Source organism: Crassostrea angulata, chromosome 8 (genome assembly GCF_025612915.1).
Source record: "Crassostrea angulata isolate pt1a10 chromosome 8, ASM2561291v2, whole genome shotgun sequence".
Taxonomy (NCBI): domain Eukaryota; kingdom Metazoa; phylum Mollusca; class Bivalvia; order Ostreida; family Ostreidae; genus Magallana; species Magallana angulata.
Window position 1 is genome coordinate 46,628,093 of NC_069118.1, and position 72,089 is coordinate 46,700,181.

The 72,089-nt window shown below is 31.9% G+C and overlaps 2 pseudogenes; one reads left to right on the forward strand and one right to left on the reverse strand.

The window, feature by feature from the left end:
* Positions 1–6,318: 6,318 nt before the first annotated feature.
* Positions 6,319–35,462, forward strand: LOC128161021 (uncharacterized; annotated as a pseudogene).
* Positions 35,463–48,448: 12,986 nt separating this feature from the next.
* On the reverse strand, positions 48,449–52,420 carry LOC128159150 (uncharacterized; annotated as a pseudogene).
* Positions 52,421–72,089: the final 19,669 nt, after the last annotated feature.

Here is a 72,089-nt window from a genome sequence, read left to right on the forward strand (position 1 = left end):
TGTGTTTATCGACATAACAATACATACCACCTGTTTAAAGCTGCATGGTCTAATTATTATCCATACACACCAATTGTCTTCGCGGCTATGTTAAGGCTGCCCAATTAATTTCACAGCGATATGTAGAAAGTCACTTGTCTGTACTTCATAAGATATGACATCATAGTTAACTTTGACGTCATGATCTGCATTCCTTTCGATCGTTCTTAGGGAATGTATCGTAACGTAATAAGTGATATTCATTGTGCATAATAAAACCGCTTCATTCCTTTACATAGACACTGTTGTAAATACTAGTGATACTAAATTCAAAATCACCGATATGGAGTATAAAAAAATCAACAGTTTTAAAGCTTCGTAATAGGTAAATAACTATTCATAAACTAATAGTTTTGAGACTCCCCCTGCTACGTGTAATCTAATGAATGGTGATATGTATATGCATATAAAAAACAGCTTGACACAAGTGAAAGATAAAAACAATCTTAGTATATTTTACGTGAAATCGGGAGAGAAAATAAGAACCAATGTGAATCTTGCTGGGGGAAACCTACCGATTGACCCGATTTTGTGTAAATCGAGTTTAAAAGGTAAAAATGTGCCTAATTTCGATGGGGGTGCGAAATCTTTTGACAATATTTCAAATAAACGAAATATTTATATGAACCCCCAGCAAAAACTGCAAAATACATTACTTATCGAAGGATTTTTCATAAAAATATTTTTGATTTAATGTCATTATTCACTTGTGCCGATGCGATTTTTATACATTATTAACCGTGTTAGAATACACCTGTCACATGCTTAAGAGAGATATATGACGTCACAAAAATACATCAAATATAGTGTTGGATGTCACTGTTAATTTATGTAATAAAATTTAAAGAAACTCGCTCGGTAAAATTATTTTTCGATAATTAAAATAGTATCATTTTTCGATATAAATTTAGCTTTGGACAGCCTTAGCATAGCCGCGTTATTTTTGTTTTGCCACAACTCACATTAACACTCAATGTCAAAGTCGTAATACAATCATCCCCACCTCGACTTCAGGGGCGAATTTAAATATGAGGCGAAATAACGCGATACCCTTTTTATGACGTTTGTTTTGTTAAAAAAACTATAATTATTTTCATTGAAATATGGCTTAATTGACCGGGAAAACTACCGCAATGTCTGTTATTATACACATACTTAGCATAACCATCGTTTAAAAAGCGTACACAAAATTTGATATAAAATCGGATCATGCAGCTTAAAAAAGGTGTTGTACTGTTTTCCTGTTTTTGTATGCGTAATTTGCAGACTAAACAATTAGTAAAACTCATATTTATTGCCTTTTTATGTTATGACAACTGTTTTAGTCAGTTTTGGGCAAAAACAAACCAGTTCAATATATGTTTACATTTTGAACCTCAAATGTACAAGATGGCCGAGCACCCCTCTATATAATATTAAGTTTATCAACAGAAGACAACAACATTTGATGGAAATTCATACTAACAAAACACATATGTAAACATACAATAACAAGACTCGGGTTTTGTTTACAAAACAAAGAAATAAAAACTCTTTATCGTGCTTCTAACTCAATATTTGAATTTTAAATTTTGGCAAGTCATTACAAATACCCAAATTAACCATTTTGAACATAAAGAAAAAGGAAATAATGAAATTTAAAATGTTCTGTCGAAGTCGATTTAAAGAATATTTAGATATGCTCCTCTATATAATTTAAAAAAATGATCTTTCACGATTCATGATTTTTTATCTTTGATATGTTGTGGCCTAGTATAATAAGATACCTATATACTTTATTTATTATCTATTTCAAGTTCTGCTTATTGAGAGCAGAAAAGGGGCAATAAATGTCTGATTTCTGAAGCATCAACTCGTGTCAGTACTTTCAGTACTTTGATTCTTCATGTTTAACATAAAGAGAAATTACCGCCGTAGAAAAATGACCCCGCCATAAACCAGGAATTATATAGATATATGGGTTCCTCCATATCCAAGACACTCTGCTCAGCTGATTTTAAGGTTAAAACAGGTTGTCAATGGTGCATGCAAAATTAGCCCAGATTTCCTCTGAAAATTTCTAGAACATCAAACAGCGACCCGATTATAGTGTATTGGACCTCCAAACTGCCCCGAAAAAAAACCAGCAGATTATCCAGAAAGTTTGTTTTACCGTCGTTAACCTTAAAACCTTGAGTAAAATGAGTTTTTAGACGCTTGTATGGTATACAGAAATAATAAAAATATGCCGCTAAAACGACAATATTAAAGTGAAATATGAATTTAGCTCACTTCATGAAAAAGCGCTTATTATACATATTATCAATTTTAAAATTAACGATATGTTATTTTGCCGGCAAGTAGTTTTCGAATTTTGAATTTCGCACATTTTTATAATATGAATTCTCGAACTTTTCCGACAAGAATTTCGAGAAAACCCCGTATGAATCATGTTGTGTAAAATTTAAAGATAGAATTAATTCCACCAAACTGTTCATCAGTAATCGAAATTTTTCAAAAAATTGTACACGTATGGATCCAAGCAATATTGAATTCTAGTCTCCTTTAACCAGACGCTCGGCTGTCTCCGTTAATATCCGACAACCAAGAGAGACTCTCTGCTTGTCGGAGATTTACGGAGACAGCCGAGCGTCTGGTTGAACGAGACTATATTTAACTTTGGCGTAGGAATACATGCAACTACAAAAACAATTAAACTGTTCGTACTATATCAAATCTGACTATTTTCAATGGTTTATAAAAACGTTTCTTTTGAAAAACAATGGTACAGCATACAATACACCGAGTTTATCTATTATTTTCAAGATCTACGTCTTGTAAGCGGTGATGATTTGTGCTTAGGTCCAAACAGTGTTTCACTTTCGAGAAAATAGTATGTTTTGGAGTGTCAGTTCCTGGAAAAAATATGACAAGTTTGGTTGATTGATGCCTCAATTTTTACATTTTGTGATATTTTTGATACTCTAAAAAATAAGAAGATTATATCAATTTATTTATGATTATTTTTTATTCAAAAAGAAAAAATCTAAAACAGCAAGGAAAAATCGTGAAATAATTTCTCTAGCCACGTGTCGTGATTTTTCGTGAAGTCAATTTTCGTCATTCATTTAAATTAAAGTTATTATGCAACATCTATCACAAAAAGTATAAGACTTCAATGGGACTTAAGTTTAATAAATAATTAAAATTTAAAATAAATTTAAAATGATATATCAAATACATTAGAATGCCAAGATAAGTTTATTAGACAATATGAAATATCGGGATCATCATCCTCTTTAGAGAGTTGACAGTTCATTGATAGTTTTCCAATTGCAACTTATTAGGCACTGCATCCTAAAAACCAAATTAGTTACTAGTATGCAAGCAATGTATAAATGAAATAAAGAAAAAGGCGAGGGGTCTAAAAAGCGGAAACAGATAGAAACAAATGGAAAAAACTTGTCAGAAAAGAAATTAACCTAATGCATGTGAAGGACGTTTTTGTGTAGATATGAAAAAAACTATTAACCGATGTAATAAGAAAGCATCGAAGCAAGTAAGAAATTACAAGGAAAAAGTATATAACGAGGGAAATACACAAAAGATGATATAAGCATAAAATAAAGACGTCTCAATACCTAGATCTGGTTACAGCAATCTTCCATGCGGCGTTCTTCAATCAAACCGCGCTTATGTGGACTTTGTCTTTTCTGTTGAAAAGAAAAAGATTGGAAGGTAATAAACTTGCAAAACTTTTGTAACAAATTGGAAATTTCAAAACCGTCAAAATTTTCAACGATGTCGATATTTACTTATTATTTAATCTTTCGTGTTTCGATTCTGTGTGTTTAAATTGATAAATGTAAGATGTTTCATATCATTTGATTAGGTATAATAATTATTGTTAAACCATTTTCGCATAATTTAAAAAAAATCATTGATGCTTGGATTTAAAAAAAAATCATTATGTAATCGTGCAGCATGAAAGGATGAGCGTTGATCTTAAAAGATGATTTTTGTATGCTTTAGTGGAAGAGCATAAATAATGACGTAATTTTACCAAAGAGTTTGTGTGTCGTGGGTATATATTCACGTGCCAAGAATGTGGTATTTTGAAACCGTTTAAAATATGTGCTATAAACTTTTTAGATACATCGATAGAGGCAAATGTTTTGACAATGCTCTTTCAAAAAACCTGGTTCTTTTTTATAAAATGGTGTAGGATTTTAAAAAGCAGCTACCACTGAATGTTTTGGCTTTATATTGTTAGATACAATTATAATCTTATTACATTAGACTCTTGGTTATTAAAAAAGCTTGCTAAAATTGTTTCATTTACACCTTTTGAATGTAAGCATCCGCAATAATGATATTATATGCATGTAATATCAAAGTGGTTAAAACGCATACTATCTACTGTCAATTCAAGGTAGAAGGAAGGTTAAAATACGTTTTTATTATATTAGAGAAAGACTGTTGTTTGAGCCATCAGCTTTTTATAAATATCAAATAATACTTAAAAAATACGTATTGTTGATAAGGTTCATACAGTGAAACAGAATATACCCCGTTTAAACGTTAGTAGCACTGTCTACACTTGACTGAGCAGGAAGCGTTACAGCAGACGTAATAACAAGGAGGTTCGTTACAGGTCACGTGGGTCAGGCAGACGACAGCCATCAAAAGCCGAATCTGTTTCATCTTGCCACCTGTATAATAAAAAACCTTGCGCCAAATACATGTGCTGATGTTCATATACTCATTGTTGTTCGCAGTGTTTGGGAAAAACGCTAATAAACAATATTCAGTTCACAGTGTTAACAGTATTTTACACAACACTTTTTTTTCTGTCACGATTGTGTTGTGTTTCAGCAATGGCACGTTTTGTGAAAGATAGTAGTATTAAGAGTATTTTTGTTAAGTTCCAGTAAAGCAACAATATAATAGCACAATTTGCGCGACAATTAATTCAAACAAATTTTCCGATCCTGGCATCTACCAAATTGTTTAGTAGTAAGTTTAGTTAGACTGGTTATCGGCTTACCTGAAAGTTTGCGTTTATAGCACGTGACTATCGGATATTTTTTTAAAAATCAGTCGTCTGTTTCGAATTAAAAAAAAGTAAGTTTGCTTGAAAACTTTCCTGAATATGTTTTAAACATTAGATCGTCAATGAACGATCATTGTTTACCACTAATTTACATCTTTGCACTTTCAGCAGTGGGAAAAGTGACGTAATAAGATAAAATATACTTTTACCTCTTTGTAGTACGTTTTTTTTTTTATCCTTTCTTTGATTTGACATTTACATCAATATTTATTACATACTTAGAACTAAATACAGGGTTTTTGGGTTTTTTTTGTTTCTTTCTTCTTCTTTTTGCATGTGTGATACAGATAACATTACAAAACTCGCATCGGCCTTTGGGCCCGATAAAGGTTATCAGCCCTAGGGCTAATACGGATCCATATCATATACCTAGTAGTGTATCAGCCCTGATACACGTGTTTTGGACTAGGAGAGACAGCAACCAAAAGCTAGGGTTGTATCGCCCTCGGGGCTGATATTTCTCTGTCTCAGCCCGTCGTCAGAAGGGTGTATTGCCCTCAAATTTAAAATAGCTAATCCCAAATATCTCTGCTTTAAATTAAGACTAGTTTGTAAAATAACGATAGAATAACAAATAAATAATACAAAGCATCACCTTACACGTCTGAATATTTTTAATTATTGCTAAACATTGAAAAATGATATTTCAAAAATAGCGCCAAAGAGTGATATGTATCTAAGTAAGAAGAGGTAACCTACACAACGATTGTGTTGTAGTGTGGTGTGAATGTACATGGGAGCGAGTTAACTTGATACCGGGTGAGTGTGCGCATGCGTGAGTTGTTGAATGTCGTATGGCTGTTGTGTACATGGTGTGTTGTGCATGGTGAGTTGCGGTGTGGGTTGCAGACATTTGTAAGTGCAGAGCGGGTACTTGCCTTATATTTATATGTAAGTGTTGTATGAGACCATAATTAAACATCACAGTAATAATTACAACCGTTGTCAGTTGTGCATACGAGCATATAATACTTCACTGGCGCTGCGAGCAATCGAATTTCTGGCGGGAAGCGCCGAAGTGTCAAATATAAGTATTTTCTGGAAGTTTTGGAGTAAGATTTACAGTTGTTTAATTTGCAATAACTATATTGAGATTTATTCAATGACTCGGGTAGGATTTAATTAATAGTTTAGTCTTTATTTTGCTAGAAAAAAAAATGGTGAGACTAATCACCGGAAATTAAGGCATGTGTAGGGGTAAGGCACGTGGTATGCAACTACCGTATACTCACAAGATAAATAAGTCAAGACGTTGTTTTTTGAATTAATTTTATAGTTGTTAGGTATTTGAAATTGATAAAGTTGTATATGTGCATTCTTGAATATTGTGCAAAATTTAAACAATATGTGTGACCCCCCCCCCCCCCCCCTTCAAGAAAACAAAATGTCCTAAATGATAATTTAAAATAAATATCACCACTTGTACTTATGAAGATCTGAGGGCATTACCGGGTGTTGGTCAGGTGTTAGCTGACCGGATTTGGGACCTCAGAAAACATGGCCGTATTTCTTTAGAAGATCTAGACACCATTCCAAAGCTGAGAATTACCCCTGAGTTGTTATATTATCTTGAAATCAACTCAGTAGATCACTCTGACCATGAAGATGCTGAACAACTTCCTAGTGACGGTATGGATGACTATCTAGCCGAATATATGGGTAGTAGTTTACTAGACGATAGCTATGATGACTTAAATGTGAAGATTCCCAAGTCTGTCCCCAAAGAGATAGGACACAAGCCTTTGGCTAAAAATTATCCCCATACAGCTCAACCCTTGTCTGAACCAAGACGACGTCGAATTTTACCCTCAAAACACAATGGTACAAATAATCAGATCAACCACGAATATAAATATGAACCTGACCATACAGAACCTATAGGTGAAAGTCATGGGCATCCCACAACAGGTTACAGACATACGCGTAGGCGAACCTTGCCTTCACCTCAACTTTCGCCAACCTTTGAGCGACGTAGAACACAAATCATGGAAAACCGAGAGCAACATGTACGACAACCTCAACTTGCACCAACTTACGAACGACGTCAAACAACACAAGTCATCGAAAACCAAGGGCGACACGTAAGACAACCTGTGTACTTGCCTAAGGGTTTACAGTATGATGGAACCACCAATTGGGAATCTTTCCTTGTGAAATTCAACCGATATGCAGATGTGTCACGATGGACGACTACAGAACGTAAAGACCAGTTATGTTGGTGTCTCCAGGGAAAAGCAAGTGAATTCTATACCACTATTGTGAGCAGAGACTTTGACATAGACTATTTTGAATTAATCCGCAAATTGGAGAGTCCAGTGAGGACATTTCTGTCATAGTTAAGAACACACAGCTTGGTACCATTGCGGAAGTAGGTGATCTGTTCCATTCGGAGGAGGATATGGAGGATTCGTCCCTGTGGAGGTCCAGGAGTCAGGACCCAGCACGTCAGGAGGCAAATAGACATAAGATCCTGCGTCTGGTAGACTACGTGGTCCCGGGACATGGAAAGATATTCCAAACACCGAGAAAGTGATCCATGATGCTGACTGTCCAAGAACTTTTATTTATGGTGCAAGGAATGCCTTATATCAGGAACTTCAGTGTCATATCTTAGTGACTGTAATTTTTTTATATTTTCAACACATTTCTGATTTTGATATAAAAACACTTGACTGTTCATTGTTCATGTATGTGTAGATTCAGATATTTACATATGGCAATATTGATGCAAAGTATATGTGTGTGTTTCATTAACATATCTTTAGGTGAGTTTAAAAGAGATATTTACATATGGCAATTATTTTGCTCTTCAATATTTTTAGGTTTAATTCCATGTATGATGATTTGACTCATTGTGCTAGTGTTTGTATCTATGATATTAAGGAATTGTTTATGAGATTAGTATATTTCTGTGTGTAAAAATGTGAGATATATCCACTTTAAACCATTATTATCATTTCAGTTTATAAACTTCTATATTTGAGTCAATAATTAACTAACAACAAGTATAGTCAACCACATTGAGCATAATTACTATTGTTAAATACTCTTGTTTATGGACATTGTCTTAGGCATGTTAAGTATTAAGGTACAGGAGTACCCTCTTTTTTTCAGAGGGGAGGGGAGTGTAGTGTGGTGTGAATGTACATGGGAGCGAGTTAACTTGATACCGGGTGAGTGTGCGCATGCGTGAGTTGTTGAATGTCGTCTGGCTGTTGTGTACATGGTGTGTTGTGCATGGTGAGTTGCGGTGTGGGTTGCAGACATTTGTAAGTGCAGAGCGGGTACTTGCCTTATATTTATATGTAAGTGTTGTATGCAGACCATAATTAAACATCACAGTAATAATTACAACCGTTGTCAGTTGTGCATACGAGCATATAATACTTCAGTGTATTTAGAACGCTTTATTTAATATCATTCAACATTTAAATTATGGAGGGTATAAAGAAGGATGGTACGAGGCTTAATCTTAGAAAACCAGAGTTTAGATTGTAAAAATTAAGTGGTTAATTAACTTAAAGTAATGGATGCGCTTAAGAACGTTCTCAAGCAACTTGCTTTAAAACTTACAGTATGGATTTTCATGAATGGAATCAGACATGCAGGAAACTTACGAAATCCCAGTGAAAGAATTTGACTCATTACGAAGTTGCGTAGGATGGCAGTTTCTCTCTCAATAAATTTGAATTCTAGAAGATAGTGCTTCGTCTCAGACGACAGACTCTCTTCTACTGTATGTCAAACGACGGTGGTTTGTCAACAAAGTCCGACAACTCTTACAGTTCTTAACACATATAAAAACGAATAAAAACGAACGAGTTTTGTAAATCCGAACAAAAATCTTTAGCTTCTTAATGATAAATTATATTCCTTATATGGAATTTGAATTTGAATAATAGTCTTTTATTTTAGATATACGATATAAACAACATCACACTGTTGTTTTGATATCGTCCCTGGTATCAGCCCTCAGATGGTATCGGCCGGTGCCCTTCACTCTTGGGCCGATACCAATCGCTCGGGCTGATACCAGGGCCGAGATCAAAACAACAGTGTGATATTCTATATGTAACACACTCCTCTGCCTTTTTTTTTTGTTTTGTTTTGTTTTTTGTTGGGTTTTTTTGGGGGTTTTTTGTTGTTGTTTTTTGTTTCGGTTTTTATGCAAAAAACATTTGTTGAAGTCAACAAATTTGTAATGCAGTTGAAAACTTCAAATGCTAGTAAATGTTTTGGAGCAGTTAATTTTAAAAGCTGAGGAAATTCCGGTTCTGTAGCTACATGTTTGGTAAAACAATATAAGATCTCATATCTTTATTTAATACATGTACATACTTCTTTAAAATAATATTTAAAATCATTTTTCCCTAAGTTTATGGGGTTTTTTTTCTAATTTTATTATACTGTTTCAGCCCTTGGTCAATATCATCCCTCGGGCCTTTGGCCTTTAAGCATATATTGAAGTATCGAGCTGATACTGGCTGTGCACTGGAAAAGGGGTATCTTCTGTATTATTCTCTATATATAACATGTATAAACAAAATTAATTCAATAAATTCCGAGAGATTCACAGCACGGTCTACCGCCTGATTGCACAATTAAGTATTGATAAGTCTACGATTTTGGGTATTACGATATGATAACAAACGAATAATTTTATGAATTTTGTTTATGTATTATAACCCCTAAACGACTTAGTCTGTTCAAGGGGCATAATTCAAATTACATTTTGCATAGTATCAAATTGCCATGTACAGGGATGTTACTGTTATTACCACGAAACAGATAACTGGTACAGTTAATCGTAAAAACTCTGCAAATTGGGGCGTGTTAAAAAGCACAAAAAATTAACAGATTGATAGATAGGAGTTCACCTTTTTCATATTTGTTATTTGCTTTAAAATGCGTTCAAAAAGAGATTTCTTTGAAAATATGAAAATGTTACATTTTGTTTTCAATACTTTTGTTAACCGATTTTTATTTACTGAGTCTAGTGGGATATCGGCCAATTCGACCAACAGACGGATCTTCTTGAAAAATTGCCAGTGCATTAACAACGTTATATCAATTATTTGTGAAAATTTTACATACCATTATCGTGAATCCTTTATTAAATATGTATAGATTGAAACTCATTAATTTTTAAAATCATATATCACTTTTTTATATATAATAATAATATTAATATTAACTGATAATTCTTTTACCTCCTTGTAAGTTTCCATCTTGCCTCCTCCTTGCTAATTGAAGTCGATTTATATATACATTGTAGTTAATATGTATTTCATAACTTGATTTTTCTAAAACGTGTTGCATGTATTTAGATACTTAAATCCGGTTTATGGGGTCGATGTTCCGGGATTCATGAAATCAAATTTCTTTCCAACGTTTACATCCGGCAGTATACCAGAACATATAAACACAGCAGTGGAGTCCAATTTCCACATCCCCCAATGGCAAGCGATTCTGATCTACTTCGTTTGATATAAACCCTTGACCGAATAGGCAGAGTTTGACGGGGTTAAAAACCTCACACGCTTGGTGGTGTCATAAAAGTTTGCTTTATCCAATTAGAAACGTTCAGCTTGTTTCAAGAATGATTTTAATGTTGCATCGATCAGTGTTGTGTCATTGTCAAATAATTTTGAGACGGACTAGTAAGTAATTCACTACCTGCCGTCGATTTTTAGTTTGAGTGAACCCATTCAATCACCCCTAAGTATGTATGATCGTTTGGTTTTGTAGAAGATCAATAAATATCATGAAAGTCGAAAAAACCTAAGAACATTGGGCTTAACATTTGCAATCTGTTTCTTGTTTATCATATATATGCTTCGATAAATCTAACATTTCATTTCATTTCATTTCAACTTCATTATAGGCCTTGATAGTAAAAATTAAATCCAAATTATCATATCTATATATATATATATATATATATATATATATATATATATATATATATATATATATATATATATATATATATATATATATATATATATAAATATTTCACCAATTAACAACGATATGCCTGTGCCAGAGTAACTAATTACACCTTTGGCATTTTAACACGTGAGAAGATGTCTGAATAACCAATATATTGAATATTTGGTAATACAGTCTTTTATCTGATCTTCTTATTTGGGACAGTGATAGAAATTTTGGTAGTCTGTTTGATAATTTCTTTATTATCAAAAATTGCTCATATAAACTGTAAATGATATTATTATTCCATTACACAATTGCATCATATTAACATTCATGGATATTTGAACTTAATATAAAAGGAAATAATTCAAATTACGTTTATACCAAGCATAATCGTATACTATTGAATCCTTATCTTTAGGTTTATAGTTATATATAATCATAAATCACCATTGCTATTTACAATAATTTATATCATTTACACACTTACGAATCATTATATAATGCTGAACTTTCTTTTAATCCAGCTTATTCTATTTGAATATCATAAAAAGTATAGATCGTGTAAAATACTGTTCATGCATCGGCAAACATTCTAAACCATTGAAAAAAATGGCGAATCTAATTTAAAATCATCGATATGATCAGTGAGACATAGAAAATAAATTAATAAATGTACTTCTGTGATTCAACACAGAACATTGAAAGGTTCGAAGAGGAAAAACGATTTTTAAGAAAAGACTTTATGGAAGAAGACAACGAACATAGCAAGAGAAATAAAGATAATCCAAGGAACGACAAAACAAAGAAAAATCGAGAAGTCCCGGTGATTTGCTTGATAAAGAGGTATGTTTTGTTCCCCATCGCTGCTTTCTGTTTCTTTTTTATCTTATACATGAACTTACTATGACATGTATGATTGGTTTGTATTTGAATTTCAATACTGTTAGGTTTTTCCTTATACTTAATTAGTATTGTTCATAAATACATACATGTACAGTCCCATGCAAGTTCCCTTGACTTCTAATGATTGTGAGTCGTAATCTTAAACCAAGTTAAAGAATTCGTTTATATCTTGAGTGTATTGTTGTGGTATATTTGCTAGCATCGGGGCTCAAGATTCATATCTCTATCAAATTTACATCTCGGAAGTTTATTTCTTTATCATGAACCAAAATTTCAGGATGAAATTAAAGGATACCTTAAATTTCAAAATGCAATATTTTCCTTAATGGGTCAAAAGTCCTTTCTAACAAAATCAGAAAAAAAGGGACTGGCCCCTAAAAGTAGGGGTCACGACACTTGTATACCCTATTACAATTAACTTAAAAATGATCAAGATATTGTCATGCATTATTGAAGCAAAGTTGTTGATCGTAACAATATCTATCAGCAAAAATCATTGCCACGCCTGTTAATGACGTAATAAGGGATTTTAGGGGCCAAAGTACTTAAACTTTGACGCAATATATCTAAAGAAAGAAACATGTTTGTTAAGCATTGTAGAAGAGAAAATGATTGCATTTATAATTTTTATCGATTCCACTAATCAAAACACCAATGTCCACCCCCATTAATGATCTACAGGGATAGCCCCTAAAGTATTCAATCATTTCTATTTCAAAAATGAGCAAGAATTTTAGATGGATGTAAAAACAAAACAAGTTATTATTCTTTAGACCTTTTTAAGGAAATCAAGAAAAAGGGGCTGGCCCCTTTACTCAGGGGCAAAGACATTTGTAAACTCTATTACAAATAACTTAAAAACAATGAACATGTTGTAATGCATTATAAAAGCAAAGGTGTTAGTATTCGCAAGACCTTTCGAATGAACTCAAGAAAAAGGGACTGGACCCTTAAATTGGGGACCAAGACACTCGTAAAATCTCTTACACATACTTTAAAAACGATCAACATTTTGTAATGCATTATAGAAGCAAAGTTGTTGATCGCGTTAGTCTGTAAAACCCATTGCCACACCCATTGATGACGTAATAAGGAACTATAGGGAACTAAAATCTTAAATTTTTAATGTGCTGTATGTGAAAAGCAAAATGTTAAGCATTGTAATGGATATTAACAATCGTATATATTATCTGAAAGGGAGTCGTTAAGGTGGAATTCTGAAATTTCACTGATATTTTAATCGTATCATTTAAGAATTGAATGGAAGGCCTACTCGTTACTCGTAACGAGATCGTATTTAGTTATTAAGGTCTTCCGTTTCCAATTTTTGTACACACGATTTCTCAGAGATGGCTCTATAGATTTTGTCAGCATTTAGAAAATAATTTTGTAAGTAATAATTCTTACATCTTTCCGATGTTAAATAAACAGAAAAATTCCACTTTCGGTGGGATATCTCAAATATCTTAGTGTGTTTTAAAACAAATGTTGTATCTCCGAGATCTTAAAAAACTGCTAGTTATCAAAACACAAAACTTACACCGATGATAGACATTGATATAATATCCATTTAATTGCTTTCATTTTGTCGGTCCTCAACGGAATGGTTCAAACCAATAAAGTTGTTTAAAAGTTTAAATGGGTTTTCTTTTAGACAATTTTAGTAAACTTAATCAACAAAGAAGTACAGTTGCCTAATATAAAGATATTCTAACTTTTATTTTCACTGAACACTTCCGTTTGTCCGTTACCTGCTCAGAGTAAAAAAAACATTGACTCCACGATAGCTCAAAAACGGTGACGGCTTAAACAACCAAAGTTAATTGGATGACAGCCCTAAGAATGTATCTGTGTTTAAATTATTTTGGTTGATTCGTCATAACTACCGGTTGTCACCGGAAGCACTTAAAAATCATTTTTTCTTTTTTTTTTCATTTATTTTACATGGGATGAATATATCAGCATAAAATCTTATATAATTATGTTAACCATACAATGATATATAAGCAAACATATTATACTCCCGGTGCGATATAATAAATATATTAAGTAGCTTTCCTTTTCACAAAAATGATACTCGCGAGATTTTAGTCACTGTAAGTGATTGAGACACAAACATTTTATAAATGATATACAATTGATTGAGGATGTGTTTATTTTGTTAACCATAGCTTCCAGAACTCACCGGAAGAGTTCAAACAATTCATGTTTTTAACAATTTAATAGCTTGGGTGTTTCATTTAGACTGGTAAACATTGATATACACTAGGCAAATGTACAAGAAATACCAGCTTTTAATTTCATTTATAACTTCTGTTCGTCCGTTTCCGGTCCCGAGACCAAAAAACCTCTTTCAACAAGATCGCAGATTTGGCAGAGAGTATCGATATATCATTGTATCATATAAAACAAATCGGACGGAAGAATTGCTCTTTACTCGTAACGAGGTTTAGTTTCTTTTATTGTTCAAATGTGTGTAAGTGCCATGGATTGCAAAATAGTGACTCTGTACTTTTCTTCCGATTTTTTCTAGGATGTAGACCCAAAAGATACAAAATTAATGGTGTTGCTGGAAGGAATGGCAGTAGAAAAAAACGGCGATGTGTTTAAGGTAAAATCCGAAACAACATCATCAATAAAAATTTAAGTTAAAACAGAAAAAAATATGTGTCAGACAGGCTTGGGGCGAATTACATTGTAAAGTAATGCATTACATTACCATTATTTCAAGAATTTGGGCATTAAATTACCATTACCATTACTTGATTTTCTTGAAGTAATGCATTACATTACTATTACATGAGTAAAGTAATGCATTACCTTACCATTACTTTGTTTTTAAAAAGTAATGCTTATAAAGAGTTTTTGCAAATGTTTCAAATATAAAACACTCTTTAACATATCTACAGGTTCATGTTCAGTATCAGGTTCAAATTCAATGACTATATATACAAGAGTAATTCTTTATTTTCTCAATATATATAATCTTGTGGCATTATGAACAACATATTACATAAGTAAATAGATATTTATAGACATTTGGCATGATACAATGTCAGATATGATATAGAGACACAGAATTCGTGCATAATAGAAAACAATTTATGGAATAATGTTGCGGTTAATAAAAAGCTAAATAGAGATATTTCCCCAGATAACGCAAATCCTTATAATTTTGGACACTTAATTGTATTAATTTATAGACAGAGGGTTTTCCCCAGTTATATTTCTTAATATATTTTAATTGGATTTCTTTATGCCGAGGACACTTTAAGACAAAAGATTACTGTTGCACTTTATGATCAAAGTTTCAAAACTGCATCCTATTAGTTTGAAAATTTTCCAAGCTATACTAAATAAACATTCTACAGGTGCAGTGGAAGCTGGGAGTTGTTTGACAATCTATATCTTAAGATATATTAAGTGAAAAAATACATTAATCTCGTATTTTCTATCAGTCCAAACTAATGTACTTAATATACATGTACAACAGAGAGAGAGAGAGAGAGAGAGAGAGAGAGAGAGAGAGAGAGAGAGAGAGAGAGAGAGAGATTATATTCAAATGGGTTATAATATTGGAAGTGATTTTGATATTCATCATGGATGGACAGTGCATTCATTTTGCCCTTAAAGGTGCATGTCTATCCCCTATTCTATTGGGACATGGCATAGGGAAGGGAATTGGAGTACTAGTGTTTAGCACTTCTTATAACAATAGATTGTTTTGATACTTTGGTTATCCTGGGGGCATAGTGTGTTGTTGACACATCTTTATTGAAGTGCAAACTAATTGGAGTAAATTGTTTAAATGATTTAAAACTCTGAAAAACAACACTCATAAAAATGTTATGAAACTGTGTTGTTATATCTTGTAATATGAACAATTTAAAAATGAAATTTTATAAAACTTTTTAAATACAACTAAAACATTTTTATTTCAAGAATTATTTCTTTCTTCTTTATAATAAAGTTAATCAAATTCAATTTCAGCTATTCATTTATTCATCACATTTTTTAAAGTGAACATGCATAAATAGGTATAGTAATGCAAAGTAATGCCATGTAATGCCAGCATTACACTAAATTTTGGAAAATAATGAATTACATTTCCATTACTTGTAATGCTAATTTTGTGGCATTACACATTACTAGCATTACTTTGAAAACATGTAATGCATTACCATTACATTTAGCATTACCCCAAGCCTGGTGTCAGATAATTATTTTAACAAATGCATACTTCACCAAAATATTAAAAGAAATAAAGTAGTATCAGCGAATATCAGACAGACATGTGAACAAAAATTTTCTTTACTAGAATAATGTGCTATGTAATATAATTATTTTGTAAAGTGATTCATAAAACTTAAAACTTTAATATTTTTTTATAAAGGACATGATTATAAAAGAATTTGTACTTAAAGTTCATTTAGCTTGAATTTCCATAAACAGATTGCACTTAAAGGCAAAACACTCTTTTTAAAAAAATTAAAAAAAAAAAAAAAACCCGTGAAATTGTTGTTTGATAAATTTTCATGAAGAATGAAAATGTTGGTATTATACACAATGCCAGTTTACGAAAAGGAAACAACTAATAACATGAGTTTTACATCAATTGCATTCCGATCGACCAAAATGTTTGATAAGTGGAAAGTTAAAATTAAAAGAAATAGTTTTATATAGAGTTTCTATTAAACAACTTTTGAATTTCAACACCAATCAATAACTTTCTAACATATTTTCTACAAATGTTTAATGCAAATAAGTATACTTGCAAATGTTGGGTGTTAAATATTTATGAACAGGTTAAAGGGTTGCATCCCGAATTGACAGCCTTTGCCAATGCAAGCAAGCTCGAAAAACTGCTGGAAACACCTTATGAGGTATGGTTGTTGTAAGGAGTTTTAAAAGAGCATATATTTATACCACAGCAATGTACAAGTACATGTTTACAAACCTAGTAGAATCATTTCATTTTTCAGCTTGCATATATAAACTTAAAGAGACAGAACAGATTTTTTGAGGTATTATTTGTCCGATGTTATTACAGAGACAATCAGCTAGGTGTCCTCATCTTGGTTATATTTTCACAGTTCAATAGAGAATAGTAGTTGTGCATGTCTTGAGAGTTTTAATCTTTTGACTGCAATAGACCCGCGTATTACAGATGATCAGAAATTCAAAATTTATATCATACCGAAGACTTAAATTTGACATTTTATTTACATCATATGATTTTAAATGACAGCCGTTGTCAATGGAATATTGGAGATCGTTTCATAGAAATAAACAGAGAGTGAAAATAAATCAAGCGCAGGATCGTACGTAAGACAACTAATGGATCTTAACCATAAATGATACGAACATTCTACAATTCTTACTACCTCAAAGCGTTTTTTTTTTTAAATAAGGCACGAAGAAGGGAACTGGGAATGCTCTGCGGATCTAAATGTAAAAAAATCTTTTCTTTTTTCTTATTAAATGATGTTTTGATGGCACAATGAGACTAGGTATATATTTTTCTCTTTTACAAAATGTTAAGTTTGAACTTAAGTTTTGTTGCCATCTCTTTTAATCATTTTTCTAACCGAAATATATCAAAATTCGCGATTGTTTTTATTTTCTTGCTGAAAGTCCTGCTGGAATGTTACAATCGATACCGATGAACATATGCATGCAGTACTATACGAAAGGTTTTAAGAATGTAGGACATCTAAAACAATTAATTTTAGCGATAAATTTAGAGTTTTAAGATTTACCAAGCGTGATTTTTGCAAAATTGATAATTTAAATTATCAAGAAAGTCAATGTTAGATAGAGTGATTTATATTTATATAATCAGCCCAATAACTTGATATGATTAATTTTTATATGGGGGTGGGGTGGGGGGTGGATGTATACATACATAAATAATATAAGAACAATTTGATTATATATATATATATATATATATATATATATATATATATATATATATATATATATATATATATATATATATATATATATATATATTTATATATATATATATACCTGATTTTTTTTATTTATCAGATTCACACCAAAAAAAGAAATTTTTTAAAGTCCGCAAGAAAATGGCCGAAAGCTATCGTCCCTTACACCATTGACAAAACAAGCATTGGTGAGGTCATCTCAATTGCAAAGTGTACAAGGTATGGTTAGGCAACTTTCAGCATTCTAATGAGGTAAAATACTCCGATCAATGTGACGTAACAATTAGGGAGCATGTGTCTCATTTATTTCAAAAAGCTGTCGTTTATGCATATAGCTTATCTGATCAAAAGGTTCAAGTGAGCTTTTCTAATAGCCTGTTTCCCGACGTCCGTCCGTCTGTCTGTATGTCTGTATGCAAACGTTAATATATTTTTTATATTTCTACGGAACAAAGAAGCTTAATTAGGTACTAAGCATCCTTATGAAGAGAGGATTCTAAATTGGCAAAAAAAAAAAATAAAAAGCCTTTTTTTTTTTAAAAAAAACTTCCCTGAAAGAATCCTGAAAAATGCTTTGTTGCTTTAAATCAAAAAAAATATGGTGTATTAATATAACAGAAATTAAACAATTTGGAGGGTAAATAATGTTAATTAATCAATTTTATCCTAATCACAATAAAATCTAGCAACAACGCCTAATAAATAAGCGAATTGTCCGTCAAATAATTAAGCCACACTCACAAATGCACTTCAGGATAGTATTAAACTTTTTGAATTTTTGCAAAATAGCGGTATAGATATATGTATAAATGTCAAATAGTACCCTTTTTCTTTTTTATTGTTGTTACTAACTGACTACAAAAATATATTAGTTTGTTTTGTTTTCCCAAGGACTATCATGTGAAAGAATTTCTATATGTTGTATAAAAATCCTCGTAAAAGTGGACTTACATCTGGTCAAATTTTACGCTTTCGAAATTCTCAAAACTTTTATTCTCACGTTTCAAATGCTTGAAAATTTTCGCTGTACCTTATGTTTACTTTCAGTGTTTTTTGTTGCTATTTGACTTCACACCTTTTCTTCCTTTCCTCCATAGACGTTTGAGCAAATCCGGACGTTGCCTTGTTTTGCTCTAGACACAACAAAGAAAAGCAATTTTAAACGATAGCTACTCTAATTTAAAAAAAAAGAATTCAAAGGGCAATTTACGAGACAGTATCTCTATATTGAATATTAGGAAATAGATAAGTCGGCGGAGCGTTGGCGATAATAGCGAATATTAATTCAAGCACCCAGACATAGATATATCAAACAGCAACATGTCATGTTTAAACCAATGAAATTCTGATATTTCAATCAAAGGAAAAACAAAGTATGGTAGCTTCTATTAGTGATATGATTTCGGCGGACGAAGACGAATTTTGAATGAACAAATTAATTTCTTAATAATATTCAGCTCGCTTTATTTCCAAATAAACAATTTTTTTAAATTTCCACGATCATTAAACTTGGAGTTGCCTTAACCTACCTTGCATATGCTATATAGTATTTCAATTTGTTTTCAACATTTTTTAAAGCCGCTTTGTGTTGTTTTACATTTAGTAACATTGTCAATTGTTTATTTATTTTGTTGATGTACAGTACGACAACGAAGTTACGATATCATCAAGAAAGCAGCCAAAATCTTGAATACTCGCACCTGTTTAAAATGGCTACCTCACACCCCGGAACTTGCTAAGCAAGTGGGACACAACAATTCTGTGGAGTTTACAAACAACTAGTTAGTGGTTATCAATTATCATTATTCATAGTTTGTAGTTTTGTGATATTATGGTTTGTACCGTTGGGGAATGCTAGTTCAACGAACGCGTTTGCGTTCACGTGCTAAGGAGTTTTCTATAATGCATAATTAATACAATGCGTTTACACATATTTAACCGTACTTTTTAAATTTTATGACACAGGTATAATTGCATTATGTTTTAATGGCAAATGTTTTGTTTAATGTAATCATTAATATTATGATATTTATGGAGAAGGCTTAATGTACATAGGCATTGCCTAATCCATTTATGTAAATGTATATTTGCATAATAAAATATGTTCAAATCAAATCAATATTATGATAATGATTAAACTATAAAGAGGAGGTAATAACAAAACAGTGAAAAATACGATGTGGTCTTTAAAACAGACACTTCTTCTCACTATGAAGTACCGCTCTAGAAAATGCCATGATTTATAACAAAGCTAATAGAGAGAGAGAGAGAGAGAGAGAGAGAGAGAGAGAGAGAGAGAGAGAGAGAGAGAATAAAATATATAGGGTTAATTTTAAAAAGTCCTCATCTCAAGAATTGTAATGCTACCATATGGTCCTTATATGCAAATATCCTTAGATAGTGTGGATTGCAAATTCTTAAAATCATGATCACCGGACCAAGACTGTGACCCATTGAGTTCTTAAATTTTAAATAGAGTGATATTTAGGTAAATTCTTTCGACTGCCCTCTCAAAAACTACTTTGTTACAAGTTTAAAGATTTCTATGCAAACAAATCAACTAGGATAGTGTAAATTCTAGATTTTATTAAGGTCAAAATCTAGTAAATGAAAGGTGCCTACAGGTTTATGAAATTCAAGATATAAACTCTTTTAATGATGCTTCATAACAAAATCTTTGTTTCATAGTGTGTACTGGGGCTTGGTTTTTTGGTAAACACAATGAAAAATCATGTTTTAAACAATAATTTTCTATGAAATATGAAGGATAAAAGTAACAAATTTCAGAGTTTTGTCCATTTTTGACTAATGAAATATATCTAGAATGCCTACAGTCTCTCCAAAAACGGCATTATACAAGCTCTTGACCTCCTCTTTAAAATGATGTCAAATAGAATATAGGTACCGGGATAACTTATCCCGTGATTTAATATAGAAGGTCAAAATATTGTTTTATTTTCTACATAATTCCTTTCAAGCCGTAAAATAAGGGAAACAATTCACCAATCAATTATGACGTCATAATAGTTCTAGCACCAAAAAGACAGTATTGAATCATTTACTAGATATTGACCTTAATTGTACAAACTATGTGCCTTGACTAAATAATAAGAACCCATAAGGGTTAAAAGTTAAAGTTTAAAAACCTTCTCAAAAACAAAATATACTCGTTGCTCGCAACAAGATTTCATTTAATTTGCATCTTCTATTTTGTTAACTAAATACACTACTTTTAAAATGTTTAGTATTTGTATTTATGTTATTAAGTATCTTATATACTTTATTTATAAAAAGGTATTTTCCGAATATGCCATTAAAACTCAATTGTTAGTCTCCTAAGTTATAAGGGATTTTAAATTTTCAATATTGATTTTTTTTTTGGATTTGTAAACCTTAATGTAGAAAATATTTTAGAATTATTTTTAGTATGACAGTGAATTGATTATATTTTAATGCATTATCATGCAATTTGGAAAGCTTTTTTATGTTTCAAATTTGTGAGTCGTGATAATTAATGATGCGTTTACTTCACAGTTATGGCAAAAGCATTTTACATCTTTCAAAGTACAGATAGAAACTTACGATAACCTAATTATTTTGTTATTCACATATGTGCGATTGTGTTTATGAACTATAATTAATTTTCGTTGTTTAATTCATAATGTTTTAGTGGATGTTATTCGTACATTGGGTATAAGCAATATCGCCGCTTCCCTCAACCCATTAGTTTAAGGGAACCCACTTGCATGAATGTAAGTAATGGATATACTTTTTTTTCGTGTTATTTTCTAACAATAAAATAAATAAAACATTTTAACAAAACCAGTTTTTATTTCATATATCCCTTTTTTCAATAATATGTCAATGAGTTTTATAAAATTAATTACTTTTTTAAATCTTCTCCAAATTAAATTAAACCACTCACTAGCAGCGTTTGGTGAAACTCAATCGCGTCAGGGTTTGAATTTACAAATGTTTTTAGATGTGAGGTAAAAGACAAGCGTGTTCTTACAGTTATTGAGTGTTATAGTTAAGAAAAAAAATAATTAAAACAAGATAATGACCCTAAGTATATTTTAAAGAAATTATATGAATACTGGTTTAAATTAGATATAAACTATATGTTCCTACAGCATCAGCTTATAGTAAGTGTCAAAGGAGATAAAAACTCATATAGGAATGAGCGAGTCATACTTAAAATTTAAAAAGAATAGTTATAGACTTTATGAAGATGATCTGATTATAATTAGATTTGTATCGATGGTGCACATGCGTCTATTGTTTTAAAATTACTACAGAATGAAGTCCAAGCAATGTGTAACGGTTTACCATTAAGTTTTTAATTGTCTTTGTTATCTATAAAGTGTTTGAGCTTGGCCCATCACAGTAACTGTTTGTATGGGTTTTATTACACAATGTGAAAAAATATCATGTCTCGCTTTTCTTATTTTACTAAGCAATGACAGCTTCATGTAAATTGGTAATTACAAGTTCTGGCCCCAGGATCAAGAAGCTGTCCTAGACTTAAGTTGGAATTCGTATGCATTATATTAGTTTCATCATAGCAAACGAACAAAATTTGAAATATATATTACATGTAGGATTGTTTCCTTAAATTGTTGCTACCTGCACATTTTAAATGTAATTCTTTGATTTATAAGCCCTTGTAGGTGGTCGTAACTTTGACTTATTTTTATAATATATTTGATGATCATGGAGCCATTACTCATGAAAATCATATTTATACATGTCATGTGATCAAAATATTTTTACGGTTTTACGGTGTACAACAAAATTCAAATCATGTCTTTCGCCGTTTTCCATGACATTAAGGTGATTTCGATCAAGTAGAGAATGCTGTGTGTCTTACGTGATGTTCATGTAAACCGCGGCAAGACTGTCCGTGTTAACTCGTTTAACAAGCATTAATCATTAAACCAATAATATTTTGTTTACTAAAAGTAAAGATAATTATTGTTATTAATTATAACAAATGTAAAACGTAAGAAATATTTATCCAATTAGAATAATTCTACTTTAATGAAATTCACTCATTATTAATGAAAAAGATAACATAATTTGAAAGATTTTAATTTTGAGAAAAAATGAAAAAATCCATATGGTTTTTCTTCGCATCGTTTGGTTAATAAATGTAAATGTTTCATCATAGTATTAATGACTCAGTATATATACATATAATTATATATATATATATATATATAGAGAGAGAGAGAGAGAGAGAGAGAGAGAGAGAGAGAGAGAGAGGGAGAGAGAGAAATATTACCGATTAGACCCAACCTAACAGAAAGTTAACCCCAACTAACCCCTTGGTTTACTTTCTTGGTTTCTCTGGGTTTACAAGAGTGAACCCAGAATAAACCCAGAGTAAACCCCAAGTAAACCGAGAGTAGACACTGATTAAACCCCGAACAGAAGTAAACCTTGAAAGCAGACGGTACAAGTGTATTCGGAATATACAAGGGGCAGGAATTACAGGGAGTAGGATGATAAGATTAATACAGGTCTGCTTAACACTTCAGTGCGTATAGTTGAAACCAAAAGCAGTTTTCGAGTAACCCAAAGTAAACCCCGAGTAAACCCAAAGTAAACCCCGAGTTGACCAAAATCATAAAAAGGTAAACCCAAAGTAAACCCACAAAGAAAACCCGGGGTTTAGTTAGGGTTTACTCTGGTGTTTGGTTGGGTCTGATCGGATTGGGTTTACCTTTTTATAATTTTGGTCAACTCGGGGTTTACTTTGGGTTTACTCGGGGTTTACTTTGGGTTACTCGAAAACTGCTTTTGGCTTCAACTATACGCACTGAAGTGTTAAGCAGACCTGTATTAATCTTATCATCCTACTCCCTGTAATTCCTGCCCCTTGTATATTCCGAATACACTTGTACCGTCTGCTTTCAAGGTTTACTTCTGTTCGGGGTTTAATCAGTGTCTACTCTCGGTTTACTTGGGGTTTACTCTGGGTTTATTCTGGGTTCACTCTTGTAAACCCAGAGAAACCAATAAAGTAAACCAAGGGGTTAGTTGGGGTTAACTTTCTGTTAGGTTGGGTCTAATCGGTAATATTTCTCTCTCTCCCTCTCTCTCTCTCTCTCTCTCTCTCTCTCTCTCTCTATATATATATATATATATATATATATATATATAATTATATGTATATATACTGAGTCATTAATACTATGATGAAACATTTACATTTATTAACCAAACGATGCGAAGAAAAACCATATGGATTTTTTCATTTTTTCTCAAAATTAAAATCTTTCAAATTATGTTATCTTTTTCATTAATAATGAGTGAATTTCATTAAAGTAGAATTATTCTAATTGGATAAATATTTCTTACGTTTTACATTTGTTATAATTAATAACAATAATTATCTTTACTTTTAGTAAACAAAATATTATTGGTTTAATGATTAATGCTTGTTAAACGAGTTAACACGGACAGTCTTGCCGCGGTTTACATGAACATCACGTAAGACACACAGCATTCTCTACTTGATCGAAATCACCTTAATGTCATGGAAAACGGCGAAAGACATGATTTGAATTTTGTTGTACACCGTAAAACCGTAAAAATATTTTGATCACATGACATGTATAAATATGATTTTCATGAGTAATGGCTCCATGATCATCAAATATATTATAAAAATAAGTCAAAGTTACGACCACCTACAAGGGCTTATAAATCAAAGAATTACATTTAAAATGTGCAGGTAGCAACAAATTAAGGAAACAATCCTACATGTAATATATATTTCAAATTTTGTTCGTTTGCTATGATGAAACTAATATAATGCATACGAATTCCAACTTAAGTCTAGGACAGCTTCTTGATCCTGGGGCCAGAACTTGTAATTACCAATTTACATGAAGCTGTCATTGCTTAGTAAAATAAGACAAGCGAGACATGATATTTTTTCACATTGTGTAATAAAACCCATACAAACAGTTACTGTGATGGGCCAAGCTCAAACACTTTATAGATAACAAAGACAATTAAAAACTTAATGGTAAACCGTTACACATTGCTTGGACTTCATTCTGTAGTAATTTTAAAACAATAGACGCATGTGCACCATCGATACAAATCTAATTATAATCAGATCATCTTCATAAAGTCTATAACTATTCTTTTTAAATTTTAAGTATGACTCGCTCATTCCTATATGAGTTTTTATCTCCTTTGACACTTACTATAAGCTGATGCTGTAGGAACATATAGTTTATATCTAATTTAAACCAGTATTCATATAATTTCTTTAAAATATACTTAGGGTCATTATCTTGTTTTAATTATTTTTTTTCTTAACTATAACACTCAATAACTGTAAGAACACGCTTGTCTTTTACCTCACATCTAAAAACATTTGTAAATTCAAACCCTGACGCGATTGAGTTTCACCAAACGCTGCTAGTGAGTGGTTTAATTTAATTTGGAGAAGATTTAAAAAAGTAATTAATTTTATAAAACTCATTGACATATTATTGAAAAAAGGGATATATGAAATAAAAACTGGTTTTGTTAAAATGTTTTATTTATTTTATTGTTAGAAAATAACACGAAAAAAAAGTATATCCATTACTTACATTCATGCAAGTGGGTTCCCTTAAACTAATGGGTTGAGGGAAGCGGCGATATTGCTTATACCCAATGTACGAATAACATCCACTAAAACATTATGAATAAAACAACGAAAATTAATTATAGTTCATAAACACAACCGCACATATGTGAATAACAAAATAATTAGGTTATCGTAAGTTTCTATCTGTACTTTGAAAGATGGAAAATGCTTTTGCCATAACTGTGAAGTAAACGCATCATTAATTATCACGACTCACAAATTTGAAACATAAAAAAGCTTTCCAAATTGCATGATGATGCATTAAAATATAATCAATTCACTGTAATCCTAAAAATAATTCTAAAATATTTTCTACATTAAGGTTTACAAATCGAAAAAAAATCAATATTGAAAATATAAAATCCCTTATAACTTAGGAGACTAACCATTGAGTTTTAATGGCATATTCGGAAAATACCTTTTTATAAATAAAGTATATAAGATACTTAATAACATAAATACAAATACTAAAAATTTTAAAGGTAGTGTATTTAGTTAACAAAATAGAAGATGCAAATTAAATGAAATCTTGTTGCGAGCAACGAGTATATTTTGTTTTTGAGAAGGTTTTTAAACTTTAACTTTTAACCCTTATGGGTTCTTATTATTTAGTCAAGGCACATAGTTTGTACAATTAAGGTCAATATCTAGTAAATGATTCAAGACTGTTTTTTTGGTGCTAGAACTATTATGACGTCATAATTAATTGGTGAATTTGTTTCCCTTATTTTACGGCTTGAAAGGAATTATGTAGAAAATAAAACAATATTTTGACCTTCTATATTAAATCACGGGATAAGTTATCCCGGTACCTATATTCTATTTGACATCATTTTAAAGAGGAGGTCAAGAGCTTGTATAATGCCGTTTTTGGAGAGAGTGTAGGCATTCTAGATATATTTCATTAGTCAAAAATGGACAAAACTCTGAAATTTGTTACTTTTATCCTTCATATTTCATAGAAAATTATTGTTTAAAACATGATTTTTCATTGTGTTTACCAAAAAACCAAGCCCCAGTACACACTATGAAACAAAGATTTTGTTATGTAGCATCATTAAAAGAGTTTATATCTTGAATTTCATAAACCTGTAGGCACCTTTCATTTACTAGATCTTGACCTTAATAAAATCTAGAATTTACACTATCCTAGTTGATTTGTTTGCATAGAAATCTTTAAATGCGTTTACATCGCACAACGTTCGCTCTGAATCGTGCGACATTCGTACGAGTACTTTTTTTACAGCGAATGTTGAGGAAACAGTTTACAAACCATATCTATTTTTTTTCGGCCGCACGAAAATTTTGTCGGTTCTGCTCATGCGCCAATTAAGAAAGGGGCGTAATACAGCTGAAGTTGTTTTAGTTTGCCTTAATGACACTTTTGAAAATATTAAGAATATTAACCAAGACAAAATAAGGTAAGCCTTTTAAAACAAAATAAGATGATTAAGTAGAGCTAAAAGAACGTATCGAGAAATATTCTAACAAATGCAAAGGGTCGGCTTTATTTGGATCTTAACAAGGAAACATAATCTTTTGTTATACTGGTATAAGATTATTTTTTTATTTGTGCAGGAATTTACAATAAACGGAAAACAAACAATAGAGTTCAAAGACAGAGATCTCGAGTTTTTAGCAGCGACTGGTGCCGGAGAGGGAATGGATTTTTATGACGTCAAAGATGTTGTAGTAAACTACCAATGTGCAGGTACATGTAATTGGCATTTGAGATTAAACGTACTAGTTCTATGCATTATTTTTTGTAGATATCAATAGGCACACTGTAATGGTATTTTGTTAAAGTTAAGAGTTATTTTAATCATATAGCAATAAAGAAATTGAAGCATATATTTTGTACACAAGCATCTTAGAAAAGAGAAATGCTCTTGTTTTATGACTTCATTTGGAATTTTCAATGACAATTACTTAAATATATATATTTATTTTAAATATGTGCCTGCAGCTGTCTTCTACAATTACGTAAAAGTTTATATTATGTTCCTGAAAGTGTTTCTTTACAAAAAGTTATATGGAGAAAAATGTGTCATTTTAAAGTATGTTCAATACTTATTTGGGAATAAAATATATGGTTTCAGTTATTTCTCGTTCATGAAAACGAGATAAAAAAAGAACAAACACGTTTGCTTGGTATACATTTTCAGGAACTTTCAAAAGGTTTTAGTAAAGATTATTACTAAAAGAAACCGACTCCATTGAATTATCAAATAAAGTTGATATAAGATTTCTAATATTTTATAAATCGCCTTATTGAATGTGAAAACTATTTTGCTAGGATGAGTCTAACATGTTCTAAAGTCAACCAACTAACTAATCAGAAGGAGGTTTAAACACTGTTTCAGAAATGAATATGAAAAACCGAAATTTGCAGGGTTATTTTTCAAATGAGAACTGAAAGAGTATACATTTATTTTTTAATAACTTAAAGCCACTGTTAAAACATCCACATTATTTTTTCCATCAGCACACTGTAAGAATCCTCCCAAGTGCATCAACGGGGGATTTGTGAACCATAACTGTGTGTGTTACTGTCCTAGGGGATACACCGGAAAAACATGCGAAACTGTGATCACTGACGATGGTAGGTCAAAATTATAGCATTTAATAGTATACATTTATTGCCTGATAACGAGTGAGGTATAAAAATTTATTCCTCTAGTAAAAATCGTATTTCCCTCGGGTGTTGCCCTCGGGAAATATGATTTTTTCATGGGGGAATAAATATTCATATCTCCCTCACTATCATGCAATAAATTGTTTATTATACCGAACGACTGGTTATCATTTAGAATACATCACGTTTCAATTGTTTTCAAAATCTTGTAAAGCAAAAACATAGTATATGTTTATCGGGTTATTTCTATGTTAGTTTTCTGATACGAAAGGGATTTAAAATCCTGATAGAATCCGATATATTTTTTGATTGATTGTTTGATGATATTATCGTATGCTCATCCTCGGGATTATCATACTCGGTTTCTTGCATATATATTATACAATACAAGAAAACAATGCTGTCTCTAGTAGCTTTTTACCCGATTTATGTTTTAAAATCTAAAAAGCGGATGTTACCGATGTGCTTTATTTGATTAAAACACAATACTTCAGTTGTTTGAGCATTGGACTTACCAGTATTCATTTTGTGTATATATATATATATATATATATATATATATATATATATATATATATATATATATATATATATATATATATACATATAATCTCATTGATGTGATGCCTTGTCTCGGTGAGCTGTGTAATTTGTGCCTTGTCTCGGTGAGCTGTGTAATTTGTGATTAACTAAGGTTAATTTTCTGCAGATGTTTTACGCAAGTGGATCGATTTTGATACCAATCAGTTTGCATAACTTCGTACTCACAGATAAATGAATCAGCTTTTTGTTACATGTAGCATACAGAAAGCAGAATACCACCTTTGCTATGACTGATTTTCTGACATCATCTTTACAGGTTGTGGTGGAATGGTTTACGTTTTTCCTGGTAGTGATGACTTTGTAATATCGCCAGGATATCCTGTCTCTTATCCACTTGGGATAAATTGTCGTTGGGGTGTAAAGGTTTGACTTATGCTTAGTTAAAGTTATAGTTGCCTTATTTACAAACGGTAAGATAGAAATTCATTCTTCTTGAAAAACTATTTATCTTTATGTAAAGTAGTTTTTTATCAGATCACCACTTTATGTAAAGTAATTTTTCATTAGATCACCACTTTATATAGAGTAGTTTTTCATTAGATCACCACTTTATGTAAAGTAGTTTTTCATTAGATCACCAATTTATGTAAAGTAGTTTTTCATTAGAACACCACTTTATATAAAGTAGTTTTTCATTAGATCACCACTTTATGAAAAGTAGTTTTTCATTAGGTCACAAATTTATGATAGTTTTCTCATCTCTTTGACAAACTTTAACATATCTATGGTAACCAAACACCTAAAATGTCGTCTAGATTTAATTTTGCGATTCGTTGTTTTACTTACGTTAAAATACACAGCGTTTTATATTTAATATATCGTTTGTAATGTTAGGTAATAATTGGTCTACTTGTGCGTTGTTAAAATTCATCTTCAAATTAAGATGATCCTACGTAGCTACATGTAGAATAGAAATCGTTGGTCTTAATGAGAGTTAAACATGTACAACTACACAAACATGAATGCATGATTATGCCTTTTGATTAGCTGTGTGGTGATATTATAATGAAGTATGGGGAAAAGTGAACAATCAAAGTATAGCTTATGAATTAGTTGAATGTCAAACATACACACTATTAACCACATCTATAAGTTGGTTATATGTTATGATTAAAAATTCTTTTATCAACCCTTGTTTACATCATTCTTTGTAAGCTAAATGCCGAAATGCCTGCCGCATAATGATATAGATATAAATGTGTTATGCGTGGTTAGTGAATCATATGTCGGCTGTGTTGGAGATGATTTGTGTTCGGTTCTTTTTTCAAAGAAAGTCAATTGACAACGCAGGGTTACTTAATGTGGTACATGAAATAATTATATATATTTTTTTACTGGGTCATCAAAAAAACATGCTTATAGCTGTACATGAACAATTAAAAATACCAGTTTTTTTTTACACCAATCACAAGTGCTTATTTCCTATGTCTGAAATAAAGTTTTTTTTACATTTTTTACACAGTTCTTTTAAAGAATTAAAGAAATAAGTGAGATACGAATTCGACACATTACTGTACAGATGTAGCTAGGAATATTCAAATTAATAAATCGTTTACATTAATTACAATGTTGTGATGAAAAATTAAGAATAAGCGGGAAAATCTTTAATTACAGGCCCCAGATGGATGGTTCTTACGTTTGACGGTCGAAGATCTCCATCTTCCTGCCAACGGTTTGAACAGATGCTACCATTGGTTAGAAATACAATACAACCTCCCTGGGCAAACGGGGATTAAGTAAGGGATAATTTGATTTGGCCTTTGGTTGTTTTTTTATTATATACGATAATGCTAGACGCAGTATAAATTACATTGAAATCACTAACGCCGTGTTATGCATTTTTTTAAACATGACAGAATATTTTTGTAAATATTATAAATGTGTGCGGCTGTAAAGTTTATATATTTTTAAAGTATTTGTAAGACTAAAATAAAAATTGGTATTTTTCAAAACTCTTCTCAAAATCCCATCGGCCAGACAAGCTTTTACTTGTGTGGAGACATTTTCTGGTAGTGCATATTCAGGTTTGCTTGAATCATGCATTATGAAGGTACAATGGGGTCACAATTGGTGGTCGAGTTTTAACAATTAAGATTACAAAATCTTCTTCTCGAAAACGAATTGTCTAGAAAATATGTAAATTGCATGGAAGCATCCTAAGGTAATGTAGATTCAAGTTTCTTCGCGTCAATATCATAAGGGGTAGGTTGGGGATACACGGAGTCGAATTTTTACATTGGAGTATAGGCCTACGTGTAGAGGTAAAATCGTTCAAGGTATTCCTATGACCATTTGGCCGGAAAAGCTGTAACATGCGTGGAAGCATCCTCGGGTAATGAACCTTCAAGTTTATTCAAATCCTGTCTCGTAAAGAAAGAGTGTAGCCACAATGGGAGTTGACGTTTTACAAAAAAATAAAATAGAACAATCATTTAAACCATTCTCTCAAACAACTTATTGACCAGAAAATCTGTATTATGTTTGGAATCCCCTTTAGGTTGTAGTGTATATCAAGTTTGTTTCAGCAAATTGATCCATTGGGTAGAGTGGGGCACGATGTGGTGAAATTTTTTTACATTGGAATAAATCGAGAAAAAAAATCTTTAAAATTCTTATTCTATAAAATTGAAACATTAAAACAAGCTCAGTGTTTAACTTATACAAGATGTGGAGAACATTTGAAAACCTTTATGCACAAGATAAACGCTACTTATCCATCAATATATTTTGTATTTGATACTTTAATAACATTCTAGACCTTTTTCTGATAAGTTATGCATACCATTGCTCAGATGAGCGTATATTCCCTGTGCCTCTTGTTTTATTTAATGATTGGTTTTTTTTTCAAATCAAGAATGAATGAACTGCGAAATCACAAAGTGTCATTTATCAGCAATAATTAAGATAAATTATTCAGGAATATTACTACTGATGGGTATGTATCAGAGATTAGTGATTGACCATGCAGACTCCTAAAAATAATTACATCGGCAAATAAATTGTTTTGTTTCTTATCTATTTAGACGTTGTGGGGATATGAGTGGTGACCAGTGGACTGGATCCAAGGATAGTCCAAACTTCATGACCCTCACATTTAACAGCAAATTTGTTCAGGACAGACCCGCCAAGAAAGGCTTCAGACTAAGATTTAACGCCATCGAAAAGAATGGTAATTCATATCCGCTGTCTTTATGTAGTAACGAACTATTAGCGGTGTCAAATTTGTGCGACGGAAAATTAGTTCTTCTGGCCGCTGGGAAGTGCTTTTTTCAAGTAAAGTACTGTTAAATTCATTGTTGGTGCTACATAATGTGATATGTTTACAGTGTGACCGATTTTAATGACTAAAACGAAATAGATGTTTACTCTCAAATGCATAATTCAGTGTTTTGGTACATGTATCTCTTAATAAACATATTTTATCCATCGTATGATGGGTAAAATATTAAACTTTGTTTTTAGAAATTACTTTTGTACGAGGTACATGTATATCATGTGTCACATTACTAAAGTCTTTTACACTTGATTTTTTTTTTACAGATACAATACCTTGTCAATCGAACCCCTGTTTAAATGGAGGAACCTGCAACAGAAATGGAAAATCATTCACCTGTACCTGTCTGTCAGCGTACACAGGTACCAGGTGTGAAGATGAAGGTAACCAATTACCTAAGGTTTGATACACACACATATAATCAACTGATCTAAATAAAAGCGGTTCCATATGGTTTCTTTCATTTTCCATTACAGTACCATTAAATATATATGGGAAATCCAAGTGATGAATAGAATTTAGTATTTTGAAACTTATTATAAAATATAGAAAGAATTAACTGTAGAAAATTGGTAATGCAAGAGTATATCTGTATCTACAATTCATTTTAATATTCATACACACACCATACGACTGTAGCAGTGTTCATGTCTTGTATAGTCAATGCTAGGTTGTCCATTTTTATGTCACTGCTTAAAGCTATTTTCAATTTTTGACATATCGTCCATTGCATATATAATGTATATGTTACTCTATTTGTGAAGTTTGTGATCAAAAACAAAACGAGCTAAAATATATTTACATTTCGTCCAAAAAAGTGACTGATATCGAAAATACATTCAATGAAATTTATTTTCAGTGTGCATGTATTAGGACATTAAAAACATCTAAAATGAAAATGGTGTATATAGAGGTTTATCCTTTCTTTCTAAAAATGCAAGGTATATAAAAAATTATTAAATGCAGGAAATCATTTCATCAAATATTGTTCTATATGCTTAATATTATCATTTGCAAATATGATCATATATTCCCTTAAATATGAACGTAAAGATTACTTTAAAAACAGTCATTTCTGTCTGAAGTTTCATTACATCACAACGATTACTGCACGCACTCATCGTTTGACGGTTTCACTATTGTCCACAGAAACACGGTAAAATTAATAATGCTGGAGGATTTGGCATTTGCCTTTCTAAAACGTCAGTCCGGATCAGACCCAACCAAACACAAAAGTAAATCCTAACAAAACGCCAGGTTTACTTTGAGTTTACTTTGGGTTTACTTTTTGAAAATGTGTGTCATGTTGGGGTTTACTTTGGATCCACTTAGGGTTAACTTAGGGTTAACTCGCGGTTTGCTTTTGGCTTTCTCTTTAAACATCTTTTATCTTATTGTCTCACTCTGTAATTACTACCACTTGTTTATTCCAAAGATACATTAAGCGTCTGTCTCATGGGTCTACTTCTGATCAGGGTCTTTGCGCTGGGTTTACTATGGGTTTACTTGGGGTTTAATCTGGGTCTGCTCAGTAAATCCCACGATAAACTGAGACTTAACCCGAAAGTTAAACCAGGGTTTAGTCTGAGTTTACTTTCTGATAGATTGGGTTTAATCGGTACTGTAAATAAAAGTAATAAAAAACAATGTTATAAAGTTAACTGGGATATGAATTTGGTTAGTACGTGATCAGATCTTTTGAGAAGCCCGTCGGGCTTCACATAACTTGATCACGTGACCAGCTTTTTTCCCCCCTTAATTTCAATATCAACAGTGAATTTATATTTTTTCATTATTAAAAGCTTTTGATGACACTTTTTGGGGTTGATTTTTATCAACTCTCTAACACATTAATTATGGCAAACCGGAAGTAAAACAGCGTTTGAACCTTAGCACAAATCATTTACGCTAACCAAAAAGTAGTACTTAAAAAAAAAAATCGATGAATCCGATGTGATGTATTAAAAAAGATAGTCAGACTTTGAATGATACGGACAATTTAGATATTTTAGATTTTAGATAGAGTTCGATTACGGCGGTAGCGTTTGGAATAAAAGACAGTCTATCAAATCAAAATATAGAACCAGTACATGCATAAACTAAACTTTATTGTTACAATTGTATTTGTTTGTTAAAAACTGCTTTGATATACTTTTCCAGAAATATTATCGATTACTGTTATATAATATACATCGTAAACTTTGCTGGCGTTAATTCTATCTTTGAATAATACACCACGTGATTAATATGGGGTTTTCTGTCTACAGTGCAGAATTCTTATTGGAAAGCCCCGAGAATTCATATTCGGAAAAAATATGTTTAATTAAATGTGAGTTCAAATAGAGCTAAGAAATTACTTGCCATGCAAAGTAACAAATTGTTGATGTATAAAAAAAAATTATAAATACTCCCGTCAGTACTTCAGTACTTTGATTTTACCATGCAGTGAACTGTAAGCGGTCGACGCTTGGTTGGGAGTACGCGTCCACTACAGCAGCAATGCTCGGCAATCGAACCTGTCAGCGTTGGAAAGATTCAATTCCCCATGGTCATAGATTCACCGCCTCATTGGGTAACCAGGAAAACTACTGTAGGAACCCTGACCGGGAGCCTAAGGGGCCGTGGTGCTTGACTACTGATCCGGCAAAGAGATGGGAGTACTGTGATATACCAACATGTGGTAAGACGGATAACGATGTTAACGGGTAACATTTTTCTATAAGTGTTCTATATGTGATAAACGAATATAATTCAGTTACCAGTTATACTTATGGAATGAACTTTTCTTTGTTTTTAAGTTGGAAAGGTTTCATGATCTTTATTTATAATATTGTATTGATTATTTAGATTTATTGTAGTGAATGAATCAAACACATTTTCTTTAAAATATAACTTGGTAGAGAACACAACTTTTCAATTCCCCAAAATATGATTTACCGATTTGAATTGTTTTTTTAATGGTTTAAAATAAATAATTTTTTTTTTGATGTGTTGCATTTAGGCACATATCATTGTGTTTTTTAACTAACTGATTTGTCAAATGTTTGTGTTATTTGGCTAAATGATTTGTCAATTTTTTTTGTTTTTTTTTTAATTATTTTGAACTCAATTCAGTAACACCACCTAATGAATGTTTGACGACTGCTGGAGGAGCAGACTATTTTGGCCATGTTAACACAACCATCAGTGGCCGTACGTGCATGCGCTGGGAGTCACAGTCTCCACATGGTCACGCCTTTTGGTTTGCCAAGGATCAAGGAAACTACTGTAGAAATCCCTATAAGGACGAGGCTGAAGGACCATGGTGCTTCACCACTGATCCTAATCAGAGATGGGAGTTTTGCAATGTCCCCTGTATGGTAGGCATTCAATAATTGTCAAAAAGCGTCTGAAATAAATTGTTACCAACTTTTTCGGGTTGTAAACTTTTAGGTGTGTTTAGGAAGCAGCTACAATCTAGGCTGTTTCGTGCATGTATTTTTCAAACTATTAATTAGCAATCCTAGAACAAAGAGATATAGAAAGAGATCAGATACATTTATTTTCGATAAACTAAGTTGTAATACAAATATTAATATACTTATGACTTCATGGTTGAAAGTAATATGTCGTGTGAATTTAAACGAAAAGCAATGTAAATATTCAATTACAAGAATCCAAAGAAATATAATTATTTTGGTAAAAGAGTAAAAATCAACAAGCATCAAGCATTCCATTGAAAGTGGAAAAAATATTTTTTGAAAAGCTGCTTGTATATTATTGATTTTAATCTACTTAACACAAAAACCCTGATAAACAATGATTTGTGTCATACAAAGGGACTGATATCCAAGGAAATTTATTTCCCTAGTTACGGGTGCACAAATCTTTGAAAATAAAACAATGATTTTACCTAAACATCTACGTAAATTATTCCTTTACATGATATTATATAGTATTTTGGTTTTTGTATTTATTATGAGACTGAGTTTTCCCAGTTTTAGGAAAAAATAAATTTTTAAAATATTTCATTGTAATTGTTGCCATGACAACAGGAAGAGAACATGCATTTAGACGCTTATCAATTTTCAAAAATTGCACATCTTTATCACTTTATATGCAAAATCTACCACTGCTGGAAAAATGAATTATGTATTTCTGTTAGTGATCATCTGTACTATATATATGCAAAATAAAATCCATAGGCAACGTTGAGGGAAAAAAGTTGTACAAGGTTTAAAAGTATATCAAATTTGCATTTTAAGCTTTTACACAGGGGTAAAGGTAACATTCAAACCAGGTATTATTAAATTGAATACATCATATTGTACCTTATTTTTAAAATATTCCATGGTTAAAGATGCACAATAAGTCAAATTTTCTATTTTATAAAGTTGTTTTTTAATGACATTTTAAGGATCATTCATTTTATCTAAAATTAGAAAACATGCACACACGGACGTAAAGGCAAATATAAGGTAAAATACTAATTTCATTTATAAATGAGGTATTTTACTCCTCAATGTGGTTGAATCATAAATTTAGTGAACATCTGTATACAAAACAATCATTTAAAATGTATTGTACCAAGAAAAACAAGGGAAGGAGGTCAGGCTTTAACCTCTGAGTTCATTTTATTTGACTTTTTTGTACTTAAAGTGCAATTCTCAACATAATGAAATATGACTTAGATATTCTTGTCAAAACATTTAAACAATAACATCATATACCAATATTGTTTTTCATTATATAAGTACTATAATGATGGTCAGAGTGAATATATAAAATAAATATATATATATCATATATATTTTGTTAAAGTTGCATCTTTCCTGACCTTTTTGTACTTAAAATTAGCCAACTTTTAATTTAAGTGTGATTTGAAATAAAAGCTTTCTTAATGTTTAGATTTCTTATGATTTCAATGCAGTTTTCTAAATATTTTTTTTTTTTAATTCATAAATAAAATATCATATATCAATGTTTAGAAAGAGGGCTTTAAATGTACAATTCTTACAAAAATGGCTTAAAATATTCCAGGTTTTTTCTTTGTATTTGAAGCAGTTAACACTGAAAGTCTATTACCATTAAAGCTCTCTGAAGGGTGCGTAATTATTTAAAATGACCTCAGTTTAGAAGAAAGACATGCTCTTCATCTCTATATGTAATATTGAATCTCCAGTCTACTCTAGCATGTCTAGGAGATTTCAAGTTGTTCTGATAAAATCAAACACCAATAAGATTATTTTTTCGGAGGGGGGGGGTGGAAGTCCATCATAATTCATTTTTCAATATGTATATTTAAGAAAAAACATTGCTGCATGAAAAAGTATGTGAAGAGAATGATGTTTTTCAAAAAGTGAAGGTCAGAAAAAGAAATCAAGGAGGTAACTTATTCCTCAGAAGGCAAAATATCCAATTTAGATGTTCATCTGATTATCATAAAGATTTTATAGTTGAACACAGTCACCAATAGTTTCCTTCTTTCAGTGATATCAGCCCAAATCGTATTTGGATGTAACAATAACAAATAAATGACAATAATTATTTCAGTTCAATTGGTCATATCCACCCCCTCCCAGCACCCACTCATGCAGGAATTTCACATAAGAAAAAGTGTCTCAAAAGAATAATTCAATCAACAATATGTTTATGCTTCCTTTAAGAACTGATGTACTAAGCCACATTTAAAATGAGTTCTCTCCATCTCCCTTATCGATCAGTAATTAAACTTTTTTGTCCTTAAGATGGGGAAATATGTTTTCTTCAAAATCTAATAATCAATTGTTTTACATAAAATTGAATTGGTCTTCAAAAAATTTAAATGATTTAATTTGTAATTAAAATCAAGGTAATTCAGAGAAATGTTTTGACAGTCAGATGATATAGATCGTACAGTAGCCTTAATATCAATATGTGAATTGTTGGTTTATATTCATATGCATGAATTTATTTCCTATTTAGTCTTGGTTTTGTCAATGTGATCAGGGCAGTTCAAATAGCTTGACATAAACCTGTATTACTGCTTTTACTGCAGAACTTGCTGAATGCTCTATCTAACATGGATTTCCTTCTTTATTTAACAATATAAAGTAAACACAAATAAAAAAAATCTTATGAATATCAACTTTAATTTTTACCATCATTTTTTTTTTGTACATTTATTCAAGATGAAATATTTTTCACTGAAAATAATTTAACAACTCAAATGATCAAGTGATAATAAATCATAATGCATCAGCATTGACATATGAACACATGTTATTTTCAAAAGTAGACAGAGTATAAGTCAGGCACACATTTGCTTTGAAATAGTTCAGAAAATACTTGTTTGTACCTTTGTATTCAACCCAAATATCCCTATATATAATTACATATAATTTTGAATTCTTTTTTATAAGATTTTTCAGTTTTATTTGAAAGCCAGCTCTTCTTTTCTGTGGATCAAAGTGGCTAACATAGCTGTTTATCTTCAAGAATGAAAGAAATTCTGCTAAAGAAAATCATCCCTAGTTTTAATTTGTTGCATTTGTTGGTCTGTTTTTTCACAATTGCACTTTCACCCTCTTCTTTTGCAAATTTAAATAGTTCAAGCATTGTCTCTGAACTGTCTGGTGTGAATATTTCAATTGTTATGTAGACATGGTAGATTTTAGTGTCCATCCTCGTTTAAGTTTATTCATTTGGCTTGAATGTGACACATTTTCTGTTTACAACCCACTAAGTTATCTGTAATAAAACAAAGAACCTGTTACAACTAATACACCTTTCCATTCCCTATTTAATTAAACTGTCTTGAAAACTCGTACAGTATAGTATTTTACTGTTATAATTCATTAAATATAGGTGAACAATCTTGACTTTTTCAAGCAATATGGTACAAATAGATGATTTTATGTGAATACAACATTGATTATCAACATATAAAATAATAAGAAGACTGATCAATTATTCACACAAGATACATTCAAACATGTACTTGTATACTACATGTACCAAAATACATGTAGCTACCATAGTCTATACATTTATGTTGATATATTTTTTTATTAAAAGTTTGTTATTGTCCTTGATGCACAAACACTATGTATACTAAGGAATCACGTATAAATTTTCTTTGTCATGTTTAAAATATTATTTATAATGTTGTGTGCATTGACATGTTAATCCGAATTTTCACGAAGATCTACAGCATCCACTATTTCTCCCGTTAAAGAAATGTTTGCTAGTAGAAAATAAAAAACCAGTAAAAGTTGTCACTTACCATGATAATGAACTAAATTAACACTTCTATAATCCAGAAACTAAAATAATCCATAGTCGTCTCACTTCAGCTCCTTAGAAATATTGGATGTAAACAATGTAAACAAAATACCGCTTTTACCTCTTTCGTAAGAGAGTCTTATCAAAGGGAGGTAATTAGAGTAAAACTTGCACGCTTCCAGGTGTATAAAATCGGCATTTATTTATAAACGGGTGACTTGCCTAAACATTTTTTAATTGATTTTTCTAGAACAAATGTCATAATATAAATATGTGGTGTTAGTTAACCTTGACATGGTTGTAGAATTTCATAAAAGTGCACTGAATTGACTGGTGTTTGCATGCAAAATTAACAAGATAAAACGGGTATAAATATCAAAGGATGAAGTAAATGTAAATTCTTAATGATGTTTAAATTACAGCAAAGTGTTTTGTAGTATAAAAAATTATTGATAGAGTTTTAAGATGATTTAACATAATATTGTCTTTGTATATACAAAAATGTTCATGTTAAAATGAAGTACAAATCAGTCAGTCTAAAAACACGTGGTTTCCATAGTAACAACACGAATAAAGAAAAAATACCCAAATATTTTTAAAACAATCTTCATTCTGATTATCTTAATATGTGTTTTTATCATTATTGTTTTTATGTCACTTTCCATATTTTTCACAAAATGCTTGATGCTTGTTGATTTTTACTCCTAAGAATTAAACACATGAAAACTGAAATAGAGTTGCCCTTATCAAATATTCTCGTATGAACATGTAAGATTCGGGTTTTTTTTTTAATCAGGACTTCCTCTGTCACAACTTGCTTTCCAAATTGCAAAAAAAAAAAAAAATTCAGACAGTTTTATATATGAGCTAGACGATCGACCATGTATATAATTAATCGAATAGAATATAGTTCATGAATCAAGCAGAATGGTGGGTTTTTTGGTGTTTCTTTTTAAATCCAGCTGATTTGTTTATAACTTATGCTATTCTGTTGTAAAACTCAGAAGTAGTATTGCTATATTTCATTTCTAAGAAGTATACCCGAAACGCTCTATGTCATATAACTAAAACTTTAGCACAAATAAATGCATGCTTAGCCTAAGCGATACATATGATAAATCATTCAAAGAATTGAGAGTACTGAACGCTGGACAATTACTAGATGCGTGTTTTTTACATTTATTTAACAAGAATGACTCATTTTTCTTTTTTCAATTGTATAGTCATTGTTTTTAACGAAGCAAGCATTTACTGAGTGTTTCTAGAATTCGACAGAGATACGACATTTTAATGCCATATATAAGGACTAAATATAACTGGATTATTTATTTAAATGTGAAATATTAATGCAACCTTTTCCAACAACTTGACAACTAGCTTGCTAATCACTTTCAAGTACCTTCACTTTTTTGATTTATTAAGGAGTATAAGTCTTGTATGATTATCACCTGATATAATTGCACTAATCAGTCTGGGCGGACTCCGAAAAAGGAGTAAACTCCGAAAACGGAGTATTTGGCACCGTCATGCATTGCGATTTTCTCAACTTCCTTTTTAACAGTCAAGTTCCGGTAAGAGTTACCTCCCGTGTCATTTAACTTCCGGTAAGAGTTATCTCCCGTAACAATGAACTTCCTGTAAGAGTTACGTCCCGTAGCATTGACCGCCATTTTGTTTCCAATGTAAATAACAAGAGTTGTCGTCCTTGATTCTGACGTCATTCAAGTAAAGTCAATTAAATTCATTAGAAGTTAATTGATATGATTATAATCGCCCGATCATTCGACTTGAGAGGTTTGAAAAAAAGAAAGAGAAAGAAAATCCAACATCATGGCATCTGTCAGGTGAGTTTTAATTAAGGTTTTCATGGTTTATTCAAAAGTAGTTTGAAAGGGACAAGATGTATAAAGATGTATAAATGCATGGTAACTTTTAATTAGTGTATTCGTCTAAGAAATGGAATAAAATTGCATTGTTAGTTTTTTTATTTATCTTTAATGAGATATTTTTACTAATGGATGGATTTATTAGTACATGTACTTGAAAATCTAAAATAAATATATATCACATCTTTGGATAAAAATTTTAAAAAGTACCGCAAGCAAGTTTTTGTAATTTTAGTTTCATCAGTATTCAGCGATTTAGTATTTATAAAAAAATAAATACGATTGTGGTGCATTGGTGGTGAGATAGGAGGAAAATGCTTTTGAACGGATAATGAGTTTTATTTTTTTTATTTGAAAGATGACATTTAAAAAAATTTCTTATCAAAATGCCTAACTGAACACACGATATAAATAATCAAATTTATTTAAGTTGTGTTTTGGGTAAAATAAATGGCAAATAGTCTTTTACAATAAACTTTCTGATGTGTTACAAGTAAGCGTTTAAAATTTGTCGGTCTGTAATCCTATACTGCAGTATTCTCAGAAAGTTTATTAATTAGGTTTATGAATACAGTAAATATTTTACTCTTAATATTGAAATTATATATATATTTTTAATATATGATATCTTTTGACCAAATATGCTGTTTTTTTTAATCATTTGTATGAAATCTTTGAAACCTTGTGTCAAGGGGTTGTAACTAGTGTGTGTTATGGGTATACCTGGAACACCCTCTGTCGCTCTCCCCACCCCTTCCACCAAACCTCCCCCCGAGGTGACAGTGTCAATTGGCTTCTGTTCATCTGTTTGTAGCATGTGAAAGGGGGCTATGGCGCCCTAGCTGTGGTGTCTATGTGGTTATTATCATTCACTTGATTGTGTTTGGTTGACTAAGTTTGACAAAGTTGCTGTATAAACAACATCCTTTGAACTTAAACTGTTTTGATTACATTTCCCAATTATATTGATTGCCTGCTCAATAATTTTGTGCATTTGTAATTATACACTCTTAAATTTCTATGACCATGACCAAAAAAAAAAAACACAACAAAAACATATCAATTAAATACAGTAACTACAGTAATTTGACTATTTAAAAAACCTTTATCATTACAATAATAATATTTAATATAAGATATAAGACCTTTTAAGAGGTAATGGTGTAAAGGTTTTTAAATTGTATTTGATTTTTTATTATAAACAATTACTTTAAGCATCATTTTGTTTAAAACATGTATACTCCATCAATTCTTTTTGTAGATAAGTCAATTTCAACATATATATCAGTACATTTTATAAAGAAAAAATTCATAATCTTGCAATATAGGTAAAACGGTGTAATGAAGGGATGAATTGAATGAATTGAACATATTTTATTGAATAAATCAAAAGGATAAGACACAAGTTCTAAAACTTAGATAGTCCTCTCCTAGTAATGAAATTTTATAAATATTGCCATACATTGAATATATTGAAATATTGAATATATTGAATACACATAAATATACATGAATAAACAATCTACTGCATATAAAATATCACCTTATAAATTCAAACATCTTTTGAAAAACGACCACATTCACTCAAAAAAATTTGCACTGTCTTGAAAATTTCAGTGTTTTGTATATTTGTCAACGAATCATCCCCCCCATAATAATAAATGTGCATCTATAATGTGTACGTAACTTAATGTCAATAGCTTATTCATTAGAGAATTCCGAGCTCTTGTATACTTTTTACAGACAAAAAACAAATGGTATGCATCTTCTGATAAGCCACACGAACAGTTTGGACTGGCTATTAAGTTACAGCGGAATAAGTCAGAATTTAAAATACAGTTGTGTCTCAAACGTGTATGTGTTATGTTTAAAAATCTTTTTCCAAATGAAAGATGTTTCTGGGGCTTTACCGTATCATTGTATAAACATTTTTTGAATATTTTAATAGAGGTTGCCTCCCTTGTATTAAGACTTAGGGCATTCCATCTCCTGACAGTATCAGGAATAAATGATTTATTAAATAGTTCTAATCTAAATTTTGGAACAGAATAATCAAGAGAGTTTCTAGTTGTGTACCTTGAAACACTGCCTCTTGTATATGGTACAATGTTTTGTATGTAAGTAGGTACTAAGTTATTGTGTTATTAATGAAGGGATATTGAACAATTTAAATCATTTAATTTAACTTTAATGTGTATTGCTAGATAATAATGAAAGTGAAACATTTAAACATATTTTATTGATTTATCAATTGGAAATCCCTTGAGACTGTAGGGTTTCCCAGCCAAGTTCAATATATAAGATACTTTTCGAAGAGTTAGCTCTCAACCCTGTTATTATTCTGGTTGCCTCTGTTTGTACCTTTTCAAGCAATATAGAGTTTCCTTGTTACAGTTGCCCCACACAACATCACCAAAATTTATTATTAGGTCTGATAGAAACCATATATATTTCATCCAGTGTTTCTCTATCAATTCTATGCTTGAGAAATTAATCTTAATATATTCAACCCTTTGCATGCCTTTTCATAAATACCATTAATATGACTACATCAAACACCATCAGACTGGTAATAACTGAATGTGAATTTAATAACTTGATACGATAGGCAAGTTTCCTCTTGTATCCCCATCTAATTTTGGATTTTCCAAATAATTAACCTGTTCATCATGACATGATATGTCATGTCATTATAAGGATCTACTTTCTGAAATAATGCATACAAACAAGAATTTTAAATTAGATTTATTTTTTCAAATTGCAGTAATTTGAAAACAAAATAGCTGAACATCAGTTGATAGCAAAGATCATATTATAATCAATAACAATAAATAAACTCCAGAATTCCCTTCATATCAGATTTTAACATGATATTATATCACATCTATCTTAGTAACAATCGATAAGATATAGGCCTAATGTATATATAATTATATATATATCAAACATGATAATGGCCAAGAGCTGCAGAAAACTCTGAGATTTCTCATAATTCATCATAAATGTCATTTAAATGACAGTTTACACAAATGACAGTTAACACAAAGTTATACTAATTGAAAAAAAATAAGATTAACCTATCCCCAGATACAAGCATTTTCCCCATTTTTAATCAATAATTAAAATAAAAACTCTAATTGAAAATTATGGCCATTAGCATGATAAATAAAACAATGAAAACATGGCAACAAAAAGAAAGAAACTCTTGACTATATCAATTACTAAACATGCTGAATTCACACACTGTTGACATCACCTTGAATTTTAAATTGTTGACAGACAACAAAAATATTACAAAACATTACAATAACATCACATCTATCGTTATATTCTAGGAACCAGAAACATTACATAGAAAACAAAAAACAAAGGTACACGGCGAAAAACAAGCGCAAGGACACCCTTATCAACAAGTGCCATGAGTTTGCCTCCCTAACTGGCTGTTCAGTGTTTCTGAAAATTGTGGACAACGAGTGCAAGAAATCAAAGATATATGCTACTGATGACATTTATTACGAATTCACGACAACGGGGATTCAGCCTACACGCAACGAAAAAAGGTGTCATCCTTCAAAAGAAACGAATGCTCTGAAAGAGGTCCCACCATTCAACGGAGAGATGCCACCCAAGCCTTCACCACTTAAAGTCAGGAAAGAGACAAATGTTAAGGTAAATGCTATCCTGCCAGGACAGTTGAAGTCCCTTCCTATGTTTTACGAGGAGACCAGCTCGGCAACTGGGAACACAGCATCTGTCACCATAGGAGACCAGGAAACAGATTCGACTGGAGAGGCTGACATAAGTGAAATTCTTGGTAAACTTTCACAGGCCACTGATGAACAATTTGCTAGGGACATTCTAGCCCATGCTGATGAGGAACTGCCAAACTTATCGACAACAAGTGTGGAAAACGAGTTCAGCACCGAGAAAGCAACGCCACCACCCAGGGGCAAGACCACCTTGACCCAGGAACAAGCTTCAACACCTAAAAAGGACAGCATTACCAAATCTTTGGAACATTCATACAGTGCTGTGTCTTCTCTTACTGATGATGTCAACCTCACTCTTGCAGATCAAGAAAACCGTGAGCTGGAAGAAGATGACAACATGGCCAGGTGTGTGTACTGTGAAAAGTTTTACAAGGAAGACAATTCCAGACGGTTGTGGATTGGTTGTGATGGGCCATGTGCATCCTGGATGCACAAAACCTGCATCCCCAAGCACCTGAGACCTGGACACATGCGAAAAAGTGAAAAGTGGTTGTGCTTTGACTGTAAGCTGGACTGTTAACAATTCAGTGGACGTGAATATCAAACTAAAAACCATGGCAACACTTAACAGTGACGTTTGTTTCAGGATTGAACATTTTTTGACTATTTATTATTGACACTCACAAAAGTCCTTTTAAAAGTGACATTCAGTGAATCTTAAGAAAGTTATTTATTGACGTAAGTTTTCATAAATAAATCAATGTGATATGAAATGTTGCAATAAACTAATAGTTTAACATCACTTAAAATTCTGTCACTTTGTTTCAACCTGACAAATATGAGTAAATAAGTAATCATAAAACGAAAATGAGAAAAAAAAAAAGGTCAACGACAACATGTATAAAAAAAAATACTCTTGATTAAAAAAAAAAAAACCAGCAACACATAAACATGATAAAAGTAAACAAAAATGATAAAATCAATTTTGAAGAATTTAAGTTGCACAGACAATAAGGAACATAATCCTTAAAACAAATCCACAGAATTACAAATCCTCATGTAAGAAAAGTTCATCCTGTTGTGCACAAACATCCAACACAATGTCATGGAATTTTAACAAATCACTCTTTTTCACTTTACACAATGGCATCATCTTTCTAAACTCCGACGTAAGAGAGTCTTTCACATCCACATTCACAATGGTAGCCAACATGTTTGAAGTGATGTCACATATTTCGCTCTTGGTTCTGTTCGAAATTAAACATTTCTCTGTTCGCTCCTTCTTAGTCACATACACAGGTTCTTGTGGTAAATCATCATTCTGTGAGTCTACGAAAGTCTTGTCGAAATATTTCTTGCGCAAGTTTTCTGCACGGACCGTAATTTCCAACAGGGATGGGTCAAGCTCTTCTGAAGTAAGGGAAACGTGACACACATCTTCTTTGCAGGGGTCCTTTAAGTACTTCTTTGACCGTAATTGGGCACGCCAAGCCAAAACCTGTGCACTCAAATCAGGCTTTGATCTTGCACCAGTAGATTGTTGACTCATGGTTCTGGTATTTGCTGGGGTGCTCATCATCTGTCTTGCTTTGTTACGGATCTGAAACAGTGAGAATATAATGTAAACTGCTATTGAATAAACCATAAACACTTTAGAAGAATTAAACTAAATAAATACAACAAATTATTACATACATAAATTTTTCAGGCATAGAGTTTTATTTAGGTCTTTGATTACTATTATTACAAATACACTGCCTTCAATAATTTTGAGTTAATGTTCAATTAATCATCTGAACATGAAGAATTCTTATCAAATATAATTGTCAATTGGCCAGTTCTGTGACCAGTACTTCTTGTGAAACAGTGCCTCTTGCCGGCCATATTGAAAGCTCGAACATGATCAATACTTACTTCTTTAAGATGTTCTAAATTTCTGGTTACACGTAACCAATCCTCTCCTGATGGCACACCTCTTGGCATCCAGGACTGCACATCTTTATTTACAACCTCAGCTTTGAAATCCAAGCCCTCTCCTGTAAAATTGTTGTAATATATATATTTAGACTGTTTAACACCACAAATGTCTACATTAAAGGAGCATGGTCACAATTTTGGTCAATTTGTTTTTTCAATTCTAATGTTTTTAATGCTTCAGTAAGGCATTTTTTATTGGGAACCAAAATTTGACTGTCATTCATTGAGTTATAAGCAAGTTACAGAGCTTACAATTTTTTGCTATAAAGTAAACAAAGTAATTGTCAGAAGTAAAAATTCTAGTTTTAGACTTAAAATGAATGTGTTAAAAGTTTAAAAAATATTATTTATGGTTTAAAAAAAATAAAAAGATAAACAAATCAGCTTGAGAAAGATTTTTAACAGGCATATTGAACCTGTGTAAACAAAAACAGGGGACAAGCGCTGTTTACATGACAAAGAATTATAAGCCATGTATCTTGCTCATACCTCTACACCTGACTCTCAAATTTTAGATGATCATTGGAAATGCATTTCTAAAGCATTGTAAGTAATACAAATAGAATTTGACAAAAATCGTGACCATGCCCCTTTAAGGTGGCTCACTACATTTGGAAATAGTTTATAAAATCAGCAGATAATAACTGCTGATAAATGATACATAACATGATGAATAAGAAGTATATAAGTCTTGAAACTTTAACACCTAGCTGAGCTCAAATTGACTTTTAAAAAAATATTTAACAGAACATATAAATCGTCTTTTTGTGACAATAGTGTAAATCTTGATGTAGTAAAGTAACTTTAAAAAGTTGAGGGTAGTCAAGTGGGTTTGGAGGGTGATTCAGTTCAATGAAATGCATTAATCTAAATGCTTCTTTGCATGATTCAATTGTTACAGTTTTTTATTTACCTGATTCTCCATCCTCTGATAGACAAACTGCTTCTGTCTCGTTGTAAAAAGGCAACAGCTCCTCCGGCACAGAGTGTCTTTGAACTGCCTCCATCATTTCGATTTCCTGGTAATTGGGATGGTGCCTGGCATGAAACAATGGAGCAAAAACTGCTTTGGATGAGGCGATCCTATCTATATCTCCCACACGTAGGCCTGTCCTGAAATTCTGTAGGGCTTCTAGGTATGTCAAGGTCATGGTCCCTAAATAGATGTAGTTAGGATTTCTGGCCTCTGTCATCATGTACTTCAGAAATCCAGCTGGGGTAATTGCGTTGTTCATCAGTATTGACTGCCGGACGTAGGGTACCATGAGTTCTTGAAGATTCCCTTCATGAGGTATTTGGAGGAGTGTCCAGGTTTTGTGGTGGTCGGAACACTTCTTGGCCGCACGTTGGGCGTTCTCGGATCGAAATCCCATGACTCTGGACAGCTCAGAGAAAAAAACATCCCAATTTAACTCACCAAAAGTCTTACACATGTTCATCTCGAAGTGCCCATTACCTGGACGTAGGATGACCCAGTCAAATTCAAGAAACTCTTCCTCCTCCAGATCTAGATGCAATGATGTATGATGTTTTCTAAAATCTTCTTTAGAGTTGAAGGAGTCGGAGGAGCCTGGACAGAGTTTACATCTGTATGTGTTCTTGATCACTTGTTGACAAAGTCCAAAAGGTAATCCATCGCAAACCACAAACAGCCACTCTCTATCACCTTCTCTTGAGTACTGTCGGATCCCTGCTTGTAAACCTATCTGTCTGAGGATGGCTCTCGCGGAGTTGTAGGAGTTTGGATTCACAAAGCAAGGATCACTCAGTGACAGGACTGGAATTCTGTCTGGGTTTTGGCTGGCAATGGGTTTACTGTGTTGTTCTAGGTTCCCTTGGATAATGTATTGCCCACATCCAGTGTCGATGGCAGTCATTCGCACCTCTGACATCTTTCGGTCGACTGACATATGCTTCTTGGTTGTAAAAGTCCCAAAACCATCTGGATCTGCACTGGATAATTCAGCCTGCTTTAGATTGGTTTTGCATCTTTCATTGCCGCATATTCTTTTCGATCTGGCATTGATGTGTCCACAGTTACAGCACACTTTCGTTGTTTCTTCGATTCTTTGTCTCTCTACTTCAACGTCTACATTGTCTTCAAACATCCCGGTGTTCTCCGTCTGCTTCTGCTGTGATACTACAATCTGCAGGTTCTTGGCCACGGTGCTGTAAAGCTGTTTGTAGTGCACATCTGATACTTCCTGGGGCATGTCTCTCACCCATCGTTTCAACTTTTCGGCATCAAAGTTCCAAAACTTTGGCTTCAGGTTTACCTGGCGTTGCAAGCTATAGGACGGGTATTCGATTTGGCAGATAGTTGTAACAACAGATGATTGAACTTTGTTGTTAACTTTAATCTTCCAGGAACGTCCTATTACTTGATTGTTGTCAAATATGGCAACACAGTCATTTTCTGGATAGGGAAGAGGTTCCATGGATTGGTTCGACAGCCAGTCCTTCACAGCATGGTAATGACCATATGGCCCACTATCCCCCAAAAGGTTAACAGCCTGCTTGCTATTCGTGGCGTTGTACATAAGCAACTCAGCTATGTTAAGGGCGTCCTTAAAAAAATAGCGATATTTATCACATGAAATGTTAGCCTTTGAACAATCTTGGTATTCTACTCCAAAAATTGTTAAACAAAGTGATATTTTAACGATTATACAAATTAAATAATTTGTTATCGCATTAGCAATTTTTGAGTCTCTTGGAAATACCCTGTCACGTGATACTGCTAAAAATAGATGAACCAGGAATAATACCAAAAAATGCAAAGTGCAAGGGCATAACATAAACAAATATAGTTATTTCTGTTTCTAACTTGTAAAATGAACCTTCAAAATTTTGAAAAGTGCTGGGAGCTTAAAATATTCAAGTAAGAACAATTATTAAATTCAATGTAAACAGTATATGAACAGCAATTTACAGGGATTTCCCGCAATTAACGCTTATTTATATCAAATGCGTAGCGATTTCATACAGCTCCCAGCACTTTTTGATATAATGGGGATACAATGGTAAGACATGGAAATTTTGAATATATTTGATCAAGTGTATGCCCTTGCACTACTGCATTTTATCTGACCCATTTCACTTTCAGCGTCATTTGCGTGAAATTCAAACGCAACACTGACTAAGATCATGATTTTAATTTCATTCTTAAAATAATTAAACGCTGTGAATTTCACTAAAATAATGTTAAAATGTTGTTTCTGTTCACACCAATCATCATTACAAAATTGTTGAAATTGGAAAAAAATAATTTCATCAGTTGCCTTTATTGGGGGGGGGGGGGGGGGTTGTAAGTGATGAGTTTGTAATTTACACATTTATGTTTCATAATAATTTATGTTACTATGCTGGTGAATAAATTCTTTTAATGTATAATCAGGTTTACTTGTATTATAATTGATATTTTAGTACTAATTAAAGAAAGCAAGAAGAAACAATATATCAATATAATCAAGAATTTATTTTAATAATCAACTTTACAAATACTATAGAGATTGCTTTTCTGTGACAAACTGTTCAACAAGACTAGTGTTTTCTGATTTTTAGTATTTTTCAGTCATAATGTGGAATTTATGGAAATTGACAATTCTTCTTGCACACTACATGTTCTTCTCTTCTGTCTTTTTTATATTAGGATGTAGTCCAGTTGATCAGAAAACCAATACCTGAAATGATGAATATATATCAATTTCAAATTTCATTTCAATAGATTAGATATCAATGCAAATTATTATAATAGGTTACATTAGTATCATTATCAAAATGATATTTAAAAACAACAAACTATACATGAAGTTGAAGTTAGTGAGTAAAAGAAATATTTATATAGTACCTACTTTTTATCAACATCCCAACAAGTGTTTTCAGTGGACCATCTACTGCCTAAGTGACCCTGAAAATGAATAATGTGTCATAAATAGCTAGCTATTGTGTTAAAGATAACATGAAAATGAAACATTTCTCTATTATTGGGCTTTTTAATGGCGGTTTCAATTTCGGTGATATTACAACAGGCATAATCAAATGTTTATTCTTTAAAATGTGTGGAAATTCAGTTTGAACACACTTTAATTTTGTCTTAAATAAAATTAATTAAATCTTCATAAAAGAAAACTGAATAAAATAACACATTTCGATTTACTTAAACAACATTACAATCTTGTCTATAATCATCATATTATCATTCCAGATCCTCACAGTAATCTTTGTAGTGCTAGCACATACAGTGTTTGGCCATGGACTTTTTATTGTGTACTTTGAACATGGAGGAAATGCAATCTAATGTTATCGCGATATGAGACCAGTAAAAAGCTACAATGAGTCTCAGTGCTCTTTATGATCAAAACTAGCGAAACGCAGAACAATTACTTTGCCTGACTGAGTCACCAAACTGATGTTTGAACACAATATTACATGAAAAACAAATGTAAACAAGTAAACAAAATCGAAGTCGAGGAATTTCACTTCGTTTCCGTTCCATCCGACAATATTAAATAATATAAAACAATATCTAGTGGAAGTACAGATAAATCCTACCTTGTTCAGTTGAATCCTATGCCGATATCTGTCCACGCTGGTTGTAAACGAGTTAAATTCCGAGATGTATCACTGAATTCCACATGTTTATTCTGATCACAGCTGCAAGCGCCGATGTGACGTAGTCAGCCTCGACACGTCATCAGACGACTTAGGAATTTCATGATTTCGCAAGATATAAAGAATAGTTTATGATTTTATTTGAGTACACCTTTCTTGAACCATTCAAACCCAATAATTAATCATATTCATTTTGGTAGATGTTTGTTAATTACCGAAATAACCATATCTCGTAAAATCTCATGAATAAGGGGCGGGGCTTATGCAAATTTTTCTAAATCACACGTGGTAGAATTCTTAGACCTTCCTTAACATAGCTGAGAAGTTTTCCATAAAGCACAGGGAGAGAATTGTGTTTGGATGAAGAAGGTGCACAAAGTATTCAGCAACTTTGGCTTTCTGGTATAAGTCGGGATCTCTCCTCTTCTTGCCAATTGTAAATCCCTCTAGTAGACAACACAAACTTGGATCGAATGATTAAAAGTATGTCTCTAAATCCAATTTCTTTAAGCCTTCTGCACTTTTGTGTTCTTGCTGCTTAGGTATAACTGTACTGCTGGCTAGTCTCTGTCCAACTTCAAACACTATCTTCTGGAACTCCTCTTCCCCCATGCCTGCTATGTCTGGTTCACTGCTAACTTCTTGGTCTCTGTTGTCAGGGATGTCCAGCAACCGCCTCCTTTTAGGTCTCTTTGGTGTCTCTGATGCGTAGTCATGTTCAAACAGAGGGGACGTTTCAGAATTAACAATCCTATTGGGATACAGAGAGTACAGCAGATCCAGGCAAAATTGACACACTAACACTTGAATGTTTCCCCTTGTACGAATCTTTTTCCCGTTTAAACTTTCAAACGCAGTTCTCTCGCTGACTTTAACTCGTTTCAAGGTGGAAATATCACTGTCACATCCATTGTACTGATTCACCCACTCTGCATGAAGCAAATTTCTACACTGTTTGTCCAACATAATGACATATTTCTCTGTCCTTATTTTGAACTCCTTTTGTTTTCACAGGCAAGATTTAGATGTCAGTAGAGGCTCCGCAAAAAGATGGTTGAGGAGGATACGTCAACTCCACAGGACAGAAGAGACATCATCAAAACCTTTGGTTTTCATTTCAACGGTGAATGGGTAAGGAAAGTTAATCTGTAAAGAAAAATCATTGTTAAACAAATCCCTGTTTAAATAGTGTATTCACAAATAAACATCTTAATCATTTTTAAAAATACTAAATATCATCTCTGTCTCCATATGTGTTGTATTTATTCCAAGTTAATCCTTTAGTTTTTGGTGTTTACCCCTTAATTAATGATCATGATTATAAGGACAACTATAAAAACATGGAACTAACTAATTGTAATGTTTCACAAACATATATTTGTCAATGTCTAATATGGTCACATAGACATATAGAGTACTCAACACTGTATCTGGTATATAACATTTTGTACATGATGACACTGGTATTACTAATTTAATAAGCAGTCATTGCTTAATTTTAGATATCATCAATTTCGTGCCACACCACCCACAGGAATCAACTTCCCCATGACAATTGAGCCAGAGACCAACAATCCCTATGACAGGTTTGCTTGTCTTGTTAAAGCCCCATCCCAGGACCATCTTCAAGGAAGATACTTAGAATTCAGTGGCGTCACCTTTGGAAGAGTGCCTAAGAACATTTGCAATGTCATCAGTGTGGATAAGAGAAAACAGATTCTGTTGCGAGCAAGATGTGTCTTTCTAGGACATATGGTGCATGACGGCCAACAGAGAGGAGGGGGACCAAAACTGGTGTGCATGTACCTTCTGGAGTACAAGAACAATGTGAACATTCATGAAGTAGGAAATCACCTTAGAAGATATGTCAACGAGGACTTCATTTTTATGTGAATGTTTGTGTCTGAGCATTGAAAAGGAAATATTTAGACTTTGACTGAACAAATTCATCATATTCATTAAGTGAAATGGAATAATCTGCTTTGTATGTGTGTCAGTCAAACATATTTGTCAATATACAGACAAAGAAATTAAAGAAAAATTTTAGAATCTCATTTTTGTTCTTCTCATTATTTTAAAAATATTATTTAGGAATCACATTTTTTCTTCTCATTAATAAAAAAAAAATGTTAGGTACATGTTTTGTTTCCAGTACAACTTTTCTCACTATTGTAATATCATAATTTTACAGATATAATTTAAATCGACAGAATAATAAATTTCATTTCTTACCAAATTTTACATCCCGGTTCAGTTTGTTAAATTTTTATAATTTTAAATGCAATTGGACTTTAATTTGGTATTTTTTAAATTTTTCTTTAATTCAACAAATGACCAGTGGTTAATGCAATTAAAATTTAAAAATTGTTTATCAATTTAAGTATTATTATATTTTCACTAAGATGTAGTTATTGAAACAAACAATAAAATAATATGTTTTACGGTGCGACCGTTGGGGCGAGCACAGCATGTGATCAAACAATGAATTATAATAAATTAATAAAATAAAATTAACAACGTGAAATTTGAATGCCAAAAAATAAAACATACCTATTTTTCAGTAAATTTTCATTATTCATAGTTTATAAGATTTGTTATAATTATTTATTTATATGTCGAACAATAGTTTAATCTCAGATACAATGTTGTAAATAATAAAGATTTTAATATATAAATATTCATTGCACTGCATCTCCTCTTTTAAAGTGATTGTGATTATGATTGATTGATTGATTTCCCCCTTTTTTTTTGCAGTAGACATTTTTTCTTAAACTTACATATAAAACTTGACTCATCATAGAGCTCCCCCCATGCTAAAATTTTTTTCATTTTTGTCAATTTATACATAGAAAATCGACTTACCATGGATTTGCCCCTCCACTTAAAAAAAAAAATTAATGTTTAATTTTATTTTTAATTTACGCTTAAAAATATTTGCTTATCATGTTAAAAGAACATGGTGTTGTCCCCCCCCCCCCCCCCCCCCCCGCATGTAATAAATGGAAGTGAAAATAAAGAAACCATTGAACTGCTAAAGAGCTGAAGGATTAGAATTTTCATGATTTATTTTTCTTTTTGCTTGCAAAGATTTTTTGGATGAGGCTGCCATCGACCCACCCACCCCCTTTAAAAAAAGGCGCTGCTACGTATAACGTTACGTTTCAGGAAATTACCGTAATTATAGTGAATAAAATATTTGTGAGCATTCATCCAAATTAGTGCAATTTACAACTGTTTCCTGTATCTGAAGAAATGTCCTTATTCGTCAGCTGTTCTTTATCTTAGCCTTTGCAAGATTTTAAGAGGATTTTGGTCATTTCAGCAGATTTAGAGTAATTTCCCCTTATCAGTGCTTATTGTGACGTCAAAGCTGACGTTGGTTAAGTGTCGTCTTACTCTTTAAAACTCCCCTGAGAAATAAAAGTATGCGAAGTATACTGTTTTATTTACTTAAAAAGCATGATGTTCTTAAAATTACACATCTTATAAGCTTTCCAAAGGTTTTACTTTGATTCTCGGGAGAACGTGATGTTGGAACGTGAGGTTGGAAACCATTGGTACTATGAATTGTGGGTCAAAATTTACTGACTCCGAAAAAATATATCGGATCAATGTGTAAACGTTTGTGACGTCACACGATTGATTGAAAGTGTACTGAGGTGAACTTTAGAGGTAACACTGACTGTATGTCGCTTACATCGTTATTGTTTTTACTGTCTAAATTTGTCTTGCTGATTCTCGTGAGAGTGTGAAGTGATAAAAATTGCCATGATTACAGGGAATTATTGGGACGATTAAAACGATGCATTACTGGTCCGATTTACTGACGCCAAAAAAATCCGTTGAATGAATGTGCAACTAGTCCGAATTTTCTATTCACACACGCCTTGCCGGTAGAGCTCGCTTCGCGCCGGCGCTGCGCGCCGGCGAGCTGCGCTCGCTATAATATTAATTATTAGTATTATAGTATTAATTAAAACAGTTCTCATTTAAAATTCAACTGGCAACTAACTCATATATTAAAAATCTGTGCGAAATGAATGGTAACACTGCCCCCTTTCACTGTTTCACAATTATTGATAGAATATATCAGAAATATTTACTAGATATTTTTTATTACCAGTAAAAAAAAAAATGAAGTACACATTTCAAATAATATATTTTACCAACTGTTCTAAACAACTAAATGATGTTTAAAATTGAAATTTAGAAGAAAAAAGAATTAATTATCCTTTTTGGGCGTTTTATTTTTATTTTACTCACAATTTTTTAAAAGGGTATTTCCTAAAAAAAAATAATCAATTTAATTTTCTTTTAGACCTTTCATTGCTTAATATTTTTTTTCTGTTTTTTTTTTTTTTTTGGTTTTTTTTTTTGGGGGGGGGGGAATTTCTGTTATTTTCATATTTTCATATTTTCATATTAGAAACTAAGAATTGTTTGCTATCTATGAAAATATTGGTGAAGAAAAAAAATAAATAATCACAAAAAAAAAGAAATTTAAAGACCTTAATAATATCAAACAAATTTAATAATTTAATAAAAAGACTTTCTAAATGATATAAAAAAAAAAATTAATTTATATTATTTTTCAAAAATTATTGCAAAAAAAAATTGTTGTAAATTACCAAGTTTCATTCCAAAAAAAAAAATTAAAAATAATTCTATAAATTCAAAAAAATTATACTTAATACATAAAAATAAAAAAAAATGATATTGTAAGTTTTATTTAATTTTTTTTTTAATAATAAATAAATAAAAAAAAAAATAAAAAAAAATTAATAACAATAGAAATTGACAAAATTTTATTTAAAACAAAAAATGTATTATATGTATTATACATAATTTTTAAAAAAAAATTATAAAAAATTAACATAACTTTTATTTGCTTATAAAAAAAAAATAGGCACATTATAAACTTTAAAAATCAGGTGCTTGTTCTGGAAGTGAGACCCCCCAAAAATCAGCTTTGTGTCAGTGAAATAACAACTCTTTAAAAAAAAAAAACAAGGTCTTTAGACATGACCATAGACTAAAAAAATCAAATAATTAAATTTAAAAGTAAGGTAATCATACCATGCATCTTGGATGGAGAAAATTCGAACGGACAATAGATTTGTGATATTTACCCACAAGAAACTATTTAAAATGCAAACAAGTATCTCTGAACACACTGAGAGGGGTTTTAATTTTTCCTTTCACTGAGTAGAAGAATACCATAGTGATAATCATGATAAAATATGATCAAAATCAATACATGGGAAAGCAGAGATAATTCGCAAATTCTACCTTCATCAAGTCATGCATATTGATCTTCTAGAAACTATGGGGAGTTTATGCAAAGTTTATGCAAAGTCATATCAACATTTTGAAAGAAGTAAATGCCTTGTATTATGCCACTGGCGTTATTTTGTACATAATCATTGCAAATTTAGAAGAAATTTAACACAGTATGTACCGCGTGATCGTCACCCATATATCGTCGACTTTGAAGTCAAATAAATCGAAAATTGCCAAACCAACCTATATTTTTGCCAAATACGTTTCATGTAAACATATCTAAAGAATCATTCTAAAGTACTTACAGGTCTGCATACGCAATATTCGCTTTGCACGAGGATATTTTCCAGGAGCCTTGTTTTCCAGTGAGAAGACGAACGTTGAACCAATCTGCGCATGCGCCGAACTCCTTTTTCGGAGTTTTTTTTCATTTGAGCTACCAACTTCCGTTTACTCCGTTTTCGGAGTCCGCCCAGACTGCTAATGTGACTGTAACTAACTACCCGTTTTTATTGCAAAGGCATCTTATAAAAGGAACATAAGAAGTGTTAAGTCTAAATTAAAACAATAACTCTTTTTTACAATTGTTTACGTTGCAATCTTATGATAATATTCTTAATTTGCTTTTGTCATGAAGTATTGTTGAATTGTGATACATGTATAGCATGAAGATAATTATTAATGGTTTAATAAAACAAAATAACCATAAAAACAAACAACAAAAAGAAAGAGCGAAACACACCTTAACTTGTTTTTTATATTTTCAGACGTACAGAGTAAATGACGATTCTCACAAATCCTGATGAACCATATTAAACCGTAGAAGGCACAACAAGTGACCTTAATTCAAGCTGGATGATAGAAGAATTTGGATTCTTTTTGTAGTTTCATGTTTTGAAATATTCAAACATGTTCTTTAATAGATTAGTATTTTTAGCAGATAGATTTTAATAAACTTATATAATGCAGCAAATAGAATTTTTAATAGTTTTCTTTATATATTGGTGTATCTTTTAAAGAAGTACTTTATTAAAATATTTAACAGTCAAAATTTAACCATGTTTTATATTTTTATCTGAAGATTTAATAAACACTGCAAATAAGTGTCAGAAAAATGACATTTCAAACATGTTTCCCCTATGACAACTTTTACTAAGAAAGAAAAAATGATGTTGGTTTCCTCAAGAGAGATAGAGAAAATGAGAGAGAGAGGGGGGTAAAAAAAATATAGAAGGAGAAAATGATGAAAATGTAAACATCATTAAATATATAAACAATAATAAAAAGTCAGTCGATCTGTTGATTATAAATCCATTTGTGCAGCCAAGATTTAATTTAATTGATGAATTACACCATGTTTATATGCTTTCATTTAACAATGCAGAAATATAAGCTGTACGTAGTTTAAATACATGTGTAGTCATGTATTATTAAGAAGCCTGCAACTGATTTTAACTAGAAGATATCAATTTTTAAAATCCAAGTTATAACACAAGCAAACGGAAACAATTGTAAAATAAAAATAAAAATTATAATGGGGTTTTAATACGCATTGCGTTTTAAGAAAACTATGCATATTCTAAAAAATCATATCAGTGTACGAGAATTTGGTTTTTTATGGCTATCAGTAAAGAATGCTAAATCCTAACATTTGTTCCCATTTAAATCTAATGTCGGTTCTAACCAAAACACACCGTAAAACAACGGTTACTATAAGTAGATATCAATAACAGAAGCAAGTTGATTAATGTGACGTATATTTATCATAGTAAATAAGTAAAGAAAATCCGGTCGTCACTATTCTAAAGGTTAAAGCAAATCCCAAGCCGATTAGCGAAAATTAATACGTATGTGCTATCCATTTAAATATAAATATATATCATAAAATATACAAATCAGTAAATAGTTCAATTAAAATTTTTGAAATTAAAAAAAACAACTTTTTTTTTTACATTTTACGTAATGACCAATACACCTTTACTTAAAACACGTACATTGATTACTTTTTTCATATTTCATAAACATGTGCCTAAGGATATGTTTTTATTGAATTTAACTCAGTTTGTTTGTCCATTGGCTTAATGAAAGCAAGGTTAATTGCTAAAAGAAAAAGATGTGATCTAGTGGTTAGGATTTCTGTTTTTCACCCAGGCAGCCCGTGTTCGATTCCTGGCATTGCAACGACTTTCATTTTAGAACAGTGTTTTGAATGGTAAGTTTTATGAAAAATAACATTGTATTGCACTTGTTTTTCACCTCAAATGATAATTTGATTGAAAATTTACACTGTAATTACAGTGACATATTTTAAATAGATTGATAATTCAAAATGACATTAATATTATACTATAGTCTGTCCCAAGATATTTTGGATTCACGTTTGGACGATTTTTAATAAAAATACACTTACCTGTGAAAGAAGTGCAATTGAAATAGTTGAAAGGGATATTTTCCAAGATAATTTCATTGACACATTATCATCTTTCACTCGGAAAAATTCACAGGAACGAAAACAGATTCCTTACGGAGATTTATAATGGGGAATGTTTACATATTTTCTCCATTCGGAATACACTCGGAATACATCGCGCAATATTTCAACGTTATCATCCGGGCTTGCTGCAATGCAAAATCTCCATAGACATCACATTTTTTAGCATTGTGTTGAAACCTGATAAGCTAACAGGGGCGTTTTGACTGAGAAATCTTGGAAATTTTTCATACTTTTGATTGAACATCGTTTGGATCCTGAGGTATTTATAAATATCAAACAATTAAGCCAAACGTGAATCCAAAATATCTTGGGACAGAGTTTTTTTTTTTATAGGGAAAACTCACAAGTCAGTATCGGTTTTAAAAGATTTATTAAAACACAGTTATCTTTATAAAAATTCCGCAAAATTTGACTTGACCGTCGCTCTCCAACTGCCAAATTACTGAATTTGGCCAACAATTATATATAAAACAAAACAATATGGAATAATAGAATGGCAAATATAAGAGTTACTTCAATTAATTGATATCTTAGATAAAGTGAGTGTCAATTTAGAGTGCCCAGATCAGAGCCTTTGACGCCAGCGACAAAGGAGGTGTCATGTCAATGGGGAACATTTCACAGGGTGATTTAACTACAACTCGTTTATTTCTAGAGGACGCGGGCATGTTAAGGCTTCCCGATGGATTTTACAGCGATATGTAGAAAGTCACTTATCTGTACTTCATACGATATGACGTCATAATTAACTTTGACGTCACGATCTGCATTCCTGCCGATAGTTCTCAGGGAATGTATCTTAACGTTAAAAGTGAATTATATCAATACCGCATGTTTCCTTTACATATATGCTGCCGTTAATGCTAGACGTACAGAATTCATTCATATTAATAACCAGTATCAAATCATCGGAAGTTTTAAAGCTTCGTTTTAAGTAAAAGACTATTTATAAACTAGTGGTTTTGAGTCCCTCCCTGCTACATGTAAACAACTGAATGAAGAAATTTTGATGCATGTAATACATGTACCAGCTTGGCGCAGGTGAAAGATCAACACAATTTTAGAATATTTTACGTAAAATTGGCAAAGAATTCAAGTACCAATGTGAATAGTGCTTGAGAAACCTACGGATCTACCCCAATTTTTGTAAATCGCTCTTGATTAGTAAAATGTGCATTATTTCGATGATTTTGTGGAATGTTTCAACAATATCTTCCATAAACGAAATAACTCTTTCTTTCCCAAGAAACAACTTCAAAGTATATGTCTTAACAAAGGATTTTTCTTAAAATTTAATGTCATTAATCACCTGCGCCGATGCGATTTTAATAGATGATTTGCAATATAAGGATTCGCCGGTCACGTGATTACAAAGTACATATGACGTCACAAAAATGCATCAAATATAATGTTTAACATCGGTGTCAATAAATGTAACATAGATTTTTAAGAAATACTCCCGGTCAAAGTATTTTTGCGATGATTCAAGTAATATCGTTTTTCAGGCGTGTCTTCTATATTTATCTTAATTTTTTTAACAATGATATTGTTAAAAAAAACCAAAATATTCGATAAGCTGCACATATGTTTATTAATTTACCAAAAATATAATTTATAAAAAAGAATAAAACATTAAACAGTTCAAATCGTTATTAAATTCTTAATGATTAAAATATTTATGTATACACATACCGTTTGGTTTAACAGAGGGTATTCAAAAAATAAATATTAGCAAACGTTAAGGTAGTTCTCTGGGGTCCTAAGCGGGCTAAAATGTATTTAAGGGAATAGCCATGTTCAATAAAACAAGAGGCCCATGGGCCACATCGCTCACCTGAGGAACAACAGGTATGATAAAGTCAGCTAAATGGAGTCATAATACAATCTGGACAATGTACATTAATACATGTAGATCCTGTATAAATAAAATCCATTTTTCCCCCTTGGAACTTGGATAGCCCTGATTGCTGCCAATATTTACAAGAGCAGACTTTAATCACCGCTCCTGCACATATATAGGGACTCAACGTTACGCAGGCAGGGATGACCGCACACCTACGCAACTCAACAGGTACCAACGTTAACGCAAGCAGGGATGACCGCACACTTGCGCCAACAGCTCAACCTAACGCAGGCGCCGCAATCACCACCAATACAAGCAGGTATGACCGCACACTTGTATTAATGCGATACAGGGCAGAAATGACCACACATTCCTGTATCGTTGGTTAGAAAAACACGTAGATTAGATAGACCAGGGATGTTAACACCCTCAACCTCTCCGTACCTGTTCAAGTTTAACCCCAAACAGTCACTCGGTACAAAGCAATAGACACTGTCCCTATATATGTGCCGGCCTAAAATAATTCATAGTATCTAAAAATTGGAAATCAAAAATAAACAAACTAATCCAGCCTAACCCAAAACTACTTATGCAAAACAACTTATATACATTGAATATTTATTATTGTATAAAAATAATCATCACAATAATTGGTTAACAGTGGATGCATTAATTAAAATAATCAAGAATCAATAAATCAAGGGCAATAACCCAAAACAGTAATACAAAAAGATTCTACTGAAAAAATAGCTGCCTGCTTCAATTTTATAGTCATATCACATGTTGAGTATTGCAGTTCTCAAAAAGATCCTTTACAATTGTTTATATATGGGATATTTCGCTACATCAAACTCTGAACCTTCTTGTGAGGCCGAAGAATTGTCCTGGAGCCAAAGTCTTAACAATTATAAAGAATCATCTTGCTGATTAGTTTCTGAGAAGAAGATTTTTAAAGATTTACTCTTTATTCCTATGTAAAACTTTAACACCCCCCCCCCCCCCATGTGGCCTCACCCTACCCCCAGGGGTCATGATTTTCACAACTTTGAATCTACACTACCTGAAGATACTTCCCACAAGTTTCAGCTTTCCTGGCTGATTAGTTTCTGAGAAGAAGATTTTTAAAGATTTACTCTATATATTCCTATGTAAAACTTCGACACTCCATTGTGGCCCCAACCTAACCCCAGGGGTCATGATTTTCACAACTTTGAATCTACACTAACTGAGGATGCTTCCACACAAGTTTCAGCTTTCCTGGCTGTTTAGTTTCTGAGAAGAAGATTTTTAAAGATTTACTTTATATATTCCTATGTAAAACTTCGACCCCCCACTGTGGCCCCAACCTAACCCTGGGGGTCATGATTTTCACAACTTAGATTCTACACTACCTAAGGATGCTTCCACAAAAGTTTCAGCTTTCCTGGCTGTTTAGTTTCTGAGAAGAAGATTTTTAAAGATTTACTCTATATATTCCTATGTAAAACTTTGACCCCCCATTGTCGCCCCACCCTACCCCCGGGGGTCATGATTTTCACAACTTTGAATCTACACTACCTGAGGATGCTTCCACACAAGTTTCAGCTTTCCTGGCTGTTTAGTTTCTGAGAAGAAGATTTTTAAAGATTTACTCTATATATTCCTATGTAAAACTTCGACCCCCCATTGTGGCCCCACCCTACCCCCGGGGGTCATGAATTTCACAACTTTGAATCTACACTACCTGAGGATGCTTCCACACAAGTTTCAGCTTTCCTGGCTTTCTGGTTCTTGAGAAGAAGATTTTTGAAAATTTCTCGAAATTTTTCATTAATTTCTAATTATCTCCCCTTGAAAACGGGTGTGACCCTTAATGTTCACAACTTTGAATCCCCTTTGCCTAAGGATGATTTGTGCCAAGTTTGGTTGAAATTGGCCTAGCAGTTCTTGAGAAGATGTTGAAAATGTGAAAAGTTTACGGACAGACGGACGGACGGACAGACGGACAGACGGACGACAGACAAAATGTGATCAGAATAGCTCACTTGAGCTTTCAGCTCAGGTGAGCTAAAAATCAGATAATCAAATTATTTAAAACGAAAAATAAAGGGACGATGTAAAATATAAAACTCTTAATTAGTGAATAAGTTACCCATAACAAATTAATCAACGTGCAAAAAATAAACAATCTTATTGAGAACGATCATTATGTTACGCCATATTATTAGTAAACTGACTGTTATTATAACATATTTTGAGATAAACCAATCTTTATTGAGCACACTAAAAGGGGCATTGCTACAGCGCACTTTGAAAACTACGCACTTTGAAAATATAAATAAATGTTTTGGTCACGATTTTGGTCAAAAATTATTTCCCCAATCCTAATGTTTACAGTGCTTTACTAACGCATTTGTAATAGTCATTTCAAATTTGAGTGCCATTTTGTTGAGTTATACGCGAGTTACAGCGCTTACAAATCTTTGTCATGTAAACAAAGGTTTTGTGAATGTTTCGAATGCTGAAGTAAAAATTCCAGTTGTAGACCTTTAAATGAATGTGCGAAACTGTTAATTCGGGCTTAAAATGAATAAGCAGACGGACAAATCAACTGAAAAACGATTTTTGACTGGTATATTGAACCTATGTAAACAAAAATAGGGCACGAGCCTTGTTTACATGACAAGAAGGTGCGATCCCTGTATCTTACTCATAACTCTACAACTGGCTCTCAAATTTCACTTGATCACTAGAAATGCCTTCCTAAAGCACTAATATGCTTTACGGTGCGACCGTTGGGGCGAGCGCAGAAGGAACCACACATCTAATTCAACCCGTGCCACGGTGGACTTGCCTCAACCTAAAACCTTTGGCTTTGTCTCGAAATCTTTTACCACCGCAAGGAACCCGAAGTTATCAAACATAGCGCGATATCATTGTGACGTCATACTTGACTTTCTTTTTTTTTGCACTCGACAATTCTCGTAAATTGTCGGATAAATTCGGGGAAGGAAATGACGTCATATGTCAGCAAAAGTTAAGATAGGTACAATATTTTTACGTGATCATATGTGTTGTTTTTAAAGGATTTTTTATTGTTAAATGGAATAGATGTATGCGATTTAGAGGTAAGAATTTTCCTTAAAAACGCTGTCTGTTCCACCATGTTGCTATGCACCGCAAAGGATCACTGGGATAGTAGAACGTTTTCACGCTGGTCCACAAAATTTTCTTTGAACAATGTGCAGATTTCAACTCGAATTTCCTCCGTTCGTACACGTTGTTTATGGAGCTAGCTACGCAATATATTGGAAACTGGGCTGTATCGTTATAATTAGATGTCATCTCCCCGTTCCCAGTGATGCTAGACCATATTAAATAGTGTTTACAATAAATACGCGTAAAGTGTATTGATGATAAAAAACACTGTTGATGTACAGCCATAACGCACTTTGAGAATGTTTCTCAAAGTACATAGTTATAACTTGGTCCAAAAGAGCTACATGTAGAGTCACGAAGCATCAAAATTTGCCTTAAAATTTTCACAAAACTCAAGTTTGAAACAATACAAATTGTTATTACTTATAATGTAGGGCACAATATTCTGCTTCTATGCACATGAATTTTTTTAACTTCGGCCCCACCGATAAGCACATGCGCATCATCAAACATACTATGGTCGTTAACAATAGCTGAAAATTGTAGATTTTACTGCAGTATTTCCCAAATTTGAATGTGGCCACACTTGAGTACCTCTTTGAAACTTTTAAAACTAAGAGATATTGCATATTAAATGATTCTGCCTGCAAAATTTCATAGAGGTACTCAAGTGTGGCCAATGTGTATTTTACAAATTTTGAAAATTTTAGCAACAGAAAATAAAACAGACCACTCTATTTTAGGGTAATCATTTGTTTCCTTTTTATTGAAATAGCAGAAATTAACCAATAATGAAAAAGAATTATTTGTGATTATTAACAAAATCATCATTTTATTTAATATTTGAGGAAGAAATGCATATAAACTGAACTTTAACATGTTTTATCTAGTAATTTTATACTGTGTATTCATGCTTACATTGTACATCACCAATGACGTCATAGTTTGACGTTTGCGACGTCAGTTGAATCTGTACATCGAATCTTGATCGAGTTCTTTCAGTATTTTGCCAATTGAACATACGAGTAAAGTCTGTATTTTTAAAAATCCTTATTTCCATCTACCACGGTATTATTTAATTGCAGTAGAATATGAGATACATGAACATTTCTAACAAACAGGAAAAAAAACTATGGGACAGTTAACATTGTACGTACATAATTAAGCATTGAATTATTATTTTTTGAAAGATATCTCAATAACTGCAACGGTTTATGCATACAAATTGAAAAACGCGCGCTAGCGCGTTATGAAAATTTGTTTGCACACACTGTTGCAGTTATGAGACCACATCTTTCAAAAAATAATGATTTAAGAAATGAAGATAATAATTTTTCTATTGATCGACGTATCAAAGAAAAAATTGACCGGAAAACTTCATCAATGCGCGTAGCGCATTGATGAAAAAGTTTTCTGGTCAATTTTTTCTTTGATACGTCGATCAATAGAAAAATTATTATCTTCATTTCTTATCATTTAATAAAACATTTTCAAATAAAAAAATGTGAAGTGTCATTGATCAAAAATGTAAATAATGTAAATGAAGCGGCGCGTATGAATACAAAACAACAACAGCAACAATATTCAAAATGGATGCGCCTTCAGCTGATGCAGAGCTATTGAGCTGAATTTAACGGATAAAACACAAATCTGAACCGGCTGAATTGAAAACGAAAGGAAAATACATGCGATAGCTTGTGATATTATTCACTGTGCAGAAAAACTCGTAATAAAACTAGTTTTGATGTGAGATCGCTGGAATATGCAACTGGACATAACCATACAAGGAAAGGCGATCGTGGATTAAAATAGCTGATATGTCGACAAAGAATAGTACGTGTAAGCGACTTTTGTAAACGTTGTGGTAACTAGATAGCCAGTGATGTACTTATAAATTGTATATCTGCCGCTTGGAATGCGCCGAAGGAGTTGATGCATTACTCATAGCTTTTCTTTACGACGCTTATTCTGATGACCGATCATGTGCGTGTGTAAATTTAAAAATGATCGTTACCAAATTTGAACAGCAGTGTTACCGTGAAAGTTTATAGGTCTATACGTTCGTTATGATATTCCTGGAAAAGGAACAGCCAGCCTCGCTGTAAATGTTGAAATATTATTTACAATCATGAGAGACTAGCACTTTTTGAAACATTTATTGATTACATATTGATTATTATTTATTGTCATTATTTATATACGAAACTGAAACTGAGTACCTAGTTTTCTTTATGCAATTTTGTTCGTGATATCAACTTTTTGTTGATTATTTTAAACTTCAACGCATGACCTCTACATTGACTTTCTGTGATTATATTTTCTTTCATTTTCTCTGTACTTGAGCTGACAAAATCAAGTAAAATCATCTTTGTGAAAGTTTATCATCAAAAGAAAGTTGAAAATTTCTTTCCATTTTCATAACTATTCAGTAAAGTAATTAGTTTTGTACTTTTTTACAGATCGCTGTGTTGGTTTAACACTCAAACTCAATAAATGAGTGCAAATAAAGGTGGGTATTGGAAGAAAAATGAAACAGTGTCCTCATCGGTGGAATATTGTTTTTCCAAAAGATTAATATATAAGGTTTATTTTTCTCAATTTTTTTCAACATCAAAGAAAGCGTTTTATTGTGAGCTCATTTCAAACATTGACCATTTTTCTGTGATTAAAGTGCTAGGAAATATCCGTTACTAATCCACCTGTGGCTTGTAAGTGCTTCAAAGAGACATAAAAGGGAAAGGACCCTAATAAATTTTATTTTTTATATTAAGTACATAAAATAGCTCCAAACCAGTATTAGGTTTTTGCTGATACTTCCGATTAATTTCTATCTACTGTCAGCTAAAAGAACGGACCCGAATATGTTTTTACTAAATCAAATATCATGTCATATAATTTAATCATACAAACTATTTCATATTTGATAGACAAAGACTAGAACTACCGGTTTGCTCAAATTTTATTCATTTAACTAACACCAAAACATCCAACCATTTAAAGAAAATTAAAAGCTTTGATAAATCTTTCAAACAGAGATTGAAAAAATAGTACCTCTATTGTAACGCACATTACAGAATAAACAATTGTTATATCAAAATTAAAAACATATTTAAAGGGTCATCTTGCATAGTATTAATGTTCATCCTAAAAATACAGTGACTGATACTTATCCTATTTTCAATTAATATTGATACTGATACTGATGGGTATAAATCGATTTTATGTTCATTTGTGTATGAAATATTGCACAGAAATAAGTTTAGATACATGAATTTTAGAAAAAGTTTAATTTCTTAAGCAAATGTTTTGTTTTTGGAAAATGTAGTACACTTCAGATTAATTACAAAAACATCTAAAAAAAACCAACATATTGTTTGTAATATAACAGAGACCAGTGTTGTAATTTTCGTTACAATGTGCAAAATGTATAAATCTTAATTAAATTCTTTATAAAACTTTTTGTTTCTTGTAAATGATGAAGTATTTAAAATAGAAATAGCAACTTAAACATCAACAAAACCATAGTAGCTCAGAGTTACATATTTAAACTGTTTTTGAATCAGCTTTAGGAAATGTCCGTTACCTAAAGATTATCAAGGTTTCCCCAAAATTCATTATCGATTAGAAATAATCTTTAAGACTTTCCCAGGGGTTTTGGCTCTTGATTTGGCCTATTTGCTGTTAACAAATTAGATGATTTCGCTGTTTACCATTTCTTTGAGTGTAAAAATGTCAATGAAATGTTTGTTACTTTCGTATGAAATGTACGTTACTCTAGTTTACAAGGATAAAATTTGAAGATACTCCATTATGCTCACGTATTTCCTATTGATAGGTATAACATAATTTCAAAAATATATAAATATGTGTTTATTCAGGGGGTTTTTTACAGCCTTTATTTATACGTTTGTTTTAAATGGTGAATTATATTATGTAATTATATAAGTGCCTGTCCTACGTTGATCTACGATTGCAATTTATGAGATAAATCCCACTTGAGTAGCCAGAAATTAATCAAATATGATGCTAAAATAAAAATGTGTGTATGATTTCAATTTAAAGTTATTTATAATTTCAATAGTTGTTAAAAATTACAATGCTTGTCTATTGAAATGTTCGTTACAATAGGTAACGGACATTTCATTCTTTTTTGAGATATACTACAAAAATATGAATAAACATGTGGATCGTTTATAATATAAGAACTGATCTACATGACTTTTGTTTTATGTACCCATTTAAAATTGTTCGATACACATAATATAAACTAATAAATCCTTATGAAGGTGTATGCATACTGATGGGGTCAGACGTTTAGATTAGCAGGAATCATGCTGTCTAATTGTCCTTGGCACTAATGGCGAATGTTGATGTATCAACAATTTGTCACGTGTTTTATTTGCATCAACCAATTTGAGCTAGGATTGAAATTACAAAGAGTTTTCGTAAAAAATCACAACGAACATTTCGGTAACGAACATTTAGTAACCAACATTTATGTACCTAGGCGGCTTCAAAATAAAACTGTAGTGTTTATCAAAGACAGTTTTTGATGGCGACAAATGCTTATCGTATGTTCAATACTCAAGTTGAACAGTTGTTGCATTTACTTTCTCAGTAATAGCAGTAACGAACATTACAGTCTTAAATCTACGCTCAGACTTTTTTTGTTTTTCGTACTGATATGATTAGACAAAAGGAATTATATGAATTTTTTTAACATTTATGTGGACAAAAAGACCTCGTAATGTTCTTATTAAGATTTTTGTATTTTTTAATGGAATGTACAACTCTTGCAGTGGTTATATATCTAAAGTAACGGAGATTACATCGAAACTGGAGACAATGTTCAAAATAATTTTAGTAATTCTTGGACTAGTGAAAATAACTTGTTGTCTTTTAAATCATTAAATTTTCTTTCTGAAAAATAATATGTAAGAACTTATTCCGCACATTGTCCAGTTTATATGGCAAAACAGCCTCTTCAAAATGTAATTATCAAAATGGCGACAGTAACGAACATATCAGTTTAGGCATTTTGTATAGATTTCTCGCTGAAAATAAACGCATTCCATTGATCTTTTTATGTGTTTTGGAAACACCTATGAACTAACTTTGTATTACAAAATCAATTACAATTCTACTGATTTTAATTTTTTTGTAATTTCATGGCGACATCAATTGCACCCATTTATTGAGTTTGAGTGTTTAAACACATAAAATCCCTGTGGCACCACCTCCATCTAGAAGCCTGAGGAGGAAAGACACACTACGAGGGTTGTTCGGAAATTATTGAGACATTTTCTCTTATTTTTTTAGTAAAAAAGATAAACTCTTGAAATTTCACCAAAACGTAAATCAGGATAGAGATTATCAATGTGAAAAGTTTCTTGTCCATGGCATGAATAGATCATTCCTGGTAAGCTGACCAACGTGCCTTCGTCCGGTGACCCGGCGCAACTGCAAACTTTTCGCAACGTCATTTTAACGCTTCTTATTGCTCCTGTGTTTTAAACACCTTACAAACGAACGGAAATAAGAATTATTCTTTATTTCTCATCTTTTGTTTTCATTTCAAGTTGTCATCATTTACATTTTCTCTCATTCTTGTTTTTTTTAGGAAAAGAATCGAGTTATTTTTACCCGAAAGTCTAATTACTGTGAATGTCTCCTGTGGTCATTTTTTATATATTTTAGAACTGTTGACAACAGTTAGTGTGTCAAAAGTAATTGATAATTAATCCCTTTGGCCTTATTCAAGTTAAACAATCAGTAAAAAAAAATATAATGAACTGAAGCTCTATACCTTGTTTTGTCATTGTATAGTTTTTTTAAGAAATTGCGTGGCCTTAAAGGGTCTTCTTCTGAGATTTCCACCAGTTTGACAGTTTTCAATGCGCCGCCTTGACGTCAAAATCCAATGTAAAGTCGTTGTCAGATTTCTATTGTTTGGTAAATATATGTGTACCATATCCGTATTTCAACTCGAACATCAGTGAAACTAAATCAAATGTTAGTCGCAAAGAATAGCAAAATGAATATATTTAATTTGATTTCTTTTATCATTAACTGTAATTCTACGGACACTTATAAAGTAGACGTTTAAGTTGTTAAATCTCCGAGTTCATGGCTGCGCCGGGTACCCCGACCACCGACTTATTTATCTACCGTCGCAAACAAAATATCAAATATTCTTTTAATATTATTTTGTTTTATTATTTGTTGGCGTTTCTTCAGTGTCTATGCCAATTTTCACCAAAATTCGTCAATTAGAAAAGAAAATATTCGAGTTGTCTCAATAATTTCCGAACAACCCTCGTATGCGTATGTCGATAATTCGAGAACTCTTTAAAACATGACCAGAGAGTAGTATTGGTTATTTTCTAAGGGATAATAATCAACGAATTATTGAAATGATGAATAGTGACGGTGACTAGTTTATTTACAACACCTACCTTCGGTGGAAATCCTTATGAGTTGCACCTAGGAGTTAGTGATGATAATTTTTGCTTTTATCTTTTATAATATAATTTTTTTCTGTCATTGATAATCCCGTTAAAAAGGAAAACGTATTTTGACCCACAGAAAGAGCAGACTCCGACAAATCTATATTTTTATTTGACTGATAAACAAAGTGTTTTTGAGAGATTTTATTTTTTTTGTGTGTGTGCATGCACCAGCTATGTAATCTATTTTGGATAATAAGTCACCGTAGATCCACCAAGTATGTAAATCTAAAGTGAAAGTGCTTGTTTTGGTGAGTCCAACAAGGTAAATTCATTCCACTAGTCTGCATCAGCGAAAACTAAAAATATGTTAATGTGATCTTTCTGGTGGATTCACCAACTTTCTTGTCTTGTATAGAAGCAAAAATGTTCATCTTTTTTGGTTGCCAAACCTGCTTTATTTAACACAGCGATTTATTAACAGCTTTTAATCTTTTAAAAATTCTTGGTGAGTCCACCAATTTGGAACTCTAGTTTCATTTCACATTTCGCACAATTGTATATTGGTGGATCCACCAAGTATTGAAATAGCGACAGCATTTACAATTTGGACAAGTTCCTAAAATTTGTTCAGTGTAGTATTTATATATTGACATATTATTGACATTTAGAAAATTTTACCTCTGACTATTGGTGGAATCACCAAACAATGTTTTCAATATGCTTTGTCGGTGGGTTCACCAATTCTTTGAATGAAATACAAAACTGTATACAGACAAATTCACAATTGATTTTTGGTGGAACCACCAGGGGCCTGTGTGAATGAGATATTTTATGCTTTTCAAAATAATAGAATCGCCAATATCTTATTATTGGTAGACCCACCAAGTTTATTTGAAAGTGAGATAGTCGGTGAATAAAATTGGTGGAATCACCAGGGTCCTGTGTATTTGATATATTTGATGCAGTTTTAAATAACAGAATCGCCATTATCTAATCATTGGTGGATCCACCAAGTTTTTTCGTAAGTGAAACAATCGATGAATGAAATTGGCGGAATCACCTATATTATGACTGTCATTGTGAAAAGATACTGTAAAATGTGCTTTTGTGTAAAAACATGGTGGGTTCACCAATTTATGTTGTGTTCAACGACCAAAATAAATAAAATTCATGTTCATTTCTGTTTTTGCATTGTGTTCATTTTTCATTTTGCACTGAAAAAAAGAGGACACGAATAGAAAATCCTCTTTCTTAATAGAAACAGTTTCATGAATTTTATTTATGAATTATTCATGAATAAAATTCATAATGATATTTTGAACAGTTCATGAAGATTCATTAAACTTATTCATGAACAGTTAATGAAGA